At 42.6% G+C, this 72,089-nt stretch overlaps 1 long non-coding RNA gene across 1 annotated transcript; it reads right to left on the bottom strand.

Annotated features, from left to right (window-relative positions):
- Positions 1-31,084: 31,084 nt before the first annotated feature.
- LOC122460969 lies at positions 31,085-52,560 on the bottom strand. The gene is made up of 3 exons (XR_006282640.1): positions 52,433-52,560; positions 47,441-47,447; positions 31,085-31,095 (listed from the first exon to the last, which is right to left on the bottom strand). It is a non-coding gene; the product is annotated as an uncharacterized LOC122460969 (long non-coding RNA).
- Between the last annotated feature and the right edge of the window lie 19,529 nt (positions 52,561-72,089).

Raw genomic sequence — 72,089 nt, 5'->3', positions numbered from 1 at the left:
ACCAATCTTCACAAAACTCTGTGTGGTAGGTGAGGACTATTAACTGCCATTAACAAGTTGGGAAACTAACACAGAGTGACTTGCCCAAGGCCCCAGAAAAAGTCATTGTTGGAGCCAGAGGTTCTCAACTCCATCAGTGAATTCCTGTACTATAGTGTTTTCTTTCAGCCAAAAAGACAATCAGCATGTATACTTGCACAGATACCACTAGACCATGCCTCTATGTTGTGAAATTCTACAAAAGTTCTTGAGGAATCTTGTGACAGTTCTAAGATTGCCATGATTTTATCATGTCTCACAAATATTATCCTTTTCTTTAAAGACCCATTTCCTGGAGTCCAGTGAATATGCAAGGATCTGAGGTTTCATTTTTTAAAAAGCAAGAGCTTGATGCTGTCATGGCTATGGAGAAAAGCTTGAAAATATGACACAGGTGCACCTTACCTGCTCAAAGATGAACAAAGAGAACCCCAAAACCAAATCTCATGATTTGTAAGATATGGGAGGAACTAATTTTTTTTAGGGTTGGCAACCATGTTGTTTACACTCTGGCACTTCAATGTTAACATTGCACCTTTAATTTTACTAACAGTTTTCATTTTCTCATTAAGCTATCAACCCCACAACTGCTTTTTATTAGCCCATCTCTAGCAAAAGATTGAAACCAACCATCGAAAACCAATCTTTATGGCTCTCATCAGTCAAGTTTACTTCAAATGATGATGTCTTTCAGGAACCAAAGCCACTGACCCATATGGGTCAGATCTGCTGTATGCCATCTTCTGCATTATTTGTGCTACTAAGCTTCTGGGCAGCTACCATGGAATGTGATAAAACTTTCAAAACCTATGAATAGGACTGCAAAGGTGCTTCACAACTCTCTCTATGGTGTGCTTGCTTCATTCCTGTAGCTACACTGGCTTCTGCCCTCAATGAAATGTTTGTGTTTGATAAATAATTTTTACAATTGTTTAATCTCTTCAAGGAACCTGAGCTGCTGCTGTGACACAAATGAACTTGTCAGTTTCTGCAGCTCTGTGTAGTTGGGCAATATTCACTCCTGCAAGTGCCTTTTGGCACCTCCTTTGGTTGCTGCTTGCCTTGGCCAAAGGCAACGGTCTACAACAAGTGGTTCCGATGAAGGGAGGTGCTGATAACCGGACACTCGGGTGACGAGAATGTGGGGTAAAGCAAAGGTGACTAAAAGAGAACACTGATGTGCAGGGATAACATATTTGAAGGTATAACCTTCTAATTTAGGAATAACTAAACATCATTAATTCCCCGATTTAGAAGTTTGGCCTTGAGATTTACATTGGTTTTCAAGCTGGGATAAACAGGCCAGAATGATCCAATTATGTTGGTATATTTCCTGGAAAGGAAAGCAGTTTGCCATAAGCATTCTTATTTTCTAACAAAACCCTAAATTAATTCATCTCTCTTCTTGGAAGACTTACAAAAATTTATATAAGTGAATACAATTTTTGTACAAGAGGACATTAATGCATTTTGCAGTTTAAGGAATTAATACATAATTATGGTGGAAGTTAATAGTACTCAAACACATGCCACCAATATGCATTCCAAATTAAATATGATGTGTTGACTGACCAAAATGTCTAACACTTTGTAAACCAAATAGTTTGATAACTGAATTAAGTCATGAGACTAATAACCACCAGTGCTAGGATTCCCACAATTACACAAGACAGATAAGAGCAGCTCAAGCTTTTTATTGTCAAATATACACGCTCAATAATTTATATATATAATGTAAAAAATAAGGTATTTACATACATTTGTATTTTTAACTTTATTTTGTATATTTTTTAAGAACTGATATCATTAGGAACCACAGAACCCCCTGCTGGAAAAATATACTATAAATTTAAACTTCTTTTTCCTTCTGACAGCTACAGTGATAGCACCAGCTCACCCCGTCTTCCGTTCAATAGAAAAAAATGATTTCACCTTTTGTACTGTGACAGGGTCAGGTCAGATGGCTACAGGAGAAAGATCCTATCTGGATCTGGGAAGTGGGCGGGCGAAGCCCGTCCACTGCTAAAGGATTTCCCCCCCACACACACACCTAAGAGGGGGATCCACAGGACCTTGACACCAAATAAATCTGGGGGACAACTAATGAAATAACAGGGACAAGAGTGTGGTCAAAGGGTCAAACTAAGGGAACCGGACGGGAACACCGAGCAGAGAACCCCGGACAGCGCCCACTGCTCCTCAAAGGCATCCAGGGAGTCAGTGGATGCCGCCCAGAGGAACTCTGCCCGGATACGTGAATGGACCGAGGATCGGAAATAGGCCCCACAGTCACAGCAGACTCCATCGGACAACCTCTTCACTCTGGTTTTATAGATGACCATTTTAGCTAGGGCCAGGAGGAGGCTGACCAGGAGATCTCGTGACTTTGTGGGGCCGCGGATAGGGAGTGTATAAATAAGAAGGTGAGGGGAAAAGAGCAACCAAAAGCGTAATAAAATATTTGTGAGGAGCCGAAATAGGGGCTGCAGCCTGACACACTCCAAATATGTGTGCCAGGGTTTCCATCATGCCACAAAAGGGGCAGGTGTCGGGAATGGGGTGAACCACGCCAAGTACACGACCAAGCTCACGGCTCTGTGAAGGAGCCACCAACTGATATCCCCAGAGGGCCTTGGAACCAAGGTGGAATATAGGCTGGTCCACTGAGGCTCCTCCCCCTGCAAAGGTGGCAGGAGGTCCCACCATTTTGTAACGGGGCAGGACACAAGGGTGAGGGCGTCAAGGGTATGGAGCACAAATGTGTATAGATGTTTCCTTGGCGCAGTTTGGAAACACACCGGCTGCATCTTGTGCAGCCGGCTCACAGTGAAGGGCTGAGGGGGTCAGTTGGGTCCATGGGGCAGGGGCCCAATTAAAAGGTCCAATGGGTCTGGGGTGGAGGGTGGGCGGAGCGCACCCTCGTGCAGGACCCGGTCAAGGTAAACCTGGGTGGCAAAGTGGCCCTCACCTCCTGAAATACGTGCCAGGGAGTACGAGGTCTGGAGAGCCCCTTGCACTGAGCGAGCGTCAGGGGATCCAGCCGGTCTCCCCGGTCATAGTCCAGGAGGTCTCCCACTCTTGTGACTTCTGCCAGGACCAACCGCTGGTGCATCGAGGGGCACTCCGCCACCTGCACACAGAGCTGGGGGTTGTGTAGCAGGGGCTCCGTGAGGAGATCTGCCTCCTTGGTGGACGCCACAGACCTGGTCATTTGAAAGCAGTTTCCAGGTCGGAAGGAGGTCCTGGTAGAAGACGGGCAGCCTGGAGAGGTCTCACGGAAGATCTCTTGGATAGAGATAAAGGAGCTGCCGGTTGTATCGGAGCCTTCGGAAGCGGTGCAGGAAGGCGTGCGCCAGTATGCTCCACGCCGGTCTACCTGCACCATAAAGGAATCTCTGCAGGGCCTGGAGGCGGAAGACATGGACCTGAGTGTACAGACACTTCAGGCCCTGCCCTCCCTCCTCTAGGGGTAGATGGAGAACCCCTGCAGGGACCCAGTGCAGTCCTGACCAAAAGAACTCCAGAATCTATGTACGGAGGTTAGCCAGGAAACCTGGGGCCAGGACCAGGGTGTTGAGCCGGTACCAGTGCATGGATAGGACTAGTTGATTAAGTACCAGCGCTCTCCCTCGAAGGGAGAGGCACTGGAGTAGTCCTGTCCATTTCCGGAGCTGCTCTATCACCCTGCCCTCTAAATCATGCCAGCTCTCCAGCAGAGAGGGATGTGTGGCAGAAAGGTAAATGCTGAGAAAGAGCAGCGGACCCACGGTCCACTGGATGGCCTGAAGCGCGGGTGGGAGGGAGCTCACCTGCCACCAGTCCCCTACCACCAAGCCAGAGCTCTTGACCCACTTGACCCATGCAAAAGAGACTGCCGAATAGATGACTTGGCAAGCCTCCACCCTCACCAAGTTGCCCAGGTCCTGGATCACGAGGAGCACGTCATAAGCATACGCCAACAGGAACAGCCGCAGATCTGGCTCCCGCAGCACCAATCCTGTCAACCTCCTTCGGAGGAGACCAAGAAAGGGATCTATTTCCAGAGCGTACAGCTGGCCTGAGAGGGGTCACCCCTGCCGTACTCCTTGCCCAAAGCTGACCGGTTCAGTCAGGGTCCAGTTGAGCCTGACCAGACATTCTGCGGAGGCGTACAGTGCCCGGAGAAAACCCACAAACTGGGGTCCGAATCCAAATGCTCACAGAGTGCTCAGGAGATACCCGTGATCCACCCTATCAAACGCCTTCTCCTGATCCAAGGACAGGAGGGTGAAGGACAGACCATCCTTACACCCAAGTTCCAAAAGGTCCCGGACCAGACATAGGTTGTCAAAGATGCTGCAGCCTGAGACAGTGTAGGTCTCGTCTGGGCAGACCACGTCCGTCAGCACGGACCGTAGCCGCAGCGAGATGGCTTTTGCTACGACTTTGTAGTCCATGCTGAGGAGCGAGATGGGACACCAATTTCGTAAATCGCTGAGGTCCCCCTTCGGCAATAAGGCGAGCATGGCTCGTCTGCACGAAAGAGGGAGGACCCCGCTCTGCAAAGACTTGTCCCAGATGGTGACTAGGTCTGGGCCGAGGACGTCCCAGAACACGCGATAGAATGCCACAGCCAGCCTGTCCATGCCTGGAGATTTATTGGTGGGCATGCGATGGAGGGCTTCTGAGAACTCAGCCAGAGTGAAAGGCAGCTCTAAGTGGTCTTGGTCGCCCATGCTGACTGTAGGGAGCTCCTCCCAGAGCACTCTGCAAGCGTTAAGATCGGTCAGATACGGGGAGAAAAGGCTTGCGTAGAAAGCTCTTGCCCTCCCGCACATCTCCACTGGATCTGTGAGGGGGGTGCCGTCTTCTGCCAGAAGGCACGTGACATGTTTCTTGGCCCACCCTCTTTTTCTCCAGGGCATAGAAGAAGCAGGAGCTGCAATCAGTCTCTCGAAGGAGGTGGATGCAGGATCGAACAAAGGCACCCCAGGCCTGATGGTCCTCGAGGGCCTGGAGCTCCTCCCACTTCTCCTGGCATGCTCCGCAGAGGGGTGGATCCTTGGGGCTCGCCGCCAGCCCCGCTCTCCTGCTCTAAGAGCTCCCATTCCAACTGGTCTATCACTGCATCCCTCCGTCAGCTGGTGCCCCGGGTGTAGTCATGGCAGAAGAGCTGAGCGCGCACCTTCCCTAGGTCCCACCACCACCTCGCCAAAGGAAAAGCACGCCGCTGCCCTTGCCAGGCTAGCCAGAACTCCCAGAAGGACGTCACAAAGCCCACATCCTCCAAAAAGCTGTTGTTGAAATGCCAATAGGCTGCCCCCGGCCTCTCCACACAGAGGGAGGCCATCATGGTGGCTAAATGATGGTCAGAAAATGGGGCGAGCCAGATGCTGGAGGAGTGGGCCCGTGAAAGGTGGAAGCCTGATAAATAAATGCGGTCCCACCAGGAGTGGTGCGACCGATGGGCCTCCACCTGGACAAAGGTGAACATGGAAATGTCACCCAGGTAGTGGTAACGCGAGACATCCACCAGGGAATGGTGTTTGACTATCTCCCAGAGGACAGTCCGCGGGGGCCGGGCACCATTTGGTCCCTGGGCAGTCCTGCTCCTTGAGGGTAGTGGTAAAGTCCCCACCCAGGACCAGGCACTCGTGAGGATCCAAGGTGCTGAGGAAGGCCGATGCCTATTGATAGAATTGCAGCTGCTCCCGGCCTGATGTCAGGGCATAGACATTAACAAGGTTGACCATGAGCCCCTCCATACAAACCTGGAGGTGCAGCAGATGGCCCGGCACAGCCTCGGCGACCTCCAGCACCTTGGACCATAGGTTGGGGGAGAACAGGGTCGCCACTCCGGCCGTACAAACTGTGAGATGGCTAAAGTAGACCCTGTCCCCCCAGTCCAGCCGCCAGCTGTCTTCAGCAGCCAGATCCATATGGGTCTCCTGCAGGAAGACCCCCTCCTGAAGGAAAGAGAGCACCTGGGACCTGCGGAGACCCATCCTACAGCCTCTGGTGTTCAATGTTGCGAAGATGTGCGGTGCCATGAGGAGGGGTGGGGGGGATCCTCATCGGCAGGGATGCTCGCGGCCCCTATTGGGCCATCTAGCAAACCGTGACCTACCCCGTAGGTGAGCAATGAGTCACGGAAGCCACGGACGCACTGGTAGGCTGCAGCAGCCTGCTTCCTGGTCCTTTTACCCTCCCCCATAAGGGCCCTTGCAGCCCATAGGATCTGATGAAAGTCCCCCCATCGCTGGAAAGCAAGCTGTACCTTGTTGCGGGAGCCACGGACGTCTTCTAAAAACTCCCACAACTACTCTTGCAGTGCATGGGGGGATGGGGTTACTGTCTCCTGGTCATCCCCTGATGGGGCCCTTGGTACAGCCCCGTGGCCCACCAAGACGGGCAGTCAGGTTGCGAACCCCCTGACGGTGCGCTTGATGGGCTGGCGCCACGCGGCCAAACCCTGGGGCAATAGGGGGCAGCGGAGAGAATATAGCAGCCCCCAGTGGGTCAGGGCAGGGAAACAAAGGCTGCTCCCTGGGGGTCATCTGCTGGAAAATGGAAGGAGACAGCCCCAGGGGCGGCAATAACATCGCAGGAAGTAGACGGGATAGAGACAGGGGCAGAGGCGAGATTCTGGGCTTCAGAAGCCAAGCAGCTGGATGGTGGCACCTCCCAATCAGGCTCAAGTGTTGAGAGGGTGGGGAGGGGGCTCTCAGTGATGCCGGGCGCAGGCTTTATGATGAGGTTGGCAGCCACAGCATCAGGAGGTGGACTATCTTCTGTAGGGCCCCCGCCTGGGAAGGAGGTCAATTGCTCAACACCAACGAGGGGTGCTCCTGGTGGCTCGGGTCCTGGTTGCGTGGCACTGGCCGTCACCTGAACAGGCTCGGTGGCCATTAGCGGGTTGCCTTCTGCAGCCGGGTTGATGGAGGACTCCTAGGGCTCCTCGGAGGTGGGAGCAGAAGCAAAGGTTAGGGGGAGGGAGCATGGGAAAAGGGGGGCTGGAGTGAGGTCACCCAGATTGAGGCCCGCTGCAATAGGGTCATCCTCCCCCTAGGTGACCGGGGTCAGATCCAGGGCCTCAATCTCCTCGTATATGGAGGGGAGATGGCTTTCTGCCACCCCGGGGTTCTTCCCACCGGCACGCGTTGCAACGGTCGCCTCGGGGCTCACAGGGGCTTCAGATGGTACCAGGGCAGGAGGGGCTCCCTTGGGGGCCGTGGAGGGGAGATACTGCCTTCCGGTGCTGCCACGTCTTCTCCAGCCAGCACCGGTGGATGGAATATTCCCGTGGGCAAACCGGAAGGCTCGGCATCGGTGCCCCTCTTCCGGGGGGCCTCCACATGGCATGGGTGTTACCATACACACTGTAAAGAGAGTGATCACTTAAGATGAGCTTTTACCAGCAGGAGTGGGGGAGGAGGAAGAAAACCTTTTGTAGTGATAATCAAGATGGGCCATTTCCAGCAGTTGACAAGAACGTCTGAGGAACAGTGTGGGGTGGAGGGGGGGAAATAACATGAGGAAATAGTTTTACTTTGTGTAATGAGCCATCCACTCCCTGTCTCTATTCAAGCCTAAGTTAATTGCATCCAGTTTGCTAATTAATTCATATTCGACAGTCTCTCGTTGGAGTCTGTTTTTGAAGTTTTTTTGTTGAAGAATAGCCACTCTTAGGTCTGTAATGGAGTGACCGGAGAGATTGAAGTGTTCTCCAACTGGTTTTTGAATGTTATAATTCTTGACGTCTGACTTGTGTCCATTTATTCTTTTACGTAGAGTCTGTCCAGTTTGACCAATGTACATGGTAGAGGGGCATTGCTGGCACATGATGGCATATATCACATTGGTAGATGCACAGGTGAACGAGCCTCTGATAGTGTGGCTGATGTGATTAGGCCCTATGATGGTATCCCCTGAATAGATATGTGGACAAAGTTGGCAACGGGCTTTCTTGCAAGGATAGGTTCCTGGGTTAGTGGTTCTGTTGTGTGGTGTGTGATTGCTGGTGAGTATTTGCTTCAGATTGGGGGGCTGTCTGTAAGCAAGGACTGGTCTGTCTCCCAAGATCTGTGAGAGTGATGGGTCATCCTTCAGGATAGGTTGTAGATCCTTGATGAGGCATTGGAGAGGTTTTAGTTGGGGGCTGAAGGTGATGGCTAGTGGCGTTCTGTTATTTTCTTTGTTGGGCCTGTCCTGTAGTAGGTGACTTCTGGGTACTCTTCCGGCTCTGTCAATCTGTTTCTTCACTTCAGCAGGTGGGTATTGTAGTTGTAAGAATGCTTGATAGAGATCTTGTAGGTGTTTGTCTCTGTCTGAGGGGTTGGAGCAAATGCGGTTGTATCGTAGAGCTTGGATGTAGACAATGGATCGTGTGGTGTGATCTGGGTGAAAGCTGGAGGCATGTAGGTCGGAATAGCGGTCAGTAGGTTTCCAGTATAGGGTGGTGTTTGTGACCATCGCTTATTAGCACTGTAGTGTCTAGGAAGTGGATCTCTTGTGTGGACTGGTCCAGGCTGAAGTTGATGGTGGGATGGAAATTGTTTGAAATCATGGTGGAATTCCTCAAAGGCTTCGTTTCCATGGGTCCAGATGATGAAGATGTCATCAATGTAGCGCAAGTAGAGTAGGGGCATTAGGGGACGAGAGCTGAGGAAGTGTTGTCCTAAGTCAGCCATGAAAATGTTGGCATACTGTGAGGCCATGTGGGTACCCATTGCAGTGCCGCTGATTTGAAGGTATACATTGTCCCCAGATGTGAAATAGTTATGGGTGAGGACAAAGTTCAGCCACCAGGTTAGCCGTGTCATTATCAGGGATACTGTTCCTGATGGCTTGTAGTCCATCTTTGTGTGGAATGTTCTACATCCATAGTGGCCAGGATGGTGTGTTTAGGAAGATCACCGATGGATTGTAGTTTCTTCAGGAAGTCGGTGGTGTCCCCAAGATAGCTGGGAGTGCTGGTAGTGTAGGGCCTGAGGAGGGAGTCTACATAGGCAGACAATCCTACTGTCAGGATGCCAATGCCTGAGATGATGGGGCATCCAGGATTTCCAGGTTTATGGATCTTGGGTAGTAGATAGAATACCCCAGGTCGGGGTTCCAGGGGTGTGTCTGTGCGGATTTGTTCTTGTGCTTTTTCAGAGAGTTTCTTGAGAAAATGCTGTAGTTTCTTTTGGTAACCCTCAGTGGGCTAAGAGGGTAATGGCTTGTAGAAAGTGGTGTTGGAGAGCTGCCTAGTAGCCTCTTGTTTTATATTCTGACCTATTCATGACAGCACCTCCTTTGTTGGCCTTTTTGATTATGATGTCAGAGTTGTTTCTGAGGCTGTGGATGGCATTGTGTTCTGCACAGCTGAGGTTATGGGGCAAGTGATGCTGCTTTTCCACAATTTCAGCCTGTGCACGTCAGCGGAAGCACTCTATGTAGAAGTCCAGTCTGTTGTTTCGACCTTCAGGAGGAGTCCACCCAGAATCTTTCTTTTTGTAGTGTTGGTAGGAAGGTCTCTGTGGGTTAGTATGTTGTTCAGAGGCGTGTTGGAAATATTCCTTGAATCGGAGACGTTGGAAATGGGATTCTGGGTCACCACAGAACTGTATCATATTCGTGGGGGTGGAGGGGCAGAAGGAGAGGCCCCGAGAAAGGACAGATTCTTCTGCTGGGCTAAGAGTATAGTTGGATAAATTAACAATATTGCTGGCTGGGTTAAGGGAACCAGTGTTGTGGCCCCTTATGGCATGTAGTAGTTTAGATAGTTTAGTGTCCTTTTTCTTTTGTAGAGAAGCAAAGTGTGTGTTGTAAATAGCTTGTCTAATTTTTGTAAAGTCCAGCCTCAAGGAAGTTTGTTTGGAAGGTTGTCTTTTTTTTTATGAGAGTATCCAGTTTTGAGAGCTCATTCTTAATCTTTCCCTGTTTGCTGTAGAGGACGTTGATCAGGTGGTTCCACAGTTTCTTTGAGAGTGTGTGGCATGAGCTGTCAGCATAGTCTGTGTGGTATGTAGATTGTAATGGATTTTTTACCTTCAGTTCTTTTGGTATGATGTCCATGTATTTACATTTGGAAAGGAAGATGATGTCTGTCTGTATCTGTACGAGGTTTTTCATGAAGTTGATAGATTTCCACTCCATACGGCTATATTCAGTGCCTTGCATAATGACAGGTTTCAGAGTAGCAGCCATGTTAGTCTGTATTCGCAAAAGAAAAGGAGTACTTGTGGCACCTTACAGACTAACAAATTTATTTGAGCATAAGCTTTCGTGAGCTACAGCTCACTTCATCGGATGCATTCAGTGGAAAATAGAGTGGGGAAATTTATAAACACAGAGAACATGAAACAATGGGTGTTATCATACACACTATAAGGAGAGTGATCACTTAAGATGAGCTATTACCAGCGGGGGTGGGGAGGGGAGGAAGAAAACCTTTCATAGTGATAATTAAGGTGGGCCATTTCCAGCAGTTGACAAGAACGTCTGAGGAACAGTGGGGGGTGGGGGGAGAAATAACATGGGGAAATAGTTTTACTTTGTGTAATGAGCCATCCACTCCCAGTCTCTATTGAAGCCTAAGTTAATTGTATCCAGTTTGCTAATTAATTCCAATTCAGCAGTCTCTCATTGGAGTCTGTTTTTGAAGTTTTTTTGTTGAAGGATAGCCACTCTTAGGTCTGTAATTGAGTGACCAGAGAGATTGAAGTGTTCTCCGACTGGTTTTTGAATGTTCTAATTCTTGACATCTGATTTGTGTCCATTTATTCTTTTATGTAGAGACTGTCCAGTTTGACCAATGTACATGGCAGAGGGGTATTGCTGACACATGATGGCATATATCACATTGGTAGATGCACAGGTGAACAAACCTCTGATAGTGTGGCTGATGTGATTAGTCCCTGATTAGAACACCTGCAGCCAATCAAGAAGCTGCTAGACTCAATTAAAGCAGGCTAGTCAGGGCACCTGGGTTTAAAAAGGAGCTCACTTCAGTTTGTGGTGTGCGTGTGAGGAGCTGGGAGCAAGAGGCACTAGGAGCTGAGAGTGAGAACCTGTACTGTTGGAGGACTGAGTAGTACAAGCATTATCAGACACCAGGAGGAAGGTCCTATGGTGAGGATAAAGAAGGTGTTGGGAGGAGATCATGGGGAAGTAGCCCAGGGAGTTGTAGCTGTCGCACAGCTGTTCCAGGAGGCACTCTAGACAACTGCATTCCACAGGGCCCTGGCTGGAACCCGGAGTAGAGGGCAGGCTCAGGTACCTCCCAACTCCTGGTCAGGCACAGGTGGAATTGACTTGGACTGTGGGTTCATGAAAACGGCCAAACTGAAGCTCCAAGGCAAGCAAATCTGCCAATAAGCACAAGACTCACCAAAGTAGAGGAGGAACTTTGTCACAGTTCCTAATCATCTTGTCTAAAGAGGTTAGATGCTGAGCTTACTCTCAGAGGGCACAGAATTCACAGCCCAGCTTCTCATATGACAAATGAAAAGGAATAATGTGTGCTTGAATTAATTATGATGTTTTGTGAGGAATTATCCTTTAAGTACATAAGGAATTAATGTTCTTTAAGTAGAGAGTCTATTAGTAACTGTAAATGTAGGATCATGATGAATTTAATAAAACATAAAGCATTGCTCAATTAAAATGCTCTTACACAAATTAATGACATTTTAAAAAAAGTTTAAAGCTTGGTTTCTGTAAAATCTTTTTACATTATGTCTTAATTATTTTCTTTCTGTCTTCCCAATAATGTAACAATAAAGCACTTGTATAGAACTTTATATTCATAAAGCACATGACAAATAATAATTTAAACCTCAAAACACTTCTGCTAAGTAGGTGAGTAATTATTTCTGAACAAAAATACTTCATTAAAAGAGTTAAGGAAAAAATTGTGTTTCAGCAGATTCCAGTTGAAACCCTTCCAAATTTTTGAACTCTGTATAAATATTTGACCCCCTAAAGAAATGTAAACATCTGGAAATCAGCACTTTCTGTGATAATTCCAAAAGAAGTGCTCCCTCTACATCTTGTTTCTGGGCAATCTCATTCACTGACACAACTTCAACTCTCTAATCAATTTAAAATATAATCTCATCCTGATTGGGGCCCTTAGACAATACCTCAATACAAATAACAATACTACTACTTAATAACAATTATCTATGTCAATATAATCCTTCATTACTCATTGTCACACCACATTACTTTGTCTATACCATCGTAACTTTAATACCCAATATGATGTTATCAGATTAAAATATGATCATATAAATCATTGCTGCTACCACTGTTACATAATTGCAATAAATCTTGTACGAAGTATATCAAGTAAGATGTCTATGGAAAGGTTATGATTTGCTGAATATGTTTATGCTATTTGTATGCATGTATCATTATAGTATTTGAAGTTATGAATATTGGCTCTATACCTGTATTTCAAATATGTTTGCTCCTGGGATAACACTCGCAAGGTATTTAGCCTGCACAACTTGAATAGTCCTTTCAAGATGTGCAGGCTAAGTGGCTTATCAAGGAACACATAACTCACAATGGACCATGAGAGACGTCTATCTACACTTAATGGATTTTCCTGTGAACTTTCTGTCTGGAGTATAGGTAATTGCTTCCGCTATGACTAAGCGAAATCATGCATGGACATGTGACATGCCCATATGACTCCAAACACCATCTTGTTACTGTTGTTTTCCACAGTGAGAACAATGGCTTGAGAGAAGCTGTAAAAGTGCTGGAAACATCTCAATTTTGCATCTTTCCTCCTCAAACCTCTGGACTATGGACTTGCACTAACGAGAGCATTCTAAACAAGGACTGAGGACCTTCCAATGATTTGGAAGCAACCAGAGACTTAACAAGCCAGCAGTTTATTCCATCACTGCTACAAGCCTGAACCAAGAACTTTGCATTTATTGTATGTATTTGATTCCTTTAACCAATTTTAACTCTCACCTTTCTATCTATCTTTCTATCAATAAACTTTTAGATTTTAGATACTAAAGGATTGGCAACAGCATGATTATTGGGTAAGATCTGAGTTGTATATTGACCTGGTGTGTGGCTGGTCCTTTGGGCTCAGAAGAACCTTTTATTTGATTAAATTGGGCTTAAAGAACCACTCATCTTTAAGTCTAGTGTCTGGGTGTTGAATCCAGGACTGGAATGCTTAAGGAAACTTCTTTTTTGACTTCTTTTCCAGACTAACATGGCTACCCCTCTGATACTTGACACCATGCAAGGCACTGCATTTAGCCGTATGGAGTGGAAATCCATCAACCTCATGAAAAAACTTGCACAAATACTGACAGATATCATCTTCCTTTCCAAATCCAAATGGATGGACATCATACCAAATGGACTGAAGGTGAAAAATCCATTGCTATCTACTTACTGCACAGATCATGGTGAGAGATTATGCCACACACTATTAAAGAAACTGAGGAACCACCTGAACAGCATCCTTTACAGCAAACTGGAAAACATCAAAAAAGAGCTCTCCAACCTGGAGACTCTCATAAATAACCAACCTTCCATACAAACGGACTTTACTAAAATAAGACAGAAGATCTACATTACACACTTCACCTGTCTACAAAGGAAAAAGGACTGTAAGCTGTCTAAAATCCTACCTGCTGCATGGGGCCACAACTATGGTACCCTTAACTCACCCAGCAATATCATCAATCTATCCAGCTATACACAGCCCGGCAGAAGAGTCTGTCCTATCTCGGGGACTCTTTCTGCCCTGCCACTCCCACAAACATGATACAGTTCTGTGGTGATCTGGAAGCCTACTTTCACCCTCTCTGACTCAAAGAATACTTTCAAGATAACACTGAACAGCACACTGATACACAGATACCCTCCCACCAACAGCACAAGAAGAAGAACTCCACATGGACTCCTCCTGACAGTCTGGACCTATATATAGGATGCTTCCACCGACGTGCACAAGCAGAGATTGTGGAAAAACAACATCGCTTGCCTCATAACCTAAGTCATGCAGAACGCAATGCCATCCACAGCCTCCGAAACAACCCTGCCGTTATAATCAAAGAGGCTGATAAAGGAGGTGCTGTTGTCATCATGAACAGGTCTGACTACCAAAAGAAGGCTGCCAGACAACTCTCAAATACCAAATTCTACAGGCCACTTTCTTCAGATCCCACTGAGGAATACACTAAGAAACTGCACCATCTACTCAGGACACTCCCTACACTAACACAACATACCCTTAGACCCCTGACCAGAGTTATTCTATCTACTACCCAAGATCCACAAACCTATAAATCCTGGACGTTCCACCATCTCAGGCATTGGCACATTCACTGAAGGACTGTCCTGATATGTGGACTCTCTGCTCAGACCCTATGCCACCAGCACTCCCAGCTATTTCAGTGACACCACTGATTTCCTGAGAAAACTACAATGCACTGGTGATCTTCCAGAAAACACCATCCTAGCCACCATGGATGTAGAGGCTCTCTAGACAAACATCCCCCACACAGATGGAATACAAGTTGTCAGGAACAGTATCCCTGATGATGCCACAGCACAACTGGTTGCTGAGCAATCTGACTATCCTCATGCACAATTATTTCAAATTTGGTGACAATATATACCTCCAGACCAGTGGCACTGCTATGGGCACCGCATGGCCCCACAATATGCCAACATTTTTATGGCTGACCTGGAACAACCGCTTCCTCAGTTCTCCTCCACTCACGCCCCTTCTCTATCTATGCTTCATTTATGACATCTTCATCATCTGGACCCATGGGAAGGAAACTCTGGAAGAATTCTACCACAATTTCAATAGCTTCCACCCCACCATCAACTCAGCCAGGACCAATCTATATGGGAGGTCCACTTCCTAGACACCACAGTGCAAATAAGTGATGGTCACGTTAACACCATCCTATACCAAAAACCCAACAACTGCTATGCCTACCTTCCTGCCTCCAGCTTCCACTCTGGACACACCACACGATCCATTGTCTCCAGCCAAGCACTGAGGTACAACCACATTTTCACCAACACCTCCAAGATCTTCACCAAGCATTATCAAAACTATGATACCCACATGAGGAAATAAGGAAACAGATCAACAGAGCCAGACGTGTACCCAGAAGCCTCCTGCTGCAAGACAAGCCCAAGAAAGAAACCAACAGAACTCCACTGGCCATCACATACAGTCCTCAGCTAAAATCTTTCCAATGCATCATAGGTGATCTACAACCCATCCTGGACAATGATCCCTCACTTTCACAGGCCTTGGGAGGTAGGCCAGTCCTTGCCCACAGACAACCTGCCAACCTGAAACATATTTTCACCAGCAACTACACACCATACCATAGTAATTCTAACTCAGGAACCAATCCCTGCAACAAACCTCAATGCCAATTCTGCCCACATATCTACACCAGCGACACCATCACAGGACCTAACCAGATCAGCCACACCATCACTGGTTCATCACCTGCATGTTTACCAATGTAATATACGCCATCATGTGCCAGCAATGCCCCTCTGCTATGTACATTGGCCAAACTGGACAGTCCCTACGTAAAAGGATAAATAGACACAAATCAGATATTAGGAATGGCAATATACATAAACCTGTAGGAGAACACTTCAACCTCCCTGGACACACAATAGCAGATTTAAAGGTAGCCATCCTGCAGCAAAAAAACTTCAGGACCAGACTTCAAAGAGAAACTGCTGAGCTTCAGTTCATTTGCAAATTTGATATTATCAGCTCAGGATTAAACAAAGACTGTGAATGGCTAGCCAACGACAAAAGCAGTTTCTCCTCCCTTGGTGTTCACACCTCAACTAGTAGAAGAAAACCTCATCCTCCCTGATTGAACTAATCTAGTTATCCCTAGCCTGATTCTTGCTTGCATATTTATACCTGCCTCTGGAAATTTCCATGACGTGAATCTGACAAAATGGGTATTCACCCACGAAAGCTTATGCTCCAATACGTCTGTTAGTCTATAAGGTGCCGCAGGACTCTTTGCCGCTTTTTCTGACTTCTTGTTAGCCTGTGCGATGAAACAGAAGTTTACTTTTGTTGCTGGTTTGGTATATTTTACGGAAGAACCACCACCACCGGTTTTGGGGTTTGTCTACCCTATTTCTCAGGAGTTTGTCCTGAATGTGGTATTCTCAGTTGTGACCCACGGAGGCACAGTGACACCCAAAAAGGTGTATTACATATATAACAAAGATCAAAATAAAATTAGTAGATCTCATTTCTTATTCAGTTGATCCATTTCTAATGTATGGTAACACTAATGTATACCGCAACATTATTAATTACAAAAAAAAATCGGACAGATTCAATGGTACACTGATTAAGCTGGGTTAATAATTGCTTTGCATGTGTACGTGTGGGGATGGTCAAAAATTGGGTTTATGGGACACTTGACCACTCAATTATTGTAATTAATTAATTTCCCTTGTGCTACAGATTAGGCAATCAAGGTACAGAGGGTATGTGTACGCAGCAAAAAAGTTCCACGGCAGCAAGTCTCAGAAGCCAGATCAACTGACTTGGGTTCACGGGGCTCATGCTGTGGGGTTAAAAATAGCAGTGTGGACGTTTGGGTATGGGCTGGTGCTAGGGTGATTAGATGTCCTGATTGATAGGGACAGTCCCGATATTTGGGGCTTTTTTTAATATGGGCTCCTATTACTCCCCCACCCCCTGTCCTGATTTTTCACACTTGCTATCTGGTCACCCTAGTTGGCACCCAGGCTCTTAAACTCAACCCAGGGAAGGCTACAGAGGGAACAAGTGTCAGAACCAGGATTTGAATTCAGTACTGCTTGATTTTGGGGGCTAGGATTCAATCCAATCAACTAGAAAGAAGCAAATTACTTTAAGATTGCCCAGTGTATTTTTCTGTAAGGCAATTATCTCCATCTTATTTCCCACTGTGCTTATACAAGTATACCTAATGAGGCACAGTGAGATGTTAATATACTGTAACTTGGCATGCTATGAGACGCTCCAAATATATGGAACCCTTTTGCTCTGCTAAGTTTGTTTACAGAGGTATACAAGCTGTAATGAGTAGCTTCTGATTTGGCCAGTTAGCAGGAGCTTTAATATCGCATTAAGAAAAAAAACCCACCTAAAACTACTTTTCTAAGGTCCCTAAATCCTTATTTACTAGAGTAGTAGGGCTGGGATTCTCAGAGGCACGTAAGTGACTTGGGAGTGCAAGTCCCAGTGAAAGTCAGGAGGAGGACAAGAGTGTCACCCAATCCCTCAAGTAGTTATCAGCGGGTAATAACAGGGGCAAAGCTTTTATTTATTCATATATTTAGTTATTTTTAAGTTTCTGTTCTGCTTTGTGGGGATTTGCAGATGTTGAATTTCACCCTCAAGCGTAGGATTTGAAACATTCTCAAACCTCAAAGCTAAAATCCAGCTGCAGTTACCCAGTTTTATATGGTTTGAGGTAGAAAACCTTGCAAAATGACGAACATACTTTTGGGTGCTGTAAAACAAACAGCAGTTTTGCCATGGCACAACCATAAATCAGAATGCGTTTGGGCAGTACGTGACTCAGCTTGCCTGAGAGGTCTGAAATCTTAAGTGACTGTTAGAACAAGGTCTAGTTTATAACAAAACCTGAAGTAAAGCAAGATCTTCTGGTTACTGATTTTTGTGTACCAAAGTTTCACACAACTCTAATACATACATATTTAGCCTGGAATTCACTGCAGTGCAAAGAGACCAGCCCACAGCCCTTGTAAGAAGGTGACTGTCTCCTTAAGGATAGTAAAGACTAGTGGTCAGTCAACACCTATTCTGTGGCATGTCCCTTTAACTGCTGGATATTCTAGAGTGGATGAAGACCTAGGGAAGGCAGAGCTAGGTGATGGGAGAGAGGAAGATGCTCCCAATGGAATAGTTAAGGCTTAGCAGAAACCCAGGCTATTGTTTAAGGACCTGAGACCAGAAGCCTCATAGGGATTAGCTATGACAGGGCTCCCCTCCCTCCAAGCCAATAGGGACAAGCTCTGGGAAGAGCATTCTGACTATCTCTTGTCTCCTTTATTCTGAGAGACCAGCAGGAAGGAGTCTGCTCTCTGAACCCTCCTAGCCTGAGTGTGAAAGGACTGATTGGGGAAAAGAGCCAGCTCGAGGGAAGGCTGGCTGAGGCTGTACAGGTGGCCTAAATTACAACTCTGAGGAGGAGAACTGGAAGCTGGAGCAAAAAGTAGACTCAAGGGAGAAAAAGATTCTAGCTAAGGAGGGCTGGGAATGATAAAATTTGGACTTTGAGGCTTTTGATTTGATTGGAACAGTTTATGGTAATAGTAAACCCATTATTTGAAGAGGAAAGCATGTATGGAGTTAAGGAGTCTAAGAAGGGAAATTGAGGCAGGGCACCACTGGGCCATGGTTGGTCAAATGGGGTGCTACAGGGCAGGCATGCCCTTTGACAATCATGCATGCCACACAACCTCTACATAATATTTGAAGGCAGAGTGTGTGTTGCCATGGGCCAGCGGGGCTGGGGTGAATTTCATCCTGTTATTTTTAAGGGCAAAGAAAAATGACAAGGATACAAGCAGGATTAGTTTTAGTTAGTGTTGCATTTAATTGTTCACCCAGATGTTTGAACTCAGTCAAACCTCTTGAACTGGTGGAAAAGCTTGTTATTTACTCTCTGCTGTTTACCAGTCCTCCTCTGTGGAGGATGGTGACAGCTGAAATTGGGTAAGCATAATTGACAGAAAGATATACTCAGAGACAGTGCATGCACAAAGGTAGGTAAAGAAGTGGATGTAGCTGACTCCAGATAAGATAAGCAAAGCCTTCCCAGAGACCCCAGCTAAACCCAGGATGAAAAGCATGTCGGAAGGCTGTCAGTCTGAGCCTTTGTAAGTGTACATCCACACACATAAGCATCCACAGATACACATATTGCATATCTCTTTCCATATACTCCACTCATTCTGGGCTTGAATTGTATCCCATTGAAATAAATGAGTTTTGTCACTGACTTCATTGGGATCAGGATCTATACCTAAGTCTGTGGAATTCCCTTTATATCAGTGGAAACATTGCATGCGACAGAAGGGCCTGATTCAAAGCCCACTGAACGCAATGAAAATATTCCCATTAACTTCATCGGGGTTTGGATCATGCCCAATAGGCAGAATATTCAGTAGAGATCACAGTTCAGATCAGAGAGGAGAATTTTACACTTTATTTCTGATTTTTTTTATTTATTTTTTTAAATTTTCTCCTGAAATTCAGATCCTTCAAGGAGAGGGAAAGAGCGAAAGCAGTGATTATTTTTAAAGCCTAGTAAAAAGTTCTGCATTCCCAGAACTTTGAGATGTGTTGACAGTTTCTTTGAGTTTAAGCTTTGCCTAGGTTTCACAAGAGATTGTTTTCAGGTCCTTGCAGTGGTAATTTTAGTATATACTGTTCCATTAAAAAAAAAAAGTCTAGAAGTTCAGAGGTCAAATCTCATTAGTCTGGGCCAAGCAACAGTGCTATTTGGTGTGGCAAACCTGTGCCCTGCTTCTCCATTAATCAACAGAAAGCTTTCTCAGAAATACAAAATAAAATTAGAAATGTCCCTGCTGTTTGATATGCTCTTTAATAAAGAATGACCCATTTCTGTGTAAAAGTGCTGTATGTTACACAAGTGACTCTGTGTTTCAGCTTGTGTGGAATTAGTCACATGACTAATCCAACAGAGCACTGTGCTTACAGTGAAGCATCCTCCACTTATCTGAATTATTTGCGCCAAATGAGATGGAAGGGAGGAACAAAAGTAAATGATCTCTTGCCACAACTAAACAAACCCAGATGCAGTCTAGGAAGCCCCTTAAGTGGCTTGATTATTGTGCTGGGCACAAGTCTTGCGACTTAGTTTCATATGAGTTAGAGAGAAATAAAGCCAGTACAAGCTTGCCGCTTTTAATTAAATTGCTTTTCAAAGAAGTATGTTCAGATAGAACCAGGAATTTTTTTTTAACTTCCTACGCCATATCCTTCAAAAACTCAAGTTACAGAACCTCAACTGCAGCTCCAGAAACTGGGGTCTTAGGTCTGCAAGCTATGGTGTCTGTTTTTCCGTTTCAGAAAGAAATAACAGAATAAAACAGGCTTAAAGATAGTCATGATCTGTGTGTGTGTGTGCGTGTGTATATAAGGACTTCATATAGCCCTAGCTATTGTTATGCTGGTGCAAATGGCTGCCAGCAGATGAGTCTTGGTTCCAAAGATGAGAAAACCAGACAAAGGAGTTGTGAAGTGTGACCATGAGAGGAAACGGAGCGAGACAATTTCCTGGGCACAGAGGTTACAGAAAGAAAGATCTGGGGACTTCTGAATAAGGAACTGCTTATTGTTTGCTTCTACTGTGTTCATGGAAACCATTTTTTAAAATAAACAAACAAGTTTATACCAGTATACCTGACTCCTATCAGCGATTCTTCATCCTAACCACCAGCCCTGCAATGCCTCAAATAATGGTGAACCTCTGGGGCCAAAGGAGCAAAAATATTAATAATCTTGGGATCTGAACTGCTGCTAGAAAGTGTGTTCTTCAAGTAACTATGTAAAGGTTACTATCCCATGATTTGCTCTGGATCTTTATCTTAGGTGCAGGAGAGTGAATTGTGAAATTGGCATTGCCTTCTTGACCCAGTTTCACCTGTGACTAGCTCTAGTTTTCTGTTATTATTCATACCAGTAATTAACAATCATCACTTATTCCAAGCTAAAGATGGTCAAATAATAATCAATTTATTTGATTGATGTTTCATGTCCGTCGACAAATAACATTTCAAATTTTTCACTGTTAATCAGTTGTGTAGATGGCTGAATATTAGTCAAATATTCACAATCTTTCTCTGTCAATCAGCCAATCAGTTGTATATATTTGTGTTTATTTGAGCATTTCTAAACCCTATTCAGGTAAAACTCCCACTTTCTCTGTAGGGACTGGAGGCTAGATCCACTATATTGATATGAACTAAAATCTATTTGGAGATACATACACATGTTTATGCACTTGTGAAAATATAATTGTTTTGAAAATCTGTCATTTTAGCTTCCTATGTATTGGTTAAGGATTCAAGTGAGCCTCATCATCCCAAGGGGAGCTCTACGAGTGCACCAAATAGACAAATTGAAATAAAGCAAATATTTTCCCCTAAATTCTTTCAGTTATAGTCATTCATACAAAAAAAATCGTATCAAACATGAGTTAAATGTTGAAAGTGTGTTTCAGTGCATGCCAGCTAACACCTTTCCCCCCAAAATATTAAATTTCCTATACAAAAAATCTACAGCTTTAAGTGAAAAAAGCATTAAAAAGTCTGGAAATGAACTGTTATGGAATGTAGCCAGTTCCACAGTGCTGTAAGTAGAGTGATGAAGGATTATATATCCGTTGTGAAATGTCTGGAAATCTTTTAACTGTTAATTTCCAGAATTTTTAGTGTCTGGATTTGTTAAAGGTGTGGAATTTGTGTGAAGACAGTGTGATATCATCCTATGGAGGTTAGTTGGATTCCTTTGAAACACAATTTCAAGATTAACTCTTATTTTTTAAACTGAATGGGTTTGTTTGTTTGGTATTTATTTATTTTTTTAAATTAGGACATTCCCAAATATTTAAAGTGGGTTGGCAAAAAATAGTCCATGGGATGGTCAATCCTGGGCTAATTGGAAGCCAATAGAGTCCCTAGTGAAATGTAAAGCAGTCCTTAGGGTGCAATGAGGTATGCCATCTTAAACAGTTCCAAGAATTTTGACCTGCCCCAGCACACCACCTATGTCAAATGGAAGCAACAGGTGTTGTAGACCAAGAGTTTACAGGAGTATAAAATTCCCTGACTCACTGTCTCACTAAATTCACTGACTCACCAATGATTCTCAATTATAACCAAAGAGGACCACCTCAAAGACACACCATGTAATCTTTGATTTCTTTTCAGAGACTGCCACTGATAAGTTTCCATTAGTGCCCATTATAGTTTCTGTGATGTGAACATGTGTCCACTAGTAATTGAATTGGGGGTTTCGCTACATTTCTCATACTGATTTATATGGTTATAATTAGAGATGAACCAATACTGCAACCTTTTACCTGAACTCCTCCCCCTTCCTGGAACTTTAGCGGTTTGAATAAAATAGAACACAAATCAAAATCGCTCTTGAGTTTGTTTTCACAGAACCAAAACTGGACTGACAAGGATTTGCAAAACCAGGTTCAAATCCAGTCCCCTTTGGCCCATTTCCACTAAAAACAATGGGTTACTACTGATCTGGGCTCCTTCCTGGAACCTCTGCCTCTGGAGGATGGAGTGGGGAGAAGCATTGCATCCTATTATCTGTCCCTAGCACCATCTAACCATCGCACAATGGTTTATTAGAATAATGTAGAATAATGAGGCCGTTCTGAAGGGCTACATACTTATGAACCAGTCACAGCTTCCATTTCAAACAGCTGGAGGGCTACCACATGGAGACAAATGTAGAAAACAGCGTGATTTGCAGTGATTAACATGAATGTCTGTAGTTTGTTGGTCACAACCAGCAGCCACCTGCATAGTAACAGTATTTTCATTTTGGAAAAAAAAACCCTAGAACATCATTATTCTGTGAAGGTGCTTTGATGGCCAGGTGGGTGAAATCAGTAACTTTCAGGTCATGAGTGGAGATCCAATACTCGGCAGTTGCTCATGAGGTCTTGGAACTTTCATTTTATTAGAAATCTACCACAACAAGCTGACCATTTCCCATTGTATATTGGATGGCTTACTTTTGTTGTGTGCCCTTATATGATAGATTTTTAAGTAACATGGCAATAATCTATAGACCATGTTCAAAGAAACACCTGGTCACATTTTTATTTGACTGAACTGCTCTCTCTCCAGCAACTAAGCTTTTTTAAAATGTGAATTTTTTTAATCTGATACATTTAATTTTTTCAAAAGCAAATACATTATATCAGACTGATGTGAAACAGGTCAATAGGTGTTCATAAAAGTCTGTCTTAAGATTTGAAGTCATGACCTTTGAATGATGTGCATTCATCATATCCATTAAGCAACAAAAATTTGCTTATAGCCATACAAATTTACATGTATTAAATTAGCCACAGATGGAATTCTCTATTGTTACTTCTATGTCATTAAGAGCAATGGTAGTTAAGGCAAGCACCAATCAAAAAAGAGGGGTTGGGATCCTGATCAGTCCATAATTAGTCACTGCCTGCCAGTACTAAAAGGGAGTGGGCTCCCACTCCACTATCTTTGCCAGCAGAAACATTTTGTCTTCACTGCTTTGTGTCCTCCCAAACTGATGTCCACTGCACTGTTTACTGAAGGAATTATGACAGCTTAAGATAAGGATGTTAAAGCAGGTATTGATTGAAGTAGAGTATGTAGGAATGCAGCCCTATGGCAAATAGTGTTTATCCACAAGAAGACAGCAGTTGGGTCATGGAAGTATGCATCTGTAAACTTGGAATAACAAATGGGTTTAATCTCTACACGGAACCTGTAGCTGGTGTAGATGTTCCTTGTAACAAAAGAAAGCATCACTTGTCTCTCGATCTAAAGTGCTATGAATGATATTGCAAGTGCTATGGATGTAGCATGTTCTAGTGATGCAACCTAGTGAAGGCTGCTGAGCCAAAATGTTGGTTGTAGTGGGAATGAGTAGCAGGGAATACAGATCTGGAATAGTCTGTTATTGCAACTAAAATATAAACTGCTTAAAACAAGCTTTGGACAATTCTAAATTATGCTGAGTGGCTAAAATGCCGCCTTCTTTGGCTTCCTCGAGATCTGAACTGACTGGGCTTGATTTTTCTTACTTTAAAGGAATGTGCTTGTCATAAGCTAGGGTGGTGAGTGTTTTCCTCTGCACTTTAATAGGTCATTTAACTTTTACAGACTCCATTAGGAGCTCTTTCCTTTGCTGTTTCTCACTTCTTCTTACCTTTAATTGGATAGTTGTTGGTGTGTGTTTTTGTTTTGATGGGGGGTGTGTGTGTGCTGGGGTGTTTGCTTCCCTTATCCTTGTTTTTCACAACACAAGACCATTTCCATGACTATTATTTTTGTGTGGGATCTGCAAGTACAGGGCCAAAACCTGCTCTCTCACACGCTGGTGTAAAACCAGAGTAACTCTATTGAAGTCAATGGAGTTACACCAGGGAAACACTGGTGTGAGAGCAGAACCAGCCCCATGGTTTTCACATCAAGACCTTATTCCTGAAGATATGATCATGCACCAAATTACTTTTCTTTACTGTTGTGGGATTGAACTCTGGGATTGACCTCTAGACACACAATCATCCCCATGCCTTCTCACGTGGGCCCTGATGCATGGCATGACTTACCTTAACTCATTGGCATGGTCTGAACCCATACAACATAAAGACCCTCTTCTGTCATGATATTTACAATGAATCAAGTTAACTTGTAGATAAATCACATGATGTATGGCATGTAGTTTTCTCTCTTTTAAACTCCATCTTCTTGTTCATCTGTTTTTAGATAATGAGTTCCTTAGAGCATTTCTTGAATGTTTGGAAAGTGCCTACCACAGAAAAGGCACTACTAGACAAATTTTATTTGTCAACCCTTTTGATACAATGAAGCACTCTGCATGGGTTTTGCTTTGTTTTGTTTTCAGACTAAAAACCATTTTGAAAGGTAGCTGGTAGAGGTTTTTTAAAATTAATTATTCTTATTCATAGAGTCACAGTAGTGACTACATATTTAAGCAATGACTTTGTATTTTAAGAATATTTTTGACCTCATCTCATCATCTTGAAAGACATCTCTGCCTGCTTGATGTATGGCATGTGTTGCCTCTAGCCTGGTGTCACATCCCAATCAGACTTTATGGTCATGAGCTATATTGCAAAGCTACACTGCTAAATCCCTAGTCAGTCATACCAGGTGGAGTTCATTAACTCCAAGGCAGCAAGATAAAAGGGTAAGTATCATTCTGAGACTAAAGACAGGGGCAGGAAAACATTTTGGAGGGTGGGGAGCTGGGAATAATAGCTCAGGAGGGCTCTAGGAGCTAAGATTTATGTTTATCTGTTTTTAGGTATAGTCCTACCTCAGATTTAGAAAGCCAAATGGAGGCCAATTCCAGGAAGGGGAAGAATTGGATAAGACCCTAAATTTATTTATGTGTGTGCTGCTGTGAATGTAGACCCTTCCTGTCTATGCTTTTTGTACCATAAGTGGGATTTCCAGAAACCACCTGACATCTTCTCCACAAAGGGAGACTATGGAAGATATCCTGAAAGAGAGACGGGAGAAAAAAATTTAGGCTGCAATCCAACAGCTAGGCAAAGAGCCATGCAGATGGTGGGAGATGCAGAAGAGACTTGGGAAGGATCTGTCACTTGGCACTACAATCCCATAATCTGTGTCACCTAGTATGGCTCTGGACCCTATAGCTATTTGTGGTTTCTAGATTGTGCTCTTTCACCTCCCACTCTTGGGGAGATAATGGGATATTCTGTGAGGTTAAATGGGTTATTTCCTCTAGAATGGTAGGGTCAGACCTATGCTGCTTCTATGAGGCATCTCACAGAATCTTTTTGGGGAAAAAATAGTTGTCTCATTATGGCCAGAACACTAACCAGAACGCATTTTGTAAATGACCAAAAAAACAAGTATTTCCTTTTTTCACAGCCAGAACCCAGGGACTTAGAAGAACTCCCAAGGCATTTCACACATCTCTTTAGATAGGTCACTGTAACCCCGTTTCTGTACTGCATTTTCAGATTGGGAACACAATGATCTCCATAACTAGCAGCTTCATGGTATTCAAGGACTTTTAAAATTGATTAAAAATACAATCTTTTAATATTGACTTTCCTGCTGGAAGGTTAACATTTAAAAATGTGTAGTTCTATTTGAATCTAGTTTGGTTGGTAGACATCAGTACAATTGCAATTTTAAAATTTTTTTTTAACAGCACATCTTTTACGTGAGGACACAGAAGGATTCATACCAGTCTCAGTGAGATCTGTGGACATGTTGAAGAAATAATTACTGTTTGATTTATAGAACTGTGATCCATTCACCCCTCAATGCCAACTGGCAAGGAAGTTACAGGAATCTCCTGTTCCTGGTCTGTAGAATCTGATTCACCAAATAATGTCATGTGAGGTCTAAAATAAAAGCTGGGGTCACATTGGTTATTAATATCTTTGTGAAATTTATGTAGAGATGCTATGCAAGGAGTTAGGTATGTATACTGAAAATATACTCCTAACATCTGTGTCAAGACAGAGTTGACAACCACATTTCTGATAGACAAAAGATGTCTGTTCACCTCTCTCTGTCTGCACGTAAATTAGTCATTGTAAGCTAGTACCATGGAAGCCCCATTTATGTACAAAGTCAATGGGGAGATGTGAAATCTATAAGGAGGCAGCACATGAGAGAATAAGCCACGGGATGTTATCCTGACTCTGGGTGCAAACAATAAAATTTGGGGAATATAAGGGTTAGGGAAGGAAGACACCCCTTTACCCTTAACCCAGGAAGTAATAAGGCAGCCAGATTACAATCATGAAAATGGGATTACAACCTCCTCTAGCTGAAATACTGCAAAGGACATCTGGGGAGAGGAACTTATTTAGGTAGAAGGATAGCCTGTGAAGTTATGTTTAGCTGCTAGAAATTGGGTTATGATTTTGTTATATATAAACTTTTGTTTCCATTATCTTTTCTCACTACCTTTTGGATCTTGAACCTTTGCCAGTAAGGTTGTTTTCACTGTAACTGTATTTCAGTGCTGTGGCAGGTGCTGATCGTGAGTTGAATCATTCCAGTTGGTGTGTACACTGTTCTCTTGGGAACAGCAGACCTGGTATTTCTGTGAGTGTTCAGTGGAGAAGGGGCCAGACACGACAGAGGAATACTTCAAAGGGGCTCGCGGGCTGGAGTATACCTATTGTTAACCTGGAAGGCAAAGTAAGGTGTGGCATAGCTGAGAAGAAATCATTTGGCTGGCTAACAGGCAGTTGGTGTCAGGGAGCCAATTCCCAGTTAAGTACAAACAAGTCTTCATCATGCTGGAGGATGCCAAGGTTACTCACAGCCCTGGGTACCTTGAGAGCTGTCATAATAACATACCTAGTGTTTGACGGAGAGTTCAAAAGACGTGTTTCTTTAAACTCATTCCTTTGGGGGAAATGATAGTTAAAGTAAAATCACTGACAGTGTTTGATATTAGAATATCTTATGTATCTCTCTTTGGGGACTGAGGAGCTATCCGCACTGTCTTTTAAAGCATTTTTCAGAGTGCAGTCTAGAAAATGCCAGTATTATGAGGATTAACAATACCTCATTCAATTTCATCCTTGTTTTGTAAGAATCTAAATAGGAAGATTTATCTTTAATGTGATTTATTCTTTGTGTTTATGGAATGTTTGGGCTTTTTTTTTCCTTTGGCTTGAAAAAAAAAATGGAGCTCATGAAATCAAGAATGCTAAAGCTAGGCTTAAAAGAGACAGATGCTGTATAAGCTTTCCCTCTCCCACAACCACTTGCCAATGCTTTTCCATATCAAATGAAGATTAATCCTCATTTGTTCTTTCTTCATTTGCTAAGAGTTGATCATAAATGAAATAATAAAAAATTGCTTAGATGCTACAGTGGATTTCTACTCTGAGTTTTCATCTAGAGAAGGATTTCTGGTCACATTTTATATGAAGGCAAGATTTAGAAATAGTTTTTATAAATGATTACTAGCTGTTATAAGGCTGTTGCAGATAGGAGTAGTATGTCATATATAGTTAGGCTTAGAATTTGAGTTTTTTATAATTGACAGATATTAATGTGTATCTTAAAGGTTTTTTTCAATCTAAATTTCAACAGTTGTGCAAAATTATGGGGTTTAAGCATCCCCATCCCCATTTTCATCCATTTAAATTTGCACCGTTGCAGGAAATTATGGAGGGTGGTCAGCAAATAGGGAGGCCAAACAATGTAATGACAGTAAGTGTAGATATTCAGAAAAGTTAAAGCTTTGCAACCATTGAAACACAAATTGTCAACATCACATGTCAAACTATACAAAGTATATATCTTTAAATCAAACTAAGAAGTTCTCAAGCAGCATTTTCCTTACTTTGTCTATCTACATTTTTATCAACAAAATATTTCTATTGGTTTGTGGGTGAATGGTGAAATTGATGTTTACCAACATTTACTGATAATCTAATCCTCCACAGCCTATATATGGTTATAAACCCTGGTTATAAGAAAACAGGTGAGCATTTGGACACTATAACAATTGAATAACTGTTTACTAAACATCTATTAATAATTAATTAACCCTTTATAAAGTATTTATAAATCTGCCCTTCACATAGTGTGATTTGAATTTACATTATCACTTTATAATACAACAGCGGATCTGTCACCAGTCATGAAGTAACTGAAGATCTCCTCTTTCAAATTTACAGCTACTAAACTGCAGGGACTGTTATACTTTCCTTTGTTACTGAACAACAACAACTCGTGTGTCTGAAAGTCATAGTGGATAGATACTCCAGATGCCAAAGCACTGACCCCATCAGGTTCTACTTGCTCCCACATGTATGACATCACGTCTCGACAGGGGGAAAGGAGGTCCCAGGTAGACAAGGTTTCCTTCAGACAGCAGGCTGCCACTCTATTGTAAAATGTCTCCAGGCCCTGCTTTTCCCTGAAATTCATTTCTGCAAGGAGAGGAACACTGTGTCTGGTGGTTCCTTCCAATGATGAGAATAATCATTCATGTGACATGTACACTAAGAGGAAATGTGTTTCTTTATCAGTGCTTGGGACCAAATTTAATGGGGAAAAATAAAAGGACACTGTCCATTTAAAAACCACAGATTGAAAATCTAGAAGGAAGGGTACTGCCTCCCTGCCCCAACCCTATCTCCTGCTGACAGGACTGACTGCGTCCAAGGGGATTCACCCAGGAAAGGTCAGCCAGTGACAGATGTGCCTGCTCTCCCCCAGTGATTTCATAGGGGGAAGTAGTTTTAAAATCCATCAAGGACTCCACAGGAAAAACAGTACATATCCCCTCTAGTTTGGCTTCACAGCCTGTTGGTCCAAATATGCTTGGATTTTGGGAAGTGTCAGCTTGGCTCCTAAACTGCAGTGGTATAGGTGGGTAAGGTCACTGGGCTTTGGTTGACTTTCTACCAGAATGACAATGTTGTAATAAATGTGTGAATTAGACTCACAATTAGAAGGCTTTGTAGAAGAGACTCAGAGCATATAGAGGACATCTCTGCATCTAGGCTACATCCCAGGAATTTTCAGAGATAATTGTACAAGGGAAGAATTTCAGCCAACAAGAGCACAGCAAAAAACCACATTTCCCTTATGAATGGCCCTGGAACTCTGTGATATGTTTGTACGTCTTCTAAATGAATCATTTTCCAACCCCAGCCTCAATACTATTCCTTCTAGTCTGAAAAAACAAGGCAGAACATTGGGATGAACCACTCTTTTGGGCATAATTCTGTTCTCAATTACCGTACATAGGTGTTTGTCACTGATGTCAATGGAGATACTATGCATATGCTTTAGCAAACACGGTTGGCATGACTATAAAACACACACATACTATATATTTCAAATCTCTGGATTACTTCAAGGCTTATAAAACCATTTCTGTTGAAAACACTGATATTCTTTGGTTTCTCCTTCCTCCTGAGAGCTATGCTTCAAAATCATACATGAATTGTTCCTCTTTGTTTTCCTTTGAACATTTAAGTTTAGAAACACCCTCTTCTGGGCTCAAATCAGTATAGTTTGCCTCAATTTTATTTATATATGTAATTTTAAGAAAATATTTTCCTTAAGTAGAGCCATTACTAATTAAACTAGACTGGGCTTATAGGGAGTGTTCAATTCCTATTCCTAGGGGGAAATGTGTTTGTTGAACCCCAGGAAGTCTGGGTTGGTGTTAGTTCATGATTTTTGCTCTTTGGCGCCCAAGAAGCTTGTAGGAGCAGAATTATCCCACTAAATTCTGTTCACAGTTAATCCTATTCCATGTTTACTATCAAGTCTTAGCTAAGAGCTACTGTACCTCCTTTCTCACAGACCAGGACTATGCTGGTCTCAGAACACACCTTGTTATGTCACAGGGCTACAGTTGCCTCAGAGCATTTGTGAACCATGGCTGAATGCTTTCAGTAATCTTGTCATGTCATGCAAAGTGTCATCCAACCGTCTTATTCTTTCTTCTACATTAGTGGAAGGAGGGGCAGGCTTGTTATTGTCTTCTAACAGGTGACAGAAGGAATGCAAACAAATTATGATAGAACTATTCTTGATAATGCTATCATAAGGACAGCTGTTTGTAATTCTCCCCTCTTTGTGCCTGAATCTCTAGTCTGTAACACCGTGTTTTAAACTAATGTAATTCTATTGACTTCAGTGCAGTTACATTGGCATAACACTGGAGAATCAGACCCTTAATGAATTATAGCATCTTATGTCCAGCCTGCGGGATTTTGCTGTACTGTTATATCCTTCCCTTTCAACACCTTGGAGAGTGACATTTTATCAATGTTGGGCAGCCTTATTTGGGTAATAGTGTTCAGTGTTTTAAGAAGAGAATGACTTAAACTTCAAAGTTCAGATCCAAGAGATAAAATAAAGGAAGCTCTGAGGGTTCCCTGTCACATGCAGTGAGTGGGAACTCTAGGGTCCCCCCACTGGCAGGGGATGTATTTCTGTGGGGTCCCCTCACTCTGTGTGATAGCTGGGAGCTCAGGGGGTCCCCCCACCTGCTAGGCAGCTGCAGGGTCTCCCACTTCTGCAGGAGCTGGGAGCTGCTGGGGGGGCCAGCTGGGAGCTCCAGCCCTGGGGCAGAAAATATCATGGAGATCAATGGAAGTCACGGATTCCATCACTTCCATGACATAATCGTAGCCTTATCCATTGATAATCAGCTTGTTTAAATATTGATAGGTGAAGTCTGTGTGTGTGTATAGCAGATGAAACCCTTCATGCCTTTAAACCCTTTAAATGGTGTATGGAAGGAATCGGACAATCATTGAATCCTGGAGCAAAAACAAATATCGGAGCAATAGTGGGAAAATGCCTCTACTTTATGTCTGTGTGGCTGCATAAAAACTGAAGTGTAATGTGTCTGCAGTATAAGTAATTCAACAGTGAATTTAATATGAAGTGTTATCCTAACCCTTGAAATATTCATACAAGTTATTTAATATTTAGGTAATGCTGTGTTTCTGAGGTTGAGTGCCATTTCCGAAGTTCATTACTAAGATTAACACCTTCCTATACACAAAAGAGTGGTGGACATAGCATATTTTGGGACAATTTAGCACAAAAGATTGTACAAAGAAGCCACAATAAAGTTTTTGTATCTGTGAAATGTCTATTAAAAATAAAATACAGCAGCTGAACTCTTAAAAAATCAGTATCATAAAAGGGACAAAGCCAAGCTAGCGTCTGCTTAAACATGATGTGCTTTGGAGAGAGATGGCAACGAGAGCTGTGTGTACAGGGAGAAATGAATGGTAATGCCTTGTCCTTGAGCAATGTGCTGGAGGGATCTTTATTGAAATGCTAGCACCAAACAGAAGGGAGGGTTGGGATAGCTTCCTAGTCTCAGATGAAGTTCACCCTCCTCTCAGTTTACTGTTGAGTCAATGCTGCCAGAGGTGATTTTTATCCCCTGGCCCATAGAAATCCTTCTAAATATCATAGTTTTGACTTTGTTTTTTGCAACCCACCAGCTATTTAAACAAAACTTTTAGTCCCTCATTTGCTATAGCCCCCCACTAGATCTCTTTCAGCCTCTTTCCCAATCCCACAATTTCAAAACACAGAAGCTGTGCTTTGCTATCAGTGTACATAAGAACATAAAAACAGCTATACTGGTAAGACCAAAGGTCCATCTAACCCAGTACCCTGTCTTCCGACAGTGGCCAATGCCAGGTGCCCCAGAGGGAATGAACAGAACAGGTAATCATCAAGTGATCCATCCCATGTCACACATTTCCAGCTTCTTGAAAACATCTAAGCTCTGGCCAAGAAGCCAGCCAAGAGCACATCTTCATGGCCTCCGACCCTGCCAGCACGGAGCTGTCCGTAGTGCTTCAGTTCCCTTTGGCCAGCCAGTAGCACCATCTGTATTTCTCTACTCCAGCAAAGAATTGATTGTCTCTAGCACTCGCTCTGCAGCTCCTTTTATATGGCCTACCTGGCCCTGAATGGCTGCTCCCTGCAGCCACTCTAGGCTACTTGAAGGACTCCTCTACTGCTCCTTTCCTAGGACATATGTGGCAGGATACTGAGGCCTCCAGCAAGGTCTCTGGGCCTAGTCCACCCCATCACAGCCCCTCAAACATACTGGCAGCACATCTCTGCTGCCTACACAGTAGGGTGGAAGGTGATGGGGAAGGAACTCATGGTGAGAAGTAGATAAATGGATATAGCTGAATGTTTCCACGATCATTTAAAATATTTAAAAGTTCAGTTTCAAAAGCAGGCCACTCCAACTAGGTCAGAAATGAAGAGTTTCAGTAAGTGAGAGAGAGATAATTTCATTTCACCTAGCTGAGCAGTATTATTATGTTACATTATTAGGTTTGACTGAACTGGAACAATTCAAGAATCAATGGAAAATAAAGTTTTGCCTCATGAAGAATCATAGCTACCCTTTTACACTACTTGGATGCTCTTTCAGAAGAATACCTGACATTAAAAATACCCCATGGAAAGACAGTAGTTATGACTGATCTAATTTCTCCTTCTCCCTCTACTTCTTCCCTACTTTCTGGAATGAAGAAGAGAGCCTGCTTTCTTGCACACAACTTTGTAATGAGACTTAAATTTCCTTGAATGAGTAGTAATTTTGGGGAGCTTTAGTTTTTTTAGGTGCCCAACTCAAGACACCTTACGTAGGTCTGATTTTTAGAAAGTCTTGAGCATGCTCCCTCTAAACACTGGTTCCCTTAAAGGTGGCTACAGATAGGCACCCAAAATCACTAGGTGATTTTAGATCTTTAGGTAGTATAACATAGCACTGTGCATATCGCTAGGGCTTTAGTATTATGATATCACAATACAGTAGAAACAATGGGCCAGGACCTCAATCAGTGTAAATCACTGACATCCATGGAGCTACATCTAAAAGGAGAAGGGAATGGCCATGCACTTTCATTCAGTGATGTGCTTAGAGGCAGTTCTTGTGGTCCTATTTACATGGGCTCAGGATCTCAGCCAATGTGTCCCCTGTGTTCTTGTGTGTGCTACATCAAGGGAAGAAGGATTGTGATGTTGAAATCTAGCTGCTTTAGACTCTAAAAATGTGAAGATATGTGCGAGATGAGTCATTCTTATCCATGATGATGTTGTATAAAGATTTTGTTAAAACCCAAACACAGACTGGAGTTGGGGGAATTGATTTATTTGGCCTTCCTTGGTTAAATGACACACTAAGATGGCAAACAAATTTTCAACACTCTCCTGGTTATTAATTGCCATGGTAATGACCAAAGACCTGATCCAAAGTACACCAGAGTCCATGGACTTTTGAACCAGACACCAAGAATAGTCTCAAAAGGTGGGAAGCTATTCTGACAGCCAGACCTATTGGAAGGAGTTTGGAGGGTGCTACCTTTCCTGTCTCCCCAGTCAGCTGGCTGAGCCAGCAGCTGCTCAAAACAGTGTGACACTGTGCTTTTCTAAACCAGTGCCCTGAGGGTTCAACCACCAGGCATATTGGTAACAGCTCCATCCCAATTAGCAGTCAGACCCTCTTCTCCCCCCACCCTAGTCCCAGTAATCCCCTCCCTGTTCTGCAGATCTGTCCCTAGCCCTCTAAACCACCTCCCACATGCTACTAGTTTCCCCAGCCACCAAGCACCACCTTCAAGAACTCCTCTGTCTGCTACACTGCAGCCACAGAGCAGGTACGTCAGAGCTCCCCACTACTCTGCATTCCTAGTCTGTCTCTTCCAAGGAGCTGCTCCTTTCCTCCCGCAGAGTCCACCTCTGTTTCCCAGAATCCCCCCTCCAAACTACTATATCTTTCATACACCCATTGCTTCTTCCAGGGTACCCTCAAATTCACTTACCCTTCCCTCTCTCCATGCTCATTGTCCCTTCAGAGTCCCTTTCTCCCCCTTCCCATGGCTACCCGCCCCATAATCCTTGTTTAGCAGCTGGTTAAAAAAGGGAGTAGTAACTGAAAATATGTCCCACTGAAGTCCAGCTAACTCCCAAAGACAATATCAGACTTCCAAGAGTCTATACCTTAAAACCAGGTAACGATCCAGCCATTTTGTTATACTTCATTACTCACTTTTATACCGCTCCTCCCAATTTACATCAATCCTCCAATCTTAACTTTGCCCCTTAAAATTTATGACCATATATGCAAAGGCCAATATAACATTAAGAGATTGTAAAATACCATTTCCCATTCAAGAGATTTGTTTCCATTGTACTGTAATGCTGGCACATACTACAACATCATCACTACAAAAAACACTACATATATTGGTTAATGTACAACATGGTTAAAAATAAAATTTTGCAAAGTCTTGCAAACTGTCCTTCAAATAGCTGGTTTGCAGCTGTATATAAGAAACTTATACCAGTACGTAAATCTGAATCTGAATAATGACTAATGACTAGAACTGTTTGAATAGAGATTTTTTGGTTCACCGCAATTTAGCTTCCGATTATCACTAAACAGTATGTCTCTGTTGCTTTTGTTACTTTGTGATCCAGAGCTTTATTACATTAGTAGAATATATATGATATACACGCTGTCTTAAAATAGAATGACAAAAACAATTGCACAACACACTGACTGTACAACATTGTTGATCTTTCAGATTATTGAAAGTTCAGTGGTTCAGAGTAGAGTAGAATTGATCTTCTCCCCTTCTTTGGCATCTCTCTGCTATACATGTACCTTTAAATGATGACTCAGTTGAACTGGAATGAATTTCTTATGTACAGCTGCAAACTAGCTATTTGAAGAATTGTTTTTGGTAACTATCCCATGGTGAGTCAGATGACTTGAGTGGTCCCCCCCCTTCTTTCTTTCCATCCTGCACGAAACTCTTATTTGTTCTATTTCTGTAACTGAGAATGATGGCTAGTGTGGGCTTCTACGTTCCTCGAGATTAGTTCCACAGGTGAAAATATATGTATTCAGAATGAATCAGAGAACTGATATCCTTTACATCCTTTCTCTCTTCTTCCTTTTAAAACAGCTAAATTACACTTGTTTTGAACTATCATTCATTTAAATACCTAGTGTTTTTATGTTTATTTAAAGAAGTTTGAACTTTGTGATGCATAACTATCACTAAGCATTGTGGGCTACACAATACTGCCAAGTGTGTGCTTGTATGGACTTATTTCTTTGCTGGTACAAATCTCTTGAACTCCAGGTTTCAAATAAATAGTCTTAAGACGTGAAGATGGATACTCGACACAGTGACAAAGAAAAAGAAAGCAAATTAATTTAGATGGGATGCTTATCCTTACCAAGAAAATGCAAGTTCTGTACATCTCACTGTATATAAACCAAATTTAATTAAGATAAGTAAAAAGTTTGATTACATTTTGGGTATGATCCTATAAAAATCCTACCTTTCAAGCAGAATATTTCTTTTCAACTGTCCAGCTCATCAACCAAACATATCCAATATTGTAGCTAAGTATGCTAATTTTTCTGGCATTTCATATCCTTTACAACCTGTAGGCCTGACTTGCAGTTTCCCTACCCCGGTGTAGTTTTGATAGCGGTTCAAAGCATAGGTGTGGGAACTAGGGGTGCTGTCTCACTCCCTGGTTTGAAGTAGTAATAACAACCAAAATACATGGTTTCTGCTTTCAGCACCCCCACTATAGAAATTGTTCCAGCACCACTGGTTCAAAGTGGGTGTGAAATTACCAATCAGAATGATATAAATTATATGCAAAGTGCAGAGCAATGAAGAATCAAGCCCTGTATGTTGGTGAAGTCTTACTAGAGGTTTGTGGGAACATAATGACAGAGAGAGATTCCAATCTCTCCCACAAATGGTATAATACCTCTCTCCTTATGCTGAATAGGGAGATTTTTAGGCTCTCCAATACTGCAACTCCTGATAACTATGTGAACTTTTTTTGCAGGGGGAGGAATAGGGAAGAAGGTGGATGTTTACACACACACACACACACACGTGGGAATACATGATGGGGCAATTTTATAAAGGTTTTATCAGCATAGCTGAGAATGACAACAGGACTGATGTGGCCCTAATATACAGATGTAGAAGTAATTATAGAAATAGAGATGGGGGAAAAATACTTCTTGTCGTGTAGTTCATCTCCCAGCCAATGGCTGATTTCTTCAGTATCTTTTGTAACATTCTTCCTGTTTAGTTTTAAATATCAAAAGTAAGAAGTTTTCACCATGTCTTTTGGGAGATATTGAACAACCTAAAAGAATTAATTGAATTCTAGAGAGAGCTTCTGATAGAACTCATATTAAAAAACTTACTCATGTGCTTAAATTCAGGCACCTGCTTGAGTATGTTGCTGAATCAAGGCCTTAATCGTGTCTAATAAATGAACTCATCTAACTCCCTAATAATTGTCATTGCTCTTTTTTTAAACACTCTCGACTCTGGACATTTCTTTTGGGTAATGATAAACAGTGAAGTGAAAGCAATATCACATGTTTATTTTCACTGCAGCTATATGGAGAAGGATTATTAACTCGCTGCACCTTGACACGATCCGTCTGTACATGCAACTAAAAATTACCGTGTTCATTTTTGCTGCTGAATCACAGTGCAAATTCATATCTACCTTTCAGTCACTATTTCCCCTGCTCAAACACAGGTTAAAGAGGAGATGTACTTACCATTACCAAGACCCCCAAGTGCCTCTTAGGTAGCAAACCTAGCTTCCATCCCTCCTTGAATGCCAAGAGCCCCCAAATGTCCCCAGTTTAGCTGCCCAAATCTCTAGCTGTCCCCTGGCATCATTTACAAGGCAATTACTCAATCTACAGCATGCTGAAATGTAACACTTGAGGCAGAATGAAATCTACTGATGTTATCTAATCTACTCATGTTAAAATTTATGAATTCCACTAAAAAATGGTGATTGGACTGGTTAGAAGGCACAGGGGAAGATTAAGGGAATGCAAAGATGTGTAATTCAGGGCCCACAACCACATTCTTTAGATTGAATATGTTGCACAGGATACAGGCCACTTTTACAGAATTTGGAATAATAAACGTTATAATGTATTCTGAGCAATTTCATTTCAGAACATTATTATTAATTTTCCAATGCTTAACAAAACTGGTTCCAGCCATTGGCATTGAAATGTTAATCACGGCACATGCAATGAGAGTTTTATAGTATGGCTTAGGATTGTCATTCATCCCATTTTTTGTAGGGCTGTTCCCATTTCTGTACTTCTCCCCTAAATTCTACAATCAAAGTTTTCAAGATACAAATAGTTCTTAATCATTCGATGATTGAGGGGAAACCCCAGGGAATCCTTTTGAATTTAATTTCTACACTGCATGTGTGTCACAACATTGAATGATGTCATGAGGCAACACACAACACAATGTTGCCATGACACGAGGACTCAGTGTTATGGTCTTGGAGTGCAATCTTATGATGGTGTGTCCTGTAATAAAATCTAGGAAGGCACTAACTTCAAGTGCACCCTCCCCAAGCCCAAATTGCTGCATTTTAAAAACACATGCCCATGTTCTTTTCCTTCAAATGTTCAGGGATTGCATTATATTTTAGGAGAGTGATTTTCTGAGATTCATTTTGTTTTAGTATTTTTCAAAATTCATTAATATTCTTGAATCATTGTTCAATAATCTTTTTTGCTTTCCTCTCTTCACCAGCTCCCAAAAACAGCCAACCACATTTTCCCAGAAATGTTCGGGCAGTTTTTCACAATTCTAAGTGCTGCTTGGTCATTTATGCTTATAAAGTTTTTTCTCCATGGTCTTCATCCCCGCTCTCGAGACTAGAGATAGAAGTTGTCATGACAACATGTTTACAGCCACTGTATTCCTATGAGTTTTCTTTTCTTTTTGACTACAGCATCTGACAGGTTTTTATTAAGAGCCATTAGTATAGATATATCTTCTCTTAGCCCGTCAATGGCTGCTGAAAGCACTTGGTAAAATGGCTATAAGGAGAAGTGTTTCTAATATTTAATTACACCATGTATTTCAGGGGAAAGGGACTCTTCCAAAAAGCACCCACGGGTGTCTAAAATGAACCTTTAAATATGATTACACCAAAAGCCTGAACAATTTCATTTCCAAAAAAATTCACATTTGCATTCACAAACTGGTTAATTCTGTGCACTCAGAGGTACTTATGTATGAGATTACAAATGAGCATGCACAAATTCTTGCTTTGTGAAGCCAGATGGCACATGAGCATACATATTTTGTAGGCACAGCTTCAACATTTGGTGTAGAATGTTCAGAGTGTAATACTTTTGGAGACTTTCAGCATGTATCATCTGAGTTAAGTATCTGAATTTCTCATTTAATTGATTGCCCCAAATTTATACCAATATGTTCATGCAGGAGGGGGCAGGACTCCCTAAGCTCCACCCCTAAGTCTCACTGTCTGACATTTACCCTCTCTACTCCCCCAGTGGTTGCACTTGGGTGAGTTCTCTGGGGCAATCACACCCCGGCAGGGGGCTGGTTCTTCTTCCTGCCATCCCCTTGTGGCACAGGAGAGTCTGGGTGGAACAGAGGTCAGTCTCTCAGACAGCCCCTGCATAGAGTTTCACAGGCTCAACCTCACAAAGTCCACTGCCCCTTCATGGGGTTTATCCTCTCCTCCTTTTCCTGGGGCATGTTTGGTGTTTAATTTGTGCCAGGCCTGAGGATCCCAGCACCTCTAGGCTTGGCAGTTCATAGCCCTGGCACCTCTGGGCTTGCTGCATCAGTTATGAAAGTAAAAAAAATTGCTTGAGCCCCCAGCACCTGGTTCATTACAAATTAAGCACTGGGTGTGTTGCTTGGCTGTCAACCAGGGCAGCTCTCGAAACAGTGTGTTCCATGGCTATCTCTTCCTCAAGTGGCCTGCCTCTGTTACTAGCAGTTTCTGCATGGAGCAGCCTTCTTCCTGGTCACCCCCCAATTCCTAGGGTAAGCTTCCCCTTTTAAGTCCCTCCTCCTCCAGGCTGAACAAGCTGTGCAGGTGTGCCTCGTTAATGCAGCACAAGTCCAGAGGGGCTCATTAGCCTCCTGGGGGGGGGCCAGTGGAAGGGCGTGTCCCTTCACAGTTGGATTTTTTGTTTTCTTCTCTAGATGATTCTTTTCTTCTCTTCCTTTTCTTTCCTGGTTGTGTTTTTTAGCCAGCTGTGGATTGAAAGGGCCTGGATGACTCCCTCCCAAGGAAATGTCAATGGAGGTTGTTCAGAGTGGGGTGAGCTGCAGATAGGGGAAGAGAAGTAGGACTCCATGAGAGGATCCCTTTGTGAAGCTTTTCTTGGATTGTGCTGTTGAGGAAGTGTGGATTTGGAGATGATCAATGGTTCTTCCTTCCAGAGTCTAAAAATAATATCTTGGGATATACAAGAGGCCTGGTTCATATAACTTGGGATCCTGCCTCCCTGAAAATTATGACTGATTACACTTTTGATCATGAGATTAACTATTGTAGGATGCTTGATAGTCATGATTTAGAGATGGTCAAAATAGGACCAAAAATTAGTGAAATATTTTGAAGTCATTTTCTTACCATATGTTTTAAAAAAAGGAGTGGTTTTGTTAATTTTAAAAAAATTGATTAAATTTTTGTTTTTTGACTCATCGCCTTCCTTTTTTTCTTTCCTCCCCCCATTTTGTCACTGAATAATAGGGGAGAGGAGATAGAGGGAGGAAGAAAGTGAGGGAGAGGAAAAAAAAACAGAAATCCATAAACACAAATACACAATACCCCCCTCCCCCGCCACACACACAGGATAAGGGGGCAAATGAAGGTTGCATGGGGAACCATAAATCTGGCATTTCCTAACTTTAGATCACAAAGTTAAGCACTTCAAACAGTCTTTTATCATATTGTTTTGTATGTAATTAATTTGATACATAACAAGAGAGAAACTGAAAATGAGTTCATGCATGCGTGCTCACTGAAAAAAGTGAAATGAATTTTCACATTTTAAACTAATTTTTTTCCTTTCATGAATACGCTAGCAAATGTTTACTGGAAGCAATGTTCAATGACACAGTGAATTAGAAGCAAATATTGCAGAATATTTGTAGAAAGTGAAGTTTGAATTTGTAATGCAGAATATGTGCTCTAGAAATCCAATCTTTACAGTGAAGGGTTAGAAATAAACTTAATAGATCAAATATTGGATGCATACAACAAAGTGACTCTGAATGACCTACACATGATGAACTATTCAGATAAATTGTTAAAATGAATATTTTCAAATAAAATAGAGAAAACTTTGATATGTTGAAGGATAATCTGCAATGAGGAAGAAGGGTCAAATTTCTAATATGAATTATTTATTACAAGTTATTTGCCTAGCTTCTCCATGTATCCTGTTCACCAGTTAATTCCTGTAAACCTCACACTCATTCAGTTTGAGTGTTGGATTGAAAGACTGAAGCTGCTGCTCTCAGGGGAACCTGGGGATGAGGGATGCATATTATCATAGTCATTTTTACATCCTTTCACAGTGCTGCCAAAAATACTAGGCTATCATTGTGCCAGGTTTCCTAGCGGTTAGTCATTTTCACTAGAGGTAGAGATAACACATCAGCCCACACGCAGCTGCTTAAAAACAGTGATAGATTATGACAGAATGATTTTTTTAAATAAACATTATTTTATCTCCTCCCACACTTGGGGCCCCAGGGCAAATACAGGTGTGTGGTGATTTACATGTTAATGTAGTTTAAGTAGGCAGTAGTACTTAGTAATTTTTTTCCCCACCGTGAGTGAATAGAGCACATATGCCCACCCTTCCTTCTGAGGCTCATTGGCTGTGATTCAAGAACTAATTTTGTTGTCAGTGAACACACCCATGTCTCAGTCAACTCTGTGGAGAATTCAGTACAAGATTGTAGCAATATCTGTTTATTTATATGTACTATACACAATGGAAGTGCCTGGCCTAGATTCCAGGTACCGTGACTTCCAATTAAATATACAGGTCACATAAAAATATTACGTTGCCAGTTATTCCTCATCTCAACCCCTGTCCTTACCACATGTACCTATCCTTATCCATTCCCAACATTTTGCACCTAGTATAATTATTCAGACAAGTGTAAAACACTACCATTCTGATCAGGCACACATCAGTGGAGGATCAGGACTAGTGTCCATAGCTAATAATGTAAAGTCATCCCGTGGGGAATTCCTGTCTGACTATGATTCCTTAACTTTGTTTATAAATGAACCATATTGCCATTCATACCCTCACTGCAAGAAGGAAGGGTCTCTGCTGCCCAGCCTTTATGTTGCATCTCATGCTGCATGTGTAAAGAGCTCGCTTCCCAAAACAGGCCATCCATAACCTATGACATTTAGGATCAGATTTTTAAAACAGCTGAGCACCCAACAGCTCCCAATTATCTTCATGGGAAGTTGCTGGGCACTGAGGTCTTTTGGGAAATCTGGCCACTTGCTTTAGATCCCTCCCTAAGAGCTGAGCTCTTTCCAAAATCTGACCAGAATAGGTTTGGAGGAGTTTTGAAAATGACTTTTTGACATTTAAACTTGGAGTGCTTTTCTGAGTCACTGCTTTTCAAGACAGCCTTGTGTGTTGATAAAAATACTGAATAGTGTTGGGCCAAGAACTGATCCCTAGAGGATCCTGCAGGTACTACCCATATATATACACATGTATATATATCAACCCATATATTGATATCTCCCCATTAACAACTACATTTAGAGATCTGTCAGAGCCAACTTCTAAAGCATCTAATGTGTGCCCTATTTATCCCATATAATGCAAGGTTTTTTTTAATGAAGATATCATGCTTCGGAGAGATCCAAGTATATTGGAACACATTTGTCTTCATTGATCAGGCCTGTAATCTTGTAAAAAAACATAATAGGGCTGTTTGAGAAGACCTACTTTCCATGGAAACATGTTCACTGGCATTAATTATATTTTTAGCCTTTAATTACTTGTTAATAGAGTACCATATTAACCATTCCATTATTTTGTCTCGGGATTTGATGTAGGCTGACCAGTCTATAGTTCCCTGGATCATTGCTTTTACCCTTTTTAAATACTGGAATTATGTATTAAACTCTTCTGAAGAAGAGCTCTGTGTAAGTAGGAAAGATTATCTCTCACCAACAGAAGCTGGTCCAATAAAACATATTACCTCACCCACCTTGTCTCTGGAAATGTAAAGGCAACTCAAACACAAGGTACCTTCTTCTTTGTTTGCCAAACTAGTACATGGGATAACAATTATTGATTATTCTTGCAAGCAACTTGTTTGCACCTGTATCTTTAATAGTAAATAATATTTATTACTTAGTAGCATTTTTTATCTTCAGAGTGATGTACAAACACTGACAATTTAAACTTCACAATGTTCATCTGGGGTAGATATATGATGTTATTTCTGGTCCTGACACTAAGCCACAGAAGGCCTAATTAAAAAATGAAAGCAATCCACTTCTCCATGCACACTTGTGCATAAAATAACCATACTTACTGTGGTGGGTTGTCACCCCTGGGGTGAAGTCTGGCAGCTGTGGGAACCACTCAGACCTTCTAACTACCCAGCTGGGCTGGGCCTGCCCACACTGATTTGCTGATGATTCAGCCTCTCCAGATCCTGTTATCACCCAACACGATAGCAGGTGGCGCCACACACCCAAACTGAGCTACCTGAGTGCTGTACCTAAGCCACTCAGACAGGCAGGAGGCAACAGCCAGTTTTCCACTTTCTCCATCTTCCACTCTTGCTGGAGTATAAACCCAAAATTATACCGTTTTACACTTCACAGGGATCTATACAAGGTAAGCTCAATAATAAAGTTCATCTTTCCCTCAATGTGGGCAGGATATGCATTAAGCCCATGTTAACCAAGCTGAGACTTTTCCCCAGACACTTCACTCAAAGGCACACTGGTTTAGATAAAACAAAAAACAAGTTTATTAACTACACAAAAATAGATTAAGTGATAGCAAACAGATCAAAGCACAATACTTAGCAAATAAACAAAAATGCAAACTAAGCCCAACATACTAGATCGACTGGATATGAATTAACAATTTCTCACCCTGGCTGATGATACAAGCAGAACACATGTTTCCATATACAGGCTAGAAATCCATCCAGCCTGGGAACAGCACTTCCCCCAATTCAGTCTTTGTTCCTCAGGTGTGTCCTCGTGTGGAGAGTGAGGCTCCTAGATGATGCCACACCCCACCTTATATAGATTTACCATATGGCAGGAACCCTTTGTTCCAAACTCAGTTCCCAGCCCAGTTTGTGGAAAAATATAGGTACCAAAATGGAGTTCAGTATCATGTGGTCTAATCACATGCCCTTGCTGAGTCATAGCTGCCATTACTTACAGGCTGGCTGAAATGTTAACAGGAAGGCTAAGCTCTGCCACAGTCCATTGTCTTTGCTGAAGAGTCATCAGCGCTGTTTAGCTTCTTCATTGTTGTGTCTGAAATGCTAGCTGTGGGTGTTCCTAGAGTAATCACATTTGAGATACAGATACCTAGTCAATATTCATAACTTCAGATACAAAAAATGATACATGCATACAAATAGGATACTCATATTCAGCAAATCATAACTTTTCCATAGACGCCTGATAAGATATTGATTGGCCAAGCCTTTCCCCAACAGCATGGGGATGGGATAATCATCATAGACTGCAAAAGTCCACGTTTCTGACCAGCCCTTGTACTGGACAGGCAACTTGGCTGTAGGCAAATTGAAAGAGTTTGACTTGAAGGGTTGAATCATCACTTAGATCTCTGGGTTGATTAAATTGGGGTCCACTAAGGAAGCATGGATAGCCGACACTTGTGCTCCAGTTTCCCTCCACACGATGACCTTCTTCCCGCCCACACTCACAGTTTCCCTCCGCTTCAAGGGTATCTGGGAGGTTTCTGGGCCTGAGAACATCTGGTGTGATTCCGGTGCAATGAACTGTAATCTGTTGGGGTTCTTGGGGCAGTTGGCCTTTACATGCCCCGTCTCGTTGCATTTAAAACATCGTCCAACTGATGGGTCACTGGGGTGAGGTGGATTGCTGGAGAATGGTGTGGTGGGATGATAAGGTGTCTGGAGGGTTCCTTGGGTGTTAGCTGGGGCCTTGGGCAGCCCCTGGTAGTAGGGGGTGGTCTGAGGTTGTCCCTTCTTGTATACGCTCCAACTGCGACCAGTTTTTTTCTTTTCTGCCACCTCCACCCATTTGGCTCCAATCTCCCCCACCTCGATTACAATTTTGGGCTTCCCATCTAGGATGCATCTTTCTATTTCCTCAGGAACACCCTCTAAAAAATGTTCCATTTGCATTAGGAAGGGTAAATCTGCTGGAGATTTAACACTTGCTCCTGATATCTAGGCATCCCAATGTTTCACAATGTGGTAGGCATGTTGGGTAAATGAAACATCTGGTTTCCACCTTAGGGCTCTGAACCGCCGACGGGAATGCTCGGGGGTTAGCCCCATTCTGACTCTCACCTTGATTTTAAACAGTTCATACTGGTTCATGTGTTCCTTAGGCATTTCAGTCGCCACCTCAGCTAAGGGTCCACTGAGCTGCAGCCTCAGCTCTACCATGTATTGGTCTGTAGATATGCTCTACCCAAGGCAGGCCCTTTTGAAGTTTTCTAAGAAGGCCTCGGTATCATCGTCTGTCTTGTAGGTGGGAAACTTTCTGGGATGGGAAGTGATACCTGGAGAAGGATTACTAGGGTTTGTTGGTATATTCTGCTGAGCCTTTGCCTTCTCCATCACCAGTGCATGCTTCCTCTCTTTTTCCTTCTCCTCCTCCACATGCTTCCTCTCTTTTTCCTTCTCCTCCAGTTCTTTGGCCTTGCCTCCATTTCTTTGTACCTTGCCTCCATAGCTCTCCTGTGAGCAGCCTCTCGGTGTTGTTCTGCCTCTTTCTCTGCCTCCATTTCTTTGTCCTTTGCCTCCATTTCTCTCCTGTGGGCAGCTTCTAAGGCTTTATCTGCCTCTTTTGCTGCCTCCAGTGTGGCTAACTCCAATTTGTGTTGTGTCTTGGTTTCTGTCATCTTTACGTCTCTGTTTTTAACTAACTTTACACCCGAGAGTTAGAAATAAAACAAACAAACAAACAAAAAACTTGGCTTGTAAAATTTTGCTGTGCTGTAATATATCTATATTCTCTGATAGTGATTGTCAGCCTACAAAAAAATTCAAAAAAAAACCCCAACAACAACAACAAAAAAAAATTCAAAAAAACCCCACAACCCTAACACCTTTGTCTCCAGGCAAATAGGCTGAAAACCCCTTTAGTTGCTCTTAGGTAAAAAAAAAAATCTTCTTCAGGTCTTTGAAGACTGGTGAATTTCCCTGCAGGAGGTTAACTACCCTGCCTTTAGGTAGAGAAAACTCCAGTTCCCAAAAGACAATTCCCTTTTGTCTCTGCTCTGGCCCCAAAGCAGAAAAAAACTGGCTGCTTTCAGCCAAAACCCTGCTTTTCAGCAGCCCAAAGGAAAAAAAAATAGTTCCTTTTTAAGATCTGTACTCCTTGTTCAAAAAATCAAAATCCTAAAAAAACCCCCAAGACTAACACCTTTGTCTCCAGGCAAATAGGCAGAAAACTCCTCTAGTTGCTCTTAGGTAGAAACAACTTCAGGTCTGTGAAGACTTCTGAATTTCCCTGCAGGAGGTTAACTACCCTGCCTTTAGGTAGAGAAAATTCCAGCTCACAAAAGACAATTCCCTTTTGTCTCTGCTCTGGCCCCAAAGCAGAGAAAAAAACCTCCAACTGCTTCCAGTTGGACACCTACTTTACAGCAGTCCAAAGTGAAAAAAAATTCCCTTTTAAAATCTGTGTTTCTGGTTCAAAAAATCTCAAATTGATCTCAAAATGATTTCAAGTTAATCCCACCTCTTTCACCATGTCAAGGTTCCTTCCCCATTCTGAACTCTAGGGTACAGATGTGGGGACCTGCATGAAAACCTCCTAAGCTTACTTTTACCAGCTTAGGTTAAAACTTCCCCAAGGTACAAACTATTTTACCTTTTGCCCTTGGACTTTCGCTGCCACCACCAAATGTCTAACTGGGTTTTTTTTATTAAGAAAGAGCCGTTTGGAAACGTCTTTCCCCAAAAAATTCTCACCAAAACCTTGTACCCCCCCTTCCTGGGGAAGGTTTGGTAAAAAACCTCACCAATTTGCATAGGTGACCACAGACCCAAACCCTTGGATCTTAAGAACAATGAAAAAAACCTTCAGTTTCTTAAAAGACGAATTTTAATAGAAGAAAAGGTAAAAAGAATCACCTCTGTAAAATCAGGATGGTAAATACCTACAGGGTAATTAGATTCAAAACATAGAGAATCCCTCTAGGCAAAACCTTATGTTACAAAAAGACACAAAAACGGGAATATCTATTCTATTCAGCACAGCTTTTTTTCTCAGCCATTTAAAGAAATCATAATCTAATGCATATCTAGCTAGATTACTTACTAAATTCTAAGCCTCCATTCCTGTTCTGTCCCTGGCAAAAACATCACCCAGACAGACACAGACCCTTCCCCCCCCAGTTTGAAAGTATCTTGTGTCCTCATTGGTCATTGTGGTCAGATGTCAGCAAGGTTATCCTAGCTTCTTAACCCTTTACAGGTGAAAGGGTTTTTCCTCTGGCCAGGAGGGATTTTAAAGGTGTTTACCCTTCCCTTTATATTTATGACACAAGCACAAGAGTCAGCTATCCATGCTTCCTTAGTGGACCCCAATTTAATCAACCCAGAGATCCAAGTGATGATTCAACCCTTGAAGTCAAACTGGTCTGGTCAGAAACGTGGACTTTTGCAGTCTATGATGATTATCCCATCCCCATGCTGATGGGGGAAGGCTTGGCCAATCATGTGAAGCGAGCCAAGAGGGTGGGAATGGTCTCCCGCAACCAGGCTAAACAAGCCGACACGCCCAGCTCTGTTCCGGAAACTTCTACCAGGACCCGGTCAGAGGTGATGGACCTGAACACCAAGCCAATGTCTGCAACAGCAGTAGTGGATCCAGTCCCAGAGACCCAGACAGAGCCAGTCCCAGACCCCGAACCAGCAGAACAACCAGCACCAGACCCATTGCCAGCACAGAATCCAGTACTTGCAACCCCAACCCTCAGCTCTTCTAATCGATCTAGGTCTGTTATAAAAAGAGGACTTTTATACAAGGAAACTCTTTCTGGTGGACACCAGGAACACTGGCATCCTCAGAAACAGTTGGCAGTTCCAACTAAGTACCGGGTCAAGCTCTTGAGTTTAGCCCACAATCATCCTAGTGGCCATGCTGCGGTGAACAGGACCAAAGACCGGTTGGGAATGGGCAAGGATGTTTCTACCTATGTTCGGTCTTGTGAGGTATGCCAAAAAAGTGGGAAAACCTCAAGACCAGGTCAAAGCCCCTCACCAGCCACTCCCCATCATTGAAGTTCCATTTCAGCAAGTAGCTGTGAATATTCTGGGTCCTTTTCCGAAAAAGACACCCAGAGGAAAGCAATACATACTGACTTTCATGGATTTTGCCACCCGATGGCCTGAAGCAGTACCTCTAAGCAACACCAGGGCTCAAAGTGTGTGCCAGGCACTAGCAGACATTTTTGCCAGGGTAGGTTGGCCCTCCGACATCCTCACAGATGCAGGAACTAATTTCCTGACAGGAACTATGGAAAGCCTTCGGGAAACTCATGGGGTAAATCACTTGGTTGCCACTCCTTACCACCATCAAACAAATGGCATGGTGAAGAAGTTTAATGGAACTTTGGGGGCCATGATACATAAATTCGTAAATGAGCACTCCAATGATTGGGACCTAGTGTTGCAGCAGTTGCTTTTTGCCTACAGAGCTGTACCACATCCTAGTTTAGGGTTTTCACCATTTGTTCTTGTATATGGCAGCGAGGTTAAGGGGCCATTACAGTTGGTGAAGCAGCAATGGGAGGGATTTACACCTTCTCCAGGAACTAACATTCTGGACTTTGTAACCAACCAACAAAACACCCTCTGAACCTCTCTAGCCCTTGCTAAAGAAAACCTACAGGATGCTCAAAAAGAGCAAAAAGCCTGGTATGATAAACATGCCAGAGAGCATTCCTTCAAAGTAGGAGACCAGGTCATGGTCTTAAAGGCGCTCCAGGGCCATAAAATGGAACCGTCATGGGAAGTAGCACTGGGAGCTGTTAATTATCTCATAGTATTCCCTACCTCCAACTGAAAGCCTAAGGTATACCATATTAATTCTCTAAAGCCCTTTTATTCCAGAGAATTAAAAGTTTGTCAGTTTACAACCCAGGGAGGAGATGACGCTGAATGGCCTGAAGGTGTCTACTACAAAGGGAAAAGTGCTGGTGGTGTGGAAGAGGTGAACCTCTCCATGACCTTCGGGCCTATGCAGTGACAGCAGATCCAGGAGCTGTGCACTAGCTACACACTGATGTTCTCAGCCACCCCAGGACTGACCGAACGGGCATACCACTCCATTGACACAGGTAATGCTCACCCAATTAAAGTCCAACCTTACCGGGTGTCTCCTCAAGCTAAAACTGCTATAGAATGAGAGATCCAGGATATGTTTTAGATGGGTGTAATCCGCCCCTCTGGCAGTGCATGGGCATCTCCAGTGGTTTTAGTTCCCAAACCAGAGGGGAAATACGTTTTTGCATGGAATACCGTAAGCTAAATGCTGTAACTCGCCCAGACAACTATCCAATACCATACACAGATGAACTATTAGACAAACTGGGATGGGCCCAGTTCATCTCTTCCTTAGATTTAACCAAGGGATACTGGCAGGTACCGCTAGATGAATCCGCCGAGGAAAGGTCAGCCTTCACCACACATGTCGGGCTGTATGAATTTAATGTACTCCCTTTCGGGCTGCGAAATGCACCCGCCACCTTCCAAAGACTTGTAGATGGTCTCCTAGCAGGATTAGGAGAATATGCAGTCGCCTACCTTAACGATGTAGCCATATTTCTGGATTCCTGGGCAGAACACCTGGAACATCAACAAAAAGTCTTTGAGCGCATAAGGGAGGCAGGACTAAATGTTAAGGCTAAGAAGTGTCAAATAGGCCTAAACACGAGTGACTTACCTTGGACACCAGGTAGGTCAAGGAACTATCAATCCCCTACAGGCCAAAGTGGATGCTATCCAAAAGTGGCCTGTCCCAAAGTAAAAAAAACAGGTTCAATCCTTTTTAGGCTTGGCCGGTTATTACAGACGATTTGTACCGCAATACAGCCAAATTGCCGCCTCACTGACAGACCTAACCAAAAAGAAACAGCCAAATGCCATTCAGTGGACTGAAGAGTGTCAGAAGGCCTTTAACCAGCTTAAAGCGACACTCATGTCTGACCCTGTACTAAGGGCCCTAGACTTTAACAAACCGTTCCTAGTAACCACCGATGCGTCCAAGCATGGTGTGGGAGCAGTTTTAATGCAGGAAGGACCGGATCAAGAATTCCACCCTGTAGTGTTTCTCAGCAAGAAGCTGTCTGAGAGGAAAAGCAACTAGTCAGTCAGTGAAAAAGAATGTTACGCCATTGTCTACACTCTGGAAAAGCTATGCCCATATGTTTGGGGATGGCGTTTCCATCTGCAAACCGACCATGCTGCGCTACAGTGGCTTCATACCATCACTGGAAATAACAAAAAACTTATTCAGTGGAGTTTAGCTCTCCAAGATTCTGATTTTGACATCCAACACATCTCAGGAGCTTCTAACAAAGTGGCTGATGCATTCTCCCATGAAACTTTCCCAGAATCAACTGGTTAAAATTGTCCTTGAGATGTGGAAAATATTGTTAGTCTTTATATACTTGGTAGTGTATTTACAGGTGCATGTGTCTTATTAACTCTGTTTTTTCCTAGAGCTCCAGGAAGAAATTACAGCCAGCGTTTCACTCTATCTGTGATTTGGGGTGTGTGTCATAAATATAAAGGGAAGGGTAAACACCTTTAAAATCCCTCCTGGCCAGAGGAAAAATCCTTTCACCTGTAAAGGGTTAAGAAGCTAGGATAACCTTGCTGGTAACTGACCACAATGACCAATGAGGACACAAGATACTTTCAAAGCTGGAGGGGGGAGGGGAAGAAAAGGTCTGTGTCTGTCTGGGTGATGCTTTTGCCGGGGACAGAACAGGAATGGAGTCTTAGCGTTTAGTAAGTAATCTAGCTAGATATGCGTTAAGTTATGATTTCTTTAAATGGCTGAGAAAATAAGCTGTGCTGAATAGAATGGATATTCCTGTTTTTGTGTCTTTTTGTAATTTAAGGTTTTGCCTAGAGGGATTCTCTATGTTTTGAATCTAATTACCCTGTAGATATTTACCATCCTGATTTTACAGAGGTGATTCTTTTTACCTTTTCTTCTATTAAAATTCATCTTTTAAGAAACTGAAGGTTTTCTCATTGTTCTTAAGATCCAAGGGTTTGGGTCTGTGGTCACCTATGCAAATTGGTGAGGTTTTTTACCAAACCTTCCCCAGGAAGGGGGGGTACAAGGTTTTGGTGAGAATTTTTTGGGGAAAGACGTTTCCAAACGGCTCTTTCTTAATAAAAAAAACCCAGTTAGACATTTGGTGGTGGCAGCGAAAGTCCAAGGGCAAAAGGTAAAATAGTTTGTACCTTGGGGAAGTTTTAACCTAAGCTGGTAAAAGTAAGCTTAGGAGGTTTTCATGCAGGTCCCCACATCTGTACCCTAGAGTTCAGAGTGGGGAAGGAACCTTGACACCTGACAAGACATATCTTGTACAAAATGCATCATATTTATGCCATAATCATATCCTAATAACATCACTATGATGAATATGGGGTATAGTGTCACACTTACCATCAATTATTTTCATGTGTGTATGGTATTGGTGTGCATAGGTGTCTGCCTAGTCATTTTCTCAGGCAAATATCCACTTCCCACATGCACATGTAAAAGCAGGTTCAGACTCAAGATCTCACTTTAAGAAAAGAGCCCTATAGGTTGAGTGACTTCCAAGGATACCTAGTGATCCACAGGCAGAGCTTAGAAATTCCTACCTCTGATTCCATGTTTAATCCACTAGACTTTGATTTCTGCACCGAAGTGAAAGCATGTTGTCAAGTAGGACACTGAGTCCATGATTTTAAAGCAGGCTGAACTTCAAATGAAGAACTTTGTTATATAAGCATGTAAACACCACTCAGCTTACCCTCTAATAAAAATGTTCTCCTTTGTCTTAGACTGACAAATCAGCTCATTAACTGTAAATAGAAAAAAAAAAACATTGGCAGCTCAAAAGGATCTCTTAATTATAAATTGACTCTCTGGAAAAGCAGTACTTCTCTCTAAGAGAGGCTCACGTTTTGTGCAGCTTTTTTTGCTTGTTCTATCAAGAGACCTTGGAATGGGTATGAATGGAACTTGTTGCATGAAGGGCCAGTGCAAGGGCTATATATCACTCACATATGCCTGGTTAACTTGTGACAGCTGCAACTGCCTTGATGAACTATCACTGCAGCCAGAGGTCACCAGGGATGGCCCAGCAGTGTCACCTTTTTCTTCACCATACTCCAATTGCAGGGACACAAGATGGTGTAGGATCTGCTATAATGGCTCCATACCAACTTAGGATCCCCAGTCAGACCAGAGATCCTCCAGGTTTAGAGCAGCTTTATGCTGGCAGTGCAGGGTAATTACTTCCTAACGCTGAGGAGGATCCTGTCCACCCTCCCACGTCTGCTGTGATGACAGTGTGAGCCTTCATTCTACTTCAGACATAGTAAGGTTCCTTTGAAGGAATGTGTGTCCGGCTGTCACTCAAGTGGTATATGTCACTAAACATCTTACACATGGAATAACTACATGTTTATGTGTGTAGCGCTGATCAAAATTTTCCATACACATTTCTTTTGAGGAAAAACTGGGTTTTTAACCAAAATGTTCACTTTGGTTGAATTTTATTGGGGGGGGATTTTTTCCTCTTGTTTTTTACTCCCATCTCCCTCTTTTTTTTCCAAACTGGAAAATAAAAGGGGTAGGAGTAAGAGTGAGATAATTTTTCCCATCAAATATTTTGAAAATTTTCTTTGAAAAAATGAAGAAAAATCATGAAAAATTTTGGAGAGAAAACCCCCTGTGATATTCTGTACCTCGTGGGAACACTCTACACCCTCATGTTCATCCTTATAATATGATTGTGTGATATCTAATGCAAAGTTTGTCATGTTGGGTGTTTTCAGAAGGCTCATGATGTACTGAGCATTACTGTTATGATAATGTTATAATAATAATTGTTCTTACAGTAATGTTATCAGTTACAATTTTATGTATATAGTTATGAGGCTGAAAATGTGTCATCAAGGCTTAAAGCAAGCCTAGGCAAAAACTCCTCAAGAGCAGAGGGGCAGTTCACATCTCATCAGGGCATGTATGGGACTAACCCAGCCAAGCCTCACAGGAACAAAGGACACTGGCCTAGGCAACAGCAAAGAATCTGTTGGACTCTCGAGTGAGTCACCCCCATTCCTTCGGCCAGTTTGGGACTGTGATGAGGTAATGCTCACTTGACTCTGAAGGATGTGGGGTGGGTAAAGCCAAGAGGGAAGTAAGAACATGATAAAAGGGAGATACATTTGCCAGGCTCTTCCTCTCTCTTCCACCTCCAACTACAGACATCACCACCAAACGACTGAAGCGCTGATCAATGGGGAGAGCCTGGCTGAAGGGCAGCCAGCCAGCCAGTAGTGAGAAGCATCTCAGTTTGTAAGGGCATTGAAAGTATTAAGATCAGCTTAGAATGCGTTTTGCTTTTATTTCATTTGACCAAATCTGACTTGTTATGCTTTGACTTATAATTACTTAAAATCTATTTTTATAGTTAATAAATCTGTTTATTTATTCTACCTGAACAGTGGTTTGGTTTGAAGTATGTCAGAGACTCCCCTTGAGATAACAAGCCTGGTATATATCAATTTCTTTGTTAAATTGACTAACTCATATAATCTTGCAGCGTCCAGTGGGCATAACTGGACACTGCAAGACAGAGGTCCCTAGTGTTGTGTCTGGGACTGGAGATATTGGCTAGTGTCATTAGGTTGCCCAAACCAAGGAGCAGCTTACATCCTAGAGACTATGCGTGAACAGCCCAGGAGTGGGGGTTCTCACAGCAGAGCAGGGTAAGGCTGGCTCCCAGAGTCAAGGATTGGAGTGACCTAGCAGATCACTGCTCCAGATAACACCAGGGGAACATCACACTCCCACTTTCATTTTTTTTAAATGTTGAAACATCCTCACCATTTCTTTGACCAACTCTAATTTGTGCTTTCAAAATGGTAATAATTTTTAACCTAGGACAGTCAAAAGGGACAATAAGTGCAGCAATGTGGCAATCGTCCTCATATTCTGCTCAAATACCTAAAATAATGACTCATTAAATCCAAGCCATAGAAAAAATGAGGGCACTTTAAATACATGTATTTCTATAATAGGTGCTACCTTTACAAACTCATTGCTATTAGTATTTTACTATTTCCAACACTTGCCCGCCTTCTTGGAGCAAAGATTTTTGTAATGCCTTTCACTGTGATATCCATTCAGGAAGGAGGCATGTCCACAAAGAATGTTCCAGTGACTGAAGTGCAGCTTTGATCATGCTAAATACCATTCTGGATGCCCTTCAGGAACAGAATTGTGAAAAACGAGGCTCCAGATCAAAATGTGTTTAGAAGAAAAAAAGAAAAATCATGTCTGATTCTTCTCAAGTCAGAAAAAAAAAATATTACAGCTTTTCAGACCTATTTGCACAGCTCTAGTACTTCTAATATTGCATTAGAAAGTCATCATCTACCTACACTTAGCCACATGATGGTGTCTGAAATCCAGGAAGGTTTCCCCGGCTTCTGGAAGAGGAAATAATCACAGTATCTGTTGGTAAATACTGACTGTACTTCAGAAATTTCAAAATAGTGTTTACATCCTAAAATCCCCCAAAGAATTAAAATGGTTTGAAAAAGAACCATGGCTTTTTTCCACAAGATGGTCTTGTGTGTAAGAACTAAACGGGGCTCAATTCTCCACTGTTCTACAGACTTCACATGGGACTTTGAGCAAATCATTTAATCTCTATTCTTCAATTCCCCGTATGTAAAATGGAGATAATATTCCTGCTCTACCTCAAAGGAGTTCTGTGACAATAAACTAATATTTGAGAGGGCTCAGATGTTACATTGATGGAGGCAATATAAGTACCTGGATAGACAGGTAAATGAAACTTTGGGGAGGAGGGAAGTAACATTTTCCTTTTTTCATTTTTCCTGTATTTTAAATTATTTTGACTACATCAACTGTGAAAAAACACAGTTTTGTACAGCATTATGATAGTGTCATATCCCATGATTCAGTATTCACTACAACATTTTTATTTAGTCTTTAGTCAGAATGAATGTACAGGAGACACTTACTTTCTGATACACATGTTGCTTTTGACTACCAAAAAGCACATGTAAAACTAAAACAAAACAAAAACAATGGAGAAAGAGATATGGGGGCATATTCACCATGTGGCATTTACCCCTGTGCAGAGGACCAGCATGTAAATCCATTTAAGTCTTCAGCACTTGGTATAAATGGGATTTACATGGTGCATAGACTTCCTACTTGGCTCTCTGCACAAAGGGGAGCTTTACCATCTTTGAATTTGTCCTCAGTGGGTTTCAATTATTTGAGAAGGAGCAAGAAAATCTGCACCTTGATCTTTCTCTTGAAACTGTTAGAAACGTGTTGTCAAGGAAGGGTACTTTAGCAGTCTTATTATACTTCACTTGATATGTCAAATTATAATTATGGGTTACATTACAGCATCTTCTGTAGACTAATACCAGAGCTCATCACGATAAGAATATAAAAGTCTACAGGTTAGTAAAAGGATTCATAATATTTAATGTAAGGTCTGTGAGCATGGCTAGAAACAATCCTACTCTGGATCCAGATTTTCAGCTGCTGTAAGTCATTCTTTTCCATTGAAGATAATGCTGCAATGCTGATTTATACCAGCCGAAAGTCTGAATCCAAAATAGTGTCTTTTCTAACCATGCTCACAAAATCTTTCATTAAATATGATCAATCCTTGATGTCAGTGGAGCGACACTGATTTTCAGCAGCTGGTATCTGAATATATTCAGATATAATGCAGCTTGAAATGTGAGAGAGAAAGAGGTGCATTTTGTTAAGGGAAGTAAATATAGATACACAAACAACGACAGTCAGGTTTTTTAATTTGTGATGGAGCTGCAAAGCATTATTTTCTAAATTTCATCACCTACACTATTTTTCATTGTTGTTTCTCTTCAGAAAAAAAAAGTTACCTTTTTGGTGGGAGTGGAGGACTGCAGGCAAATCTTACTTTGTGGCTGACATCCAGAAAGCTCTTGAGCCCTCCAGCAAGGACTATAATTCTCTAGGTTTCAGAGTAGCAGCCGTGTTAGTCTGTATCCGCAAAAAGAACATGAGTACTTGTGGCACCTTAGAGACTAACAAATTTATTTGAGCATAAGCTTTTGTGGGCTACAGCCCACTTCATCGGATGCATGCAGTGGAAAATACAGTGGGGAGATTTTATATACACAGAGAGCATGAAACAATGGGTGTTACCATACACACTATAACAAGAGTGATCAGTTAAGGTGAGCTATTACCAGCAAGAGAGAAAAAAAACCTTTTGTAGTGATAATCAAGATGGGGCATTATGCAAGGCACTGAATTTAGCCGTACGGAGTGGACGTCCATCAACTTCATGAAAAAACTCGTACAGATACAGACAGACATCATCTTCCTTTCCAAATGCAAACAGATGGACATCATATCAAAAGGACTGAAGGAAAAAAATCCATTACAATCTATATACCACACAGACTATGCTGACAGATTGTGCCACACGCTCTCAAAGAAACTGCGGAACCACTGATCAACATCCTCTACAGCAAACAGGGAAAGATTAAGAATGAGCTCTCAAAACTGGATACTCTCATAAAAAAACAACCTTCCACATAAACTTTCTCGTGGCTGGACTTAACAAAAACTAGACAAGCCATTTGCAACACACACACTTCCTCAGCTCTCATCCCCTAATGCCCCTACTCTACTTGCGCTACATAGATGACATCTTCATCATCTGGACCCATGGAAAAGAAGCCCTTGAGAAATTCCACCAGGATTTCAACAATTTCCATCCCACCATCAACCTCAGCCTGGACCAGTCCACACAAGAGATCCACTTCCTGGACACTACAGTGCCAATAAGTGATGGTCACATAAACACCACCCTATACCGGAAACTTACTGACCGCTATACTTACCGACATGCCTCCAGCTTTCATCCAGACAACACCACATGATCCATTGTCTACAACCAAGCTCTACAATACAACTGCATTTGCGCCAACCCCTCAGACAAACACCTACAAGATCTCTATCAAGCGTTCTTACAACTACAATACACACCTGCTGAAGTGAAGAAACAGATTGACAGAGCCAGAAGAGTACTCAGAAGTCACCTACTACAGGACAGGCCCAACAAAGAAAGTAACAGAATGCCACTAGCCGTCACCTTCAGCCCCCAACTAAAATCTCTCCAGTGCAACATCAAGGATCTACAACCTATCCTGAAGGACGACCCATCACTCTCACAGATCTTGGGAGACAGACCAGTCCTTGATTACAGACAGCCTCCCAATCTGAAGCAAATATTCACCAGCAATCACACACCACACAACAGAACCACTAACCCAGGAACCTATCCTTGCAACAAAGCCCGTTGCCAACTCTGTCCACATATCTATTTAGGGGACATCATCATAGGGCCTAATCACATCAGCCACACTATCAGAGGCTCGTTCACCTGTGCATCTACCAATGTGATATATGCCATCATGTGCCAGCAATGCCCCTCTGCCATGTACATTGGTCAAACTGGACAGTCTCTATGTAAAAGAATAAATGGACACAAATCAGACGTCAAGAATTATAACATTCAAAAACCAGTTGGAGAACACTTCAATCTCTTTGGTCACTCGATTACAGACCTAAAAGCGCCAATTCTTCAACAAAAAAACCTTCAAAAACAGATTCCAACGAGAGATTGCTGAATTGGAATTAATTTGCAAACTGGATACAATTAATTTAGGCTTGAATAAAGACTGGGAGTGGATGTGTCATTACACAAAGTAAAACTATTTCCCATATATATTTTTCCCCCCTACTATTCATCACATGTTCTTGTCAACTGCTGGAAATGGCCCATCTTGATTATCACTACAAAAGGTTTTCTTTCTCTTGCTGATAATAGATCACCTTAACTGATCACTCTCATTATAGTGTGTATGGTAACACCCATTGTTTCATGTTCTCTGTATATATAAAATCGTCCTACTGTATTTTCCACTGCATGCATCCGATGAAGTGGGCTGTAGCCCACGAAAGCTTATGCTCAAATAAATTTGTTAGTCTCTAAGCTGCCACAAGTACTCCTGTTCTTTTTGTAATTCTCTAGGAATCTAACATTATGGGGAACTTTATAATGGGAAATAACATACAAAGAACACTTGTGTCTATGTGTTGTACTGTGTTTCCTGTAACAATGCAGTGGAAAATTGCTCCTTCACAGGGAATGAGACACATACGTCTCTTTCCGTTTCCCCAATTTGGGGGCAGTTAAAAAAAAATAAAGCTATCTTTCTGTCTTTGTGTGTGGGTTCAGTTAATGCCATTGAAAAGAGAGTCCAAGAGTGGAAACAGTTAAAGGGTTTACCGTGAGCTAGTCAAAACTTTTTGAATATTATTTGGCCTTTAAAAAAAACCCTGAATTTTGCATCAAAATGTTAAGATTTTAAAAAATTCCACTTTTAAAAAATGTTAAACTTTTATTAAAAACAATGTAACAAGTTCACAGGTCTTTATAATGGGTTCTCTCTTTTAATTTGGATTCCTCCCCCCCAACATTTTCTCGAACATTTCCAATTTTGAAAATATTTTTTGTCCTTTACAAATAATTTCATGCAAAATGGACCGTTGTGAAACACAAGATGAAAAATACTTACGAATTTGCTGCAATTCTTGTTTAATTCACTTTTTATCTTGATCAGTTCTTGTTCCACCTCTTTTGGGAACAGAACAGGTCTAACTTTGGAAAGTGCCGTGTCATTCTTTCACAAACATCGGGGTGTATTAAGATCACACTATGCCAATGCCAATCTTGAGTCTGAATAGTCATTTGCCTCTTTCCATCTCTCTTAGTAGCTCAACTCCTTGCAATCCTTGCTCTGCATTGTAAGACCAAATTCTTGAAAGCAAAATTTGCTGCCCTAAATTACACTTCTTTGTAATAATTACAATGTTTAAATCTAAGGACAAACACTGTAGTATTAGGGTTAACAATTACATATTTTACACATACCAGTACACACAAACCCATAATTTATGGGTCTGATCCATCCTAGCATTGCTCCAGGTTTACATTGATGTAACTCCATTGCTCTCAGAGTGTCACTGGCCTAAGACTGGAGCGACAAGTGGCAAATCAGATCCTTAATTCCTATTGTCATGTGAAGCACTACAGCAATGTAGTAATTTATTGTTAATCTTGAGCACTTTTTTATACATTTTATACATTTTTATGTATATTTTTAATGTTATGTATATTATTAAAGTATATTTTAATTGCTAAATCCTGCCCTCAAATATGCTGATTCCATAGGTTTAGCTGAGGGCACAAATTTGACTAGTAGGTTAGTCACGTATGAGTCCCTCGCTGCTGACTGGATGATAATTACCTTGCCAACCACTGATGTATTTCATTCCTGACCTCTCCTGCCCCCAGGTGGCCATCTCTCTAGATCCCCCATCTTAATTAATTAGCCTCTTACAGTTTGTAGGGCAATTTTCACCTTCTTTGTATGTATATCTATATCTATCTATCTATCTTCTTACTATATGTTCCATTCTATGCATCCGATGAAGTGGGCTGTAGCCCACGAAAGCTTATGCTCTAATAAATGTGTTAGTCTCTAAGGTGCCACAAGTACTCCTGTTCTTTTTGTAGATCCCCAATGTGTCCAATCCTTTTCCTTCCCCAGTGCCTTATGTACACAACCCACCCTTCCCAAAGCTGCCTTTCCTTCCTCCTGCTGTCTCTTTCCTGTTAGGGTGACCAGATGTCCCAATTTTATAGGGACAGTCCTGATTTTTGGGTCTTTTTCTTCTATAGGCTCTTATTACCCCCCATCCCCTGTCCTGATTTTTTCAAACTTGCTGGTCACCCTATTTCCGGTCCTTCTCATGAAGGAATCTAACCCTCCTTAGTTGCTAGCCAGTGGGTCCCAAACAGGTAGAGACTCTCATAGCTTCATAAAGTAGCACCTTCAATGAAGTTTATAGTATAATGTGTGGACTCTGTAGCCACAGCACGGAGCCACAGCCACAGCACAGCTGTCTGAAGGTCACCTTCTCCAAGCTGATTCCTTTGCTTGTGTAAAAACAAGGGGATCTTTCTTATGTCTCATTAGGCTACAAAACCAATAGCAAAAGAAATAGTGTGTTGTAGCTGTGTTGGTCCCAGGATCAGGGCCATACGCAAAGTATGCACCTGTGTAGGGCACCAGGAAATTTAATTTCCTGGTGCCCTGTGCAGCTGCGTGCTGCTCCAGCCCCTGCTCCAGCTCTTGCCCAGGGCCCCTGCCACCAATCCACCCCTTCCCTGCCCCTACTCCCCTGAGCTCCCCTGGCAGTGGGAATGCAGCGACCTGGCCTCAGCCGCACCGCCGGTGAGTGCTAGTGGGTGGTTCCCCCCACCCCACAAGCCAGTGGCCCCCCTCCCCTGTGGAGGCCTAGGGCCAGCCCCCCCCCCGACTCCCCTACCCGCAGAGGCCTGGAGCCAGCCTGGGGGGGGGAGCCTGCATAGGGCCCCAGAATTGCTATGGATGGTCCTGCCCAGGATATTAGAGAGACAAGGGGGGTGAGGTAATATCTTTATTGGACCAACTTCTGTTGATGAGAGAGACAAACTCTCAAGCTTACACAGAGCTCTTCTTCAGGTCTGTGAAATGTCCTCAGAGTATCACAGCTAAATACAAGGTAGAACAGATTGTTTACCATCAGTAGTTACATATTTCAAGGGGCCATCTCCACTGCTATAATGATCAACATGCTCCGCAACACACATTTCAAGATCCATGGGTCCTTGTTATGGGGGCAAGTACAACCCATCCCTCTTTGGGGCAGGGTAAGGGAGTCATGGCCCTGCGGTTAAGTCTGCCTGCCTGCCCTTAGCCTCAGGGCAGTACTGCCCAATGGCCAGAGACAGTATGGTCGCCTTTGTCATCAGGCAGTACGGCCTAATGGCCAAAGTCAATATAGTCACTCTTGACAGCAGGGCAGTACAGCCTAGTGGCCGGAGTCGATATAATCACCCTTGACATCAGGGCAGTATTGCCTAATGCCCGGAGTTATTATGGGTGACCTCCTCAACGTGGCTATGCGGCCTAGTGGGCAGGGTCAATAAGGCTGCCCTCCTTAAGAGGGCTATGTGGCCTGCTCATCAGAGTCGGGGAAGTGGGTGGCCAAATGGAGGCAGTGGTAGCCACGGTAGGGGGACCCAGACCCTCCCTCTCCACTGGCGCTCAGCCCAGGCAGTAGCAAGTGTGTATGCCACTGAATCAATGGCCAAAACATGCTGACTCAAAATCCGGTTCACTAGCTGTTCCACTGTCAAGTTCCCCTGGGCTACTTCCTACCATTTCCCCCAATGCTGTGGTCTGTATGTCTTCAGGGTCTCCGGGTTCCTTAGCCTGCACTGCTCCAGCTGGCTCTGGTCTCCCTTGGATGTCCTCAGGTACCCGGGCATCTGCCTGTGTCTTGGCGTCTCTGGGTGCCGCAGTCTGGGTTCCAGTGCTCCCAGGTTGGAGCCTGTGAGGTGCATCCTTCCTCTCCACCTATCAGCCTAGAATGAGCTGGGCTGCTCTGTTTTATATTGGAGCAGCAGTTGGAACAGGCCTAGCAGGGGCAAGAGGGGTGTGGCTTCCCTCGCCCAGAGTGTGGGGATAACCCCTTCTTGTCCTGTCCCCGTCACAGTCTTACACATGCCTATCACAACATAGGGTGTACCTCACTCAGTGCACAAAATGCCCCAATAGCAAGTATTTGGGTGAAACCAGACAATCACTACACTCTCTAATGAACTCACACAAGAAAATGATAAAAGGCAAAAAGACACGTGTGGGTGAACACTTTTCACAAAGCGATCTCTCAGTCCTCATCCTCAGAGGAAACCTACACAACACTTTCAAAAGACGAGCCTGGGAGCTTCAATTCACAGCTTTCCAAGACACTAAAAATCATGGAATGAACAGAGATACTGGATTTATAGCTTATAACAACAATCTATAACCCACTAACATCCCCTCCCCAGTTGCTTCCCCCCTACATTCCCTTCCTCCCTATCACCGGTGGGGTATTAATGGGCCACTTCACCTTGAATGGTCCTTGAAATATGTGTTAACCACTGATGCTAAACAATCTGTTCCACCTTGTATTTAGCCATGACACATTTCCAAGACTTGAAGAAGAGCTTTGTGTAAGCTTGAAAGCTCGTCTCCCTCACCAACAAAATCTGGTCCAATAAAAGATATTACCTCACCCACTGTGTCTGCAGAAGAAATAGAAACAGAAATAAATATATGCACTGTGGGTGCACCTAAAATGTTTCTATTGGTTTGAAAGATGTTACCAGTCTGCTAGTAATTCCCCATTTTAAGGTTGGGGGATCTCTTTCAAACTGGGAGCCTGTTTGTGGTGGGCTTTTTTTAAAATAGGACTAACCTTTTTTAAGGTGCCAGACAGATGGAAAGTGTATGCATGGTTGTACAATACTGCCTTAAATGTCTGATGGCATAACAATAAACAGCATATTATAGGCAAGCTGGTAGTCCTTTTCTGTGGTGCTCATTATCAGAATATCTGAGTGCTTTGCAAACATTTATTAGTTTATTTTCACAACAATCCTGTAACAAGGAGGTGTTATTAACCCAAACAGGGAGCAGCAGCACAGAGAAAGCAAGGCCAATATTGTCAAAAGTGTACCCGAATTTGGGGTCTCTAATTTGAGATGCCTAGTGCCAGATTTTTCAGAGTATTTTGCATTATGTAGTATTGACTGATCTTGTATGCTGTAAGGATGCTAACTTGCTTTAGCTCTGTAGTGGATCCATCACTCTCCCACTCAGAGGAAGGCCACCTTGTTCAGTTGCCTTCTGGCTTGTCTGGCCAAGGCACAAAGCTGCAGATCAGTCTAGGGCCCTTGTCTCCACCTGAGGTGGAGCAACACCCCCAAGGTCCTCTCATCCCAGCCCCACAATAGGGCTGGGCACCAGAGAGTTACGGCGAGGCTTTAGCCTGGGCTTGGGGAGGCTTAGGCTGCCAGCAACTAACCGTCTCAGGGCTGGCTTTAGCCTGGGCAGGGCTCAGCAGCCAGCAAAGCACACAGTCTATAGGGGAGCTGGTAAGGGAAGCTCCCTTCTTCAGAGCGGGCGCTTCCCGGCACAGTGTAGGGATTCGGCCCCACGGGGTGGGTGGCAGGGGGACGCAGGCCCTCCCTAATCACCATACCCCAGCCCAGGGTCCTGGCAGGGATTGGTTGACCCTGCATCAGTGGGGATCCAGCCGCACAACACGCCGACTGAGCCACACCTTGGCTCCACAGCCGGCTACTCCGTGGCTTCCCCTGGGCCACTTCCTGTCTCCCTGGGGTTTGGTACCTCTCACTTCCAGGGCTTGTTGGGTTCCATGGGGTACACAATGGCCAGTAGTCCAGGCCACTCCTCGTCAGGGTTTCCCACTTCTGTGGCAATTGAACAGCTGGGGGTAGGTTTTCCTCCTGGGCACAGCAGTATGGCTGGAACGTCCTCCTCCTCCAGGGATTCCTCCTTCCTTTTATACTTCTGGCCCTGCCCCTGCACTTCTGGCGAGGGGCAGGCTCGGCTCCGCCCATCAAGGGGAGTGTAGTGGACTCTTGATCTCCCGCTTGGAGGGAGGCCATTTGGCCTCACTACAAGCTCAACATACAGGATGTGGCCTGAAGGTTCCTTGCATTTCAACCAAAATACTCTAGTATAAATCTATTATAAGAAAAGATAAATAAGCAAGCAAGCAGGCTAGCCCTATGGGCTACAATAGTACTTTGTATTTTCAAACCACAGCTCCCACTGACTTCAGTTGCAGTTGGGAGTGCTCATCACTTCTGCAAATCAGACCCCCAAGGCCTTAAGTTGGGCACCCAGGAAATGACGAACACACAATAAGTAGCCACCTGTGAAAAGTTTGCCTTAAATGATTTGCTCAACCTAATATAAGAACTCCGGCAGAAACAGGGAAGGAATAGAATTCAATTCTTCAACATAGCATTCAACTTCTTCAATCACGGGATCCTCCTTTCTCTTCCAACAATTCACTGTCTCACTCACTACACATCTTCAAGTTCTGCAGTGAATGAGGCAGGGATCATACAGACAACAGCCTCCTGAACTACCCTGATTCATCCCCAAGAGCAGGTCCATCCTGTGCACTGAATAAGGCAGGGTCCCCTGTCAAAAATACTGAGCATGTAATTAAAGATTGTATCATAATGCTTATGTACAAGGGGTCTGAATTAAAGTTGATTAGGCTGCTTTCTGCAGCCCCTTAGGAAACTAGTGAGAGCAGCAGGTGAGAGCAGATTTTAACTTGGATTCTGAGGCTAGGTTAATTAGCCTAATTATCTAGTGGTGTCTTTTTAAAAGTGAATTTTTATATACTTTGGCATCTGTTTATTGGTATCATTTACAGCTGATACATTTATTTGTCTATTTCATGTACCCTCAGCACAGAGCTACAGTCTTGTTAGTTTGGTTTTGTTTATATAACAATGCTGGGATGCCTTTTCCAGGTTCATATTATTAATCTTCATTTGATTTCCAGGCACTGGGGAAATATAAAACTAATGATTTTTTTTTATGGCAGGATGGTACTAAATTAAAGGAATTGTTGGTGAGTCTGCCGGAAGTGTACAATGGCGTAGAGGAGCAAGGTGATTACGCAATGAAACTGAAGCACTGGTGGAGAAAAGCCTGGATTTAAATGTGGTTCATTGTGTGCGGGCTTCCTCCTCTTTTTACATGATTGTAAATGTTGGTTCTGTAACACCAATAAAATAAACTAAGTACCTAACTGGCATTGGGGGTGCTTTATGGACATCAACCAAAAGACAGCCCGTATTCCAAAGATTTTATTATCTAAGGCCCCAGTCGGGCAAAGCTCTTAAGTACATGCTTAAGTCTAGCACTATTCAACAAACGACTTAAGCACATGCTTAAGACCCATTGGCTTCAGTGGGATTTAAGCACATGGTTAGCTCAATTGGACCTGCATGGGTGGGCCCTTGCTCTTGTGTGGTACCCCCTTGCTAGAACACACATCTGAGCCTAAATATGCACAAGACACTACAGTCAGGTGTTGACTGCATATGGGTGTAGAACATCATGGAGAGGGAAGAGAAGGATGACAGTAATTGGAGTACAAGATTGGACATATTAGCTAAAAATCTGATCCTGCTCCCATAGAAGCAAGTGAGAAAACTCCGGTTGACTTCCATGGGGCAGGGTCAGTCCTTTAGTGCACATTTGGGAGGCATTGTAGTTCTATTTATTTTCCTAATTAAGGGGACAAGATAGGTTAGCAACTCATTAACCGGCCACCCACTCCACAATTTGTATTAGGTGATTGACTGCGATCATCACTGTAGGGGTGGGGGGGGTTTAAAATATGTCACATCTGTACAACTGTGTTAATGTATCCATATATAACACTGTATGCTGCACCTTTTCATGGCATGTGATGGGGATTAAAGGCAGAAAGCTCTTTAAAATGTGGTGGTGGGTGCAGTTAGACTGTTATTCATTTCATGAGGGAGACAAGATGGGTGAGGTAATATATTTTATTGGACTTTTATTGGGGGAAGAGACAGGCTTTCAAAGTATATTGAGCTCTTCTTTGACTGATCTGACAAGCTTCTGAGCTACAGAGAGCTCTTCTTCGAGTGACCTGAAGAAGAACTCTATGTATTTGAAAGCTTGTCTCTCTCAACCAACAGAAGTTGGTCCACTAAAAGATATTACCTCACCCACCTTGGGTCTCTAATATCCTGTGATCAGCCTCACTACAACAACTCCAAACAACATTCTTTTCATTCACCTAAGAAAAGAAATGGTTGATTTTTATGAATCCCTTTCTTGTCTTTGTTTTTATGGATTGAGGTATCTTGATTTAATTTAATCTGTTATTCTATCATAACGGTCCAAAATATTAGGAGTAAAATTCTAGCCCCACTGAAGTCAATGAGACTATTGCCATTGGCTTCAGTGGAGCCAGGATTAGTAAAGCTATTGCAGTGTTTTGGATGATTAGTGTAGACTACTGCAGTCTGTCTTCTCTAGCTGGACAGTAAGTTTTTTGTGGCAGCATCTGTCTTTTATTATATATTTGTAGAGTGCCATACACAGTGGGGCCCTGATCCTGATGACAGCCTCTATGTGCTATGTGAGTATAGATAAAAATAAGGTTTAATTTGTTCCTCTACATGTGTGAAAACAACTCTGGGTGTTTATAAAGCACAATAGGAACCTACTTTACAGCCTTCCTGCAATAAACTGTAGGAGTGGTATAGTTCGAATTATTAATATTCAAGAGAGCTGGTCAAAAAATGTGAACAACATTCACTTAATATAACATTAAGGGAAAAATCGTATTTCTCCTAAAAATATATGTTGGTCTAACATTTCCTCTCCATGTGTGATGGTTTAATTAGCAAAAAAGAAAAGGAGTACTTGTGGCACCTTAGAGACTAACAACTTTATTTGAGCATAAGCTTTCATGAGCTACAGCTCACTTCATCGGATGAAGTGAGCTGTAGCTCACGAAAGCTTATGCTCAAATAAATTTGTTAATCTCTAAGGTGCCACAAGTACTCCTTTTCTTTTTTGCGAATACAGACTAACATGGCTGCTACTCTGAAACCTGGTTTAATTAGCTTTGTTAATAATATCTGAATGAGGGTTTTTCTCTGTGCCAGCTAATTACCAGGTTTTGATTTCTGCTCATGAGTGTGACATGCATTCCAATTCATTGTGGGGGGTATTTTCCTTTTTGTCTTCTTCACAGATTTCAAAACCTGCAGGGTTAAAGGCAGATTCTAATGACACCCTCAGGAGCAGTCTCCTTTGAAAGTTAAGACCAGGAGCTTTGATTTCAGGTCACCCCTCCCATGTGGCTGCCTTTAAAGTTCATCTAAATTAACATTCAGTGATATTCTTGGCAGCTTTGACTGCCAGCCAAATCATTATGGTGGAATAATAATGCAAATACACTTTGCATAGCCCCATTAAATCATTAAATGCCACATTGTTCTGTAATTGGAGTGACATTTCATTATTTCTAAAGCATGAAATGCATCCCTATGCTCGCTGCTAGTTATTATGTTTTCTGGTATTAAAATTAGTGGCAGAATGTGATAATGCTGGGACAAGCCAGGGGGTAATCTGAAGACTTGGGCTATGCACTATAGATACCAGAAGTGATTGGAAAAGTACAGAGATAAGGGCATCATAAAAGAACTGCAACACATATCAGTATGGGGCATTTCAGAGCATGTTCTGCTAAAGCTTGATCTGTAAAGTTAATGACCTGACATTCTGACAGCCCTAGAATGAAAAGATTATTTGGCCCTCATTTGGGGTATATTTTTTAAAGTTATTTTTAGCCACGATTCCCATTGACTTTTCTGGATGCTGAAAGGTTAAAAAAAAACCTGTGAGGCCTTTGAAAATGTACCCCAGAGTGCACCGTAGAGACCATGGCTTAAAACATAAAGCTGCAGGGCTTGGAAAGTTTTCTAAAGCCCAAAGGTATCCTTTGAGAAGGAGCCAGATTAGTCAAAGGTATTTTAGGGCATTATTTGATTCTTTTGACTTTTAATGAATTGAATGGCAGTTCTACTGGTTAATTTTTTTTTTTTTTAAGAGAAAAATATTGGATACTCCAAACAATGGCTGGCCAAATTCCATGATTTATAGAAAATCAGAACATATTATAATTTCAGTATGAAAAGAACAGCAGGCTGACTGGCCCTGAGATAGCCTACAGAGCAGAGAACACAATCTGCCAGCAATCTGGGTAATGTCCAAGTAAGATATGATTGTAGCACAGGAAGGCATATGTCATAAACATACAGCTAAGGGTTGCATAAAATCCCTCCTTTACTTGTAAGGGGTTAAGAAGTTCAAATAACCTGGTTTGCACCTGAACAAAAGGACCAATAAGGGAAGAAGATCCTTTCAAATATGGGGGGGGAGATGTTTTGTTTGTGTGGTCTTTAGTTGTTCTCTCTGGAACAGAGAGGGACCGGGGCAGGAAAAACCATGTCCTAAAACCCTACCTGAAATAAGCATCCAATATTACACAAATTGTAAGTAACAGCAAGGAAATGCATTAGATTATCTTTTGTTTTAGCTTGTGAATTTTCCCTATGCTAAGAGTGAGGTTTATTCTGTTTTTTGTAACTTTAAAGTTTTGCTTAGAGGGGAATCCTCTGTGTTTTAAATCTTATTACCCTGTAAAATTATCTTCCATCCTGATTTTACAGAGGTGCTTCTTTTACTTTTTCTTTATAATAAAGTTCTGTTTTTAAAAAACTGATGGGTTTTTAGTGTCCTAAAAACCCAAGGGGCTGGTCTGTGCTCACCTTGTTTACCTATTTGGTTGGTATATTATTCTCAAGCCTCCACAGGAAAGGGGGTGAAAGGGTTTGGGGGGCTATTTTGGGGAAACAGGAACTCCAAGTGGTCCTTTTCCTGAATCTTTGTCTAACTCACTTAATGGTGGCAGCAATACCATCCAAGGATAAGAAAGAATTTGTGCCTTGGGGAAGTTTTTAACCTAAGCTGGTAGAAATAAGCTTACGGTCTTTCATGCAGGTCCCCACATCTGTACCCCAAAGTTCAGAGTGAGGAGGGAACCCTGACAGCATACCTGTGCTAGCTTTAATCTAGCTGGTGCAGGTAACAATAGTAGAGAAGATATGGTGGCATGGGGCTTCAGTGTGGGCTAGTTGCCCCAGTACACGCCTGCTGGGGATAGTGGGCGTGATCTGGTCCTCTGAAGAACCAGTCCCTGCAGCTGCAGTGCTAAGAGGAAACACACTGAAGTAAAGGGGATTAAGCCTATCTCCACACATGCATCTGAGAAGCCTCCCCACATCTTGGCTCCCAGCAGAAGGTGAGGTCGGGGCAGGGAGGAAGAAGTGAGCAGGCCTCACCCTCTGCTGGGAGCCAAGTTTCCTCCTCAGAAACAAGCGAGCAGGTAGCCGGCACCTGGTAGGCAGAGCAATGACTCCATACCTTTTAGACCATTTACCAGCCAGCCAACCTAAGGCGGCACAAGGAGGAGGATGCATTACATGGTAAAGAGCTGTAGATTAGTGCCCCCATTCCTGGAACAAGAGGAATCAGGAAGGAATTGTGATTTCCCAGGGTTTCTTAGGAGGTGCAGCTGCATCCCAGTCAGAGGACTGGGCCTAGAGACACAGGTTAGCCCAAACTATCTGCAAGATTCATGTGTTTGGGGTTTTTTAGTTGAAAAGGCCTAACAAAAATAGGCCGGACTTTTATAGTTTTGCACCTGGCCAAGAGATTTGTTACTGAAGAGGCAAACATTCTAGGGCTAGAAGGGATCATTATGATCATCTTGTCTGATCTCCTGCATACCCAGACTGAAGGATTTCATCCAGCAATTCCAGCAGTGGAGGGAATTATTCTTTTCAGCTATGCCAGTGAAGGCTATCAAGCCCAATAAATGGTGGTGGAACTAAAGCATATCTTTTAGAAAGACATCCAGCCTCCAATTAGACTGGAATCTGCAAAGGAGCTTAAGGGAGTTAGATGCCCAAATCCAATTGAAATGACCCCCTTGAAAATCCAAATCTTCAACTGAGGGTAAATCTACCATTTCCTTCTTGTTAAAAAGTTTCATCTTATTTCCCATTTGAATTGTTTTCAACTTCCAGCCATTGGATCTTGTTATACTTCATTGCAAGGACACAGCTGTGGCACAGCTGCACAGTCATACTCCCAGAGGACCCTGATTCATAGATAGATAGATAGATAGTAAGGTCAGAAGGGACCATTCTGATCATCTAGTCCGACCTCCTGCACAGTGCAGGCCACAGAATCTCACCCACCCACTCCTACGAAAAACCTCACCTATGTCTGAGCTATTGAAGTCCTCAAATCATGGTTTAAAGACTTCAAGGAGCAGAGAAGTCTCCCTCAAGTCACCCATGCTACAGAGGAAGGCGAAAAACCTCCAGGGCCTCTCCAATCTGCCCTGGAGGAAAATTCCTTCCCGACCCCAAATATGGCGATCAGCTAAACCCTGAGCATATGGGCAAGATTCACCAGCCAGATACTACAGAAAATTCTTTCCTGGGTAACTCAGATCCCATCCATCTAATATCCCATCTCAGGGGATTAGTCCTATTACCCTGAATATTTAAAGATCAATTACTTACCAAAATCACATTATCCCATCATACCATCTCCTCCATAAACTTATTGAGTAGAATCTTAAAACCAGATAGATCTTTTGCCCCCACTGCTTCCCTTGGAAGGCTATTCCAAAACTTCACTCCTCTGATGGTTAGAAACCTTCGTCTAATTTCAAGTCTAAACTTCCTGGTGGCCAGTTTATACCCATTTGTTCTTGTGTCCACATTGGTGCTGAGCTGAAATAATTCCTCTCCCTCTCCTGTATTTATCCCTCTGATATATTTATAGAGGGCAATCATATCTCCCCTCAACCTTCTTTTAGTTAGGCTAAACAAGCCGAGCTCCTTAAGTCTCTTTTCATAAGACAAGTTTTCCGCCCTTCTCTATAGCTGCTCCAGTTTGAATTCATCCTTTTTAAACATGGGAGACCAGAACTGCACACAGTATTCTAGGTGAGATCTCACCAGTGCCTTGTATAATGGTACTAAAACCTCCTTATCCCTACTGGAAATGCCTCTCCTGATGCATCCGAAACCGCATTAGTTTTTTTCATAGCCATATCACATTGGCAGCTCATAGTCATCCTATGATCAACCAATACTCCAAGGTCCTTTTCCTCTTCTGTTACTTCTAATTGATGCGTCCCCAACTTATAACTAAAATTCTTGTTATTAATCCCTAAATGCATAACCTTACACTTCTCACTATTAAATTTCATCCTATTACTATTACTCCAGTTTACAAGGTCATCCAGATCCTCCTGTATAATATCCCGATCCTTCTCTGAATTGGCAATACCTCCCAGCTTTGTATCATCTGCAAACTTTATTAGCACACTCCTACTTTTTGTGCCAAGGTCAGTAATAAAAAGATTAAATAAGATTGGTCCCAAAACCGATCCCTGAGGAACTCCACTAGTAACCTCCCTCCAGCCTGACAGTTCGCCTTTCAATAGGACCTGTTGCAGTCTCCCCTTTAACCAATTCCTTATCCACCTTTTGATGTTCATATTGATCCCCATCTTCTCCAATTTAACTAATAATTCCCCATGTGGCACGGTATCAAACGCCTTACTGAAATCTAGGTAAATTAGATCCACTGAATTTCCTTTATCTAAAAAATCTGTTAACTTTTTCAAAAAGGAGATTAGGTTGGTTTGGCACAATCTACCTTTTGTAAAAACCATGTTGTATTTTGTCCCATTTACCATTGACTTTCAATGTCCTTAACTAGTGTTCTCCTTCAAAATTTTTTCCAGGACCTTGCATACTACAGATGTCAAACTAACTGGCCTGTAGTTACCCGGAATCACTTTTTTTCCCGTTCTTTAAAAATAGGGAACTATATTAGCAATTCTCATTCGGTACTACTCTTGAGTTTACAGATTCATTAAAAATTCTTGCTAATGGGCTTGCAATTTCATGTGCCATTCCTTAATATTCTGGATGAAGATTATCTGGACCCCCGATTTAGTCCCATTAAGCTGTTTGAGTTTTGCTTCTACCTCGATATGGTATATCTACCTCCATATCCTCATCCCATTTGTCATGTACCATTATCCATAAGATCCTCTGTAGCCTTATTAAAGACTGAGGCAAAGTATTTGTTTAGATATTGAGCCATGCTAGATTATCCTTAACCATCCACTCATCCTCAGTGTTTAGCGGCCCCACTTCTTCTTTCTTCGTTTTTCTTCTTATTTATATGGCTATAGAACCTTTTACTATTGGTTTTAATTCCCTTTGCAAGGTCCAACTCTACTCGATTTTTAGCCTGTCTCACTTTAATCCCTACATGTTCTGAACTCAATAGGTAGCTTTCCTTGCTGATCCCTCCTATCTTCCACTCCCTGTATGCTTTCTGCTTCTTCTTAATCACCTCTCTAAGATGCTTGCTCATCCAGCTTGGTCTACAACTCCTTCCTATGAATTTTTTCCCCTTTCTTGGGATACAGGCTTCCAATAGCTTCTGCAGCTTTGATTTAAAGTAATCCCAGGGCCTCCTCTAACCTTTAGATCCATAAGTTCTTCAATCCAATCCACTTCCCTAACTAATTTCCTTAATTTTTGAAAGTCAGCCCTTTTGAAATCAAAAACTGCCTAGTTGCAGATTTATTTTTGTTATCCTTCCATTTAGTTTGAACTGAATTAGCTCATGATCACTTGAGCC

This window comes from Dermochelys coriacea, chromosome 1 (genome assembly GCF_009764565.3).
Source record: "Dermochelys coriacea isolate rDerCor1 chromosome 1, rDerCor1.pri.v4, whole genome shotgun sequence".
NCBI lineage: Eukaryota > Metazoa > Chordata > Testudines > Dermochelyidae > Dermochelys > Dermochelys coriacea.
The sequence above is the reverse complement of the archived record's forward strand: the minus strand, read 5'-3'. Positions and strand labels throughout refer to the sequence as shown.